This window comes from Pelmatolapia mariae, linkage group LG2, assembly GCF_036321145.2.
Source record: "Pelmatolapia mariae isolate MD_Pm_ZW linkage group LG2, Pm_UMD_F_2, whole genome shotgun sequence".
Lineage (NCBI taxonomy): Eukaryota > Metazoa > Chordata > Actinopteri > Cichliformes > Cichlidae > Pelmatolapia > Pelmatolapia mariae.
The window spans coordinates 32,308,036-32,379,275 of NC_086228.1; the positions used below are offsets into that span (position 1 = coordinate 32,308,036).

Consider the following 71,240-nt stretch of genomic DNA (forward strand, 5'->3'; position numbering starts at 1 on the left):
TCTTTATAAAAGAAAGATGGAAGGTTGTGTGAGGTCCTGTTTCTAAAGTAGGAATCCACAAGTTTAGTGTACACATTTACAGAAATACAGAAGGATAAGGAAAATCTGCTGAGATACAGTATAAGTTTCTCATGTGTTTATGCACCTGTGAAGGACACTGGTAGCAGGGAAGGCGGGAGGGCTCGTGTTTGAAGGCAGTAGACAGTAGAAAAGATGACCTGATGAGAGATACACAGATAATTGAGCAGATAGATGGAGACATAGACACAGAGACGTGCAGACTGAGAGGATTAGAGAAGTAGAGGTGGAGCTGTGTAGCACCTTGACATGATACACTAGAAACACATAGATATACGCGCTTTGTATAGGGAGTTAAAGACATTCATAGGCAGGTATCTGTGAAATACAGCAGATTTGTAGCTCAGGACACAGTGGGACAAACACATCGAAGGGCACCTACAGCCCAGGTTTTGCAGTGGCATTTCTTTTTAAGCTGCACTTTACTCTAAAATCCACTAGATGTCTCTGCATAGCCACTTATTAACAGACAAAACTGTATGTAAAACACGGACATAGTTGCCAGATTTCAAAAGTTAAGCCAGTTAAGTAAATTAAACATCCTTTGTTGGAGAGGTTTAAGTTTGAGGAAGTTTTTGTCTTTGTCATTGTGAAGAATATGTTATTTGAATGTCTGGATATAGTTTATAGGTAATCAGTTTAACATTAACTAACACTGAAGATTCCACAGGAGTCATGACTGAAACATTACTTTCACCACTAAATTAGAAACCTGGATATTCTTTGGTTGTCTGGAAGGACTTTGCTGAGACCTATGAGTTCTGTCCAGGGGGTCTGGGTCCACCTGAGGGTTTTCCTCATTCTCATATAGTTTTAATGAGGACGCAGTTTTTATGTATGAGCACAAAGCTGACAACACGAAGCAAAGATAAAACCATTCTAATGAGACTTCAAGTATTGAAGCACCCTTAATTATAGTTTGCTTAGGTAAATTAACTTGAATAAGCTGTTCTGGACCAGGAAGCTCAGATTTGCTGATCTCAGAGTAATTCAACTCAGAATTCATTTTCCAGAGTGTCTTAAATTTCAGAGTTTGATGAACATGCTTAATGGAAGAACTTAGGTTGCTTCCATTGTCCAAATTTGGTGAGCCAAAGGGAAGATATGCTTCATCATATTTTCTAGTCTTTGGCTTGGAAGGAAGTTGGTTTGGAAACATATTTGGTGATGCTTCATCTCCTGCTTTGCGTTTGTGTGGGAGCCCTGTCAAAAATCTGTCCATTATGCTAGCAGTTTCCAAGCATTCTTTTTTTTTTTTTTTTTTCACTTTTCATACCGCGCCCCCCCTGCAATAGCTCTGCCCCACACTTTGGGAACCGCTGATCTAGTAGATCTTCAGAGGGTACTTCGTGTAGTCTTGGTAACCGGTCAGTTCCTCTCACACTCAACAATCCTTCTTCCATTGCCCTTGGGGCTTGGTACCCAATCTTGGGTGTGGGGTGATGATATCTCCCCCATGACTTGTTGTCCTGGCTCCACCTTGCCGTAGCATGTGTGTTGTGCCTCATCAACTCTAGCCGTGAGAGCAGTTCCTTCTTCCAAATGTTGGAACACTGAGCTACTAGTTGTTTTGCCATTCCATAGGTTCCTCATCCTATTCACATAACCCCTTTTGCTGGGGTTACTTGCATAGCGGCATTCCAACAGCTAATTTCATCCCTTGCCCACCGATGCCATCTTGCCATCTTGTTCAGTAGACCACTTCCCATCAGGGTGTTCTAGTTCCTCAAAACTTGACAAGGACCTTGTTAATCAGGGCAACGTCCGAGCCGGTATGGGTTGTACTCTACATTAGCCCATATTTTTGTTGTACTCCTTCCAAATTCAATAAGGTTTTAATGAAAAAAGCCCCCAACATGATTTTGAATTCAATTCTGGATTTAACAGAGAGTTGAAGAGAAGCCAGTAAAGGAGAAATGTGCTCTGTCTTTTTATCAGTACTCTTGCTGGAGAATTTTGGATCAACTGAAGGCTTTTCAGGGACTTTTTAGGACATCCTTATAATTATGAATTAGAAAAGTCCAGCCTAGACATAATAAATGTATGGACTAGTTTTTCTTCATCACTCTGAGACGGGATTTTTCTCATTTTGATGATATTGCATAAATGCAAGAAACAAGTCCTAAATATTTGTTTAATAGTGCATTGAATGATATATCCTAGCCAAAAACAACTTCAAGATTCCTCACAGTGTCTGAAATCCAAGGTAGTGCCATCCAGAGTAAGGATCTGGCTAGATACCGCAAGATTTTTAGGTTCAAGTACAATAACCTTAGTTTTATTTGAATTTAAGGTCATCGAGGTCTTTATGACTTTGAGACATTCCTGCAGTTTAATTGTTGTGCGTTATCATGGATAGATAAAGTGCCATGCCTTCTGCATAGCAATAAAAATGTATGCTATGCCTTCTAATGATACTGCCAAAGGGAAGCTTGTATAATGAAAACAGAATTGGTCCTAGCACAGAACCCTGTGGAACTCCATAATTAAGCTAAGTGTGTGAAGAGGACTCTCCATTTACATGAACAAATTGGAGTCTTGTAGATAGATATGATACAAACCACGGCAGTGCAGTACCTTTAATACCTACAGCGTGCTCTAATACTGTAATAAAAAATTGTGGTCAATAGTATCGAACACTGCACTGAGGTCAAGCAGGACAAGCGCAGAGATGAGTTCACTGTCAGAGGCCATAAGAAGATCATTTGTAACTTTCACTAATGCTGCTTCTGTGCTGTGATGAGCTCTGAAACCTGACTGACCCTGACTCTTCAAGTAAACCTGCCTCTGCAGATGATCAGTAAGCTGTTTTACAACTACCCTTTAAAATTTTTTTTTGAGATAACACGTAGGTTGGAGAAAGCTGGGTCAAGTGATAAGATAAGATAAGATAAGATAAGATAACCTTTATTAGTCCCACACGTGGGAAATTTGTTTTGTCACAGCAGGAAGTGGACAGTGCAAAAGTTATGAAGGACAATTAGAATAAAATAAAATAAGAATAAATAGAGTACACAACTGTACAGAATAGAATAAAAATAGAATACTATATACAGTAGAATAAAATAGAATAAAATATACAATAGGATAAAAATAGAATACAAATGCTATATACAACAGAGTGAAAAATACAACGGTGCCGGAAAGATGGCTTTTTAAGTAACGGTTTAACTACTGCCAGCTTGAAGGCCTGTGATACATAGCCAATTACCTTTACCATCTACTGTACACTCTCTCTAGGCTTCTCTTGTTAATCTGTGATTGACTCCACTGTAGCTGTCTCTGTGACCTCTGACACCCTCTTTCCTCAGCACCGTACTGGGCTCATGCAACTTGCATTTCCTGTTATACTAGACTATTCTCCTGCTCCTCATAGTCATACCACTCACAGTCATTAATCAATTCGGAGTGGTCATTAAAGCAGTGTGGGTCATGTGATTTTGTGGTTAATATTGAGCTCTCAGGAAAGGCATACCTGCAGTATGGATGGTAAAGGTCAAGGTGTGTTTGTTTTACTTTTGTGTGTATATTGGGGAATGGCCACTGAATGACAGACACACAGATTATTCAGCGAAGTTTACATGTACAGCACACATGAGGTGAGAGATAGAAAGAGAGCAAGATTTGTGGCACTGAGAGGAAGAAAATCTAATTAGAGCATTAATTAGGAAGCAAACTGCTTATTAAATAAATCATGTGGTCATTAAGTGATCACATAGCAGCTTCTCTGAATTTCTTCATTCTACCCAGATGTTGATATTGAAACTTTAAACTAATTTAACAGTTACACAGCTAAGTGTTACAAGACACACTATATTGCCAAAAATATATGATTTTAAGTGGCATCCCGTTTTTAATGCATAGGGTTTAATTTGATGATGGGCCACCCTTTGCAGGTACACTACCAGTCAAAGGTTTGGACACCCCTTTCCATTTAATGTTTTTTCTTTATTTTACTACTTTCTACATTGAAGCACATACTGAAGACATCAAATATATGAAGCAAGATATATGGAAATATGTAGCAAAGAAAAAATGATAAATAACTCTAAGTATGTCTTATATTTTAGATTTGCTTTGCTGACAGCGCTGCAAACCCTTGGCCTTCTCTCAATGAGCCTCATATGGTGTAGTCACGATGAAACTGGCTCACATGAGAACCATCCCAGGAAAGGAAGACAATGAGTCACCTCTGGTGCTGAGGATAAATTCATCCTAGTCACCAGCCTCAGAAATCACAAGTTAACAGCAGCTCAGATTAGAGCTCAGATAAATGCCACACAGAGTTTCAGTAGCAGACACATCTCTACATCAACTGTTCAGAGGAGACTGTGTGAATCAGGCCTTTATGGTCAAATAGCTAAGAAACCACGACTAATGAAAAGCAACAAGCAGAGGAGATTTGTTTGGGCCAAGAATCACAAGGAATGGACATTAAACCAGTGGAAATCTGTGCTTTGGTCTGGTCTTGAGTCCAAATTCGAGATTTTTAGTTCTACCTTTGAAGCATGGAGGGAAAAACTGAAGAAACAGGCAAAAATGTAAAATGAGCAGCGTCTGGCTGCACTTCTGGCTCTTACATCGTTTTTTTTTTTAAACAAATCCTTCAACAACTGACACGATATCCCACCAAACAAGTGAACATTCAGGTACACAAACATTTGCTGTACCCCTTCAGCTGATGTTGTCCAACTTTGGGGTAACTTTACACCATCCTTTGCTCTCTCCAGCTGTCCTGGAAAATTTAATTATGTAACCGGCATAATTACAAGCTTAACAAGATCACTATTACACACTAATATCTTTAAAACATATGGTTTCACACGCCTCTAATTTGCTCACTTTCTATTGCAGAAGCAGCCCAGGAGAAGCAACTCTGCAATTCTTCCCCACTCCTGGCATTGTAAGCCAGAATCATACATTTTTTGCTTTGAAGATTTGTTTATCTCTATAGCACTCAAAACTCCTCAAACATGAAGTTTGAAAATTTCTGTATATATTAACCCTCAGCTGAACGAATAGCTGAACAAACAAAAATAGCTAACTGAAGCTAGTAAGGTACAGCTGCTGTATTTCCTGGGGAGAGGAGAGAGTGTGATTAATTTCACTCGGTGATGGAGCAAGAAGTAAAACAGGACAGGAGAGGAAAAATGCTCAGTGGTATTTGATAAACTGGAAATTTAATGCTTACACGTAATGTCCTAATTTTTAAATCTGACGTTGTATAGAATGTGAAGTTGTGTTTTTTCATGTTGTGAAACATCCTTCAAAACAAACTCTATTGAAGGTTGCATGAAAATACAGGGCAGGTGAGTGTGGGATAAATAGGTTAGCTTTCCTTTAAATTTATAGTAAAACACTGTTGGCTTGGTGCTCGGTGGTTGTGGTGTTCATGGTCAGAGTTAGGTTAGATCAAGAGTGGCACAGCTTAATTTAAACTTTGGATTCAAGCTGATGATGATGAGATTCTTTTATTAGATTCCACCATTATGGCAAGTGGATACTGCCAGTGTGGGAAAGCCAAGATATCCCATAAAACATCTGCTTACATCTTGTTGAATTCAGCTGTGCAAATCCACAAAGACCAGTAAACTTCAGAGGAGCGTAAGCACAGGCTTGCTGGTCACAGCTGGCCTGTGTGCAAAGAAAATCTACTTCAGCTCTCAATAGAAAGTTTTGTTTGTTGTGATTTTTTTTTTCTTTGTGTTGAGTCAGTACAACCGAGCTTCCCCCACCTGCTGAATTCCACTCCCAACTATACTAATTCTTCTGTTTAGGTGAGGAGACAGTATTAGTATTCCCATGTACTAATATTGTGTTATCATTCTATTAATAATGACAACATTCATAACATATTAATAATTAATAATAATAATATTATTTCTCTCATATTCCTTCGTTCTGTTGTTTCTGTCCTTTGGAAATGCCCGCTGTGCAGGATACTGAAACTTGTGTTTTGTTGTTCTGTGTCGCCATCTTGTGGATGAAAAGGTGATTTAAGCTCGTAATCTGACCAAGCAAACTTTATTTCCTGGTGGTTTGATGGAGAAGTTTTGGTGAAGAAGATGCTCAAAGTAAAGACACACTGAAGAAATGGACTTCAGTCACTGAATTTTAAAACATTTTTTAATCTACCACTAAAATATAATTTGAACTCTTCGATGGTTTAATGGTGATGTCATTACAACAGACTAATAAGCTTTTTTATTCCTTCTTTTTCCTATTAAAAAGTATCCTTTAGACCTGTTACAAGTTTGGTTTAGGGCATTTTCAACACCCTTAAGGCAATACCCACAGTTTCAGCAACCTTTCCTTTAATCTGCACTGCAACAAATTTCAAACCCTGTCAGCTTGGTGTAAGTTGGTCATTGTGAAGGTCTGATGATTGATTACTTCATTACTCTGATTATACATCTCTCACAGAGTCTAGAGCAATGTTATAGGACCATCATATCAGAGGAGATCAGGGGATCCGACTTGAAACTGAAAACACTTTATAGTTTCGATTTTATGGCGACACATCTACCAGGTTCCCAAGTGGCACATTGGGGGGCAGGGGAGCAGCCTTCAGATATGAGGACCAGGTTAAATATACCCAAATACCAAAAATAAGCAGTCCTGGACAAACATGGATTGCTCTTTGGCCAGGCCTGTTAGCCACGGTGCCTGGAGTTACAAGTCAAACCTTGGGAAGCAGCAAGGTGTACTGGCTTTTGGCAGAAGAACTGGAGTCCTGTCTGGACAACGATGACACTCAGACCAGCATCCTGGTTTTAGTCCCAGGATGACCTAATTCAGTTAGTGAACTGTTGCTGTCAGATAGATGTAGTGAATCACAACTTCCTAGTTAATACCCATTAACTACATTTATTTGAAAACACTGGTGTCAGTTGGATGATGACAAGGGAACTGAGTGACCATTGGAACTGACTTAGCTTCACAAAAATGGGTTAACGTTGTAGCAGTCATAACAGTTGCTAATTATAAATAAAATAAATAATTATAAATGTGTGTTTGCACAGTGATTTCAGTTTATCCTCTCACCAGACTCAGCTGTCAAACGTTGATAATCCACCATCAATTCAACCAAACATTTGGCAGATCTGTACACCGATGAAAGGTGGCGATAATGCGGGCGGAAACCCGTACACGCAGCATTACCAAAAAGAAGCGATACCCACTAGGTGGCGGTAAATTACTTACAATTGGTTTGCCACCCGCCATTAAGGGCCATAGAAGAAGCAGCAGCAGCAACAGAAGAAGAAGAACCATAGCAACGATTAAATAACCATGGCGGTCACAACTGTAGTCAAGTGCGATCCAAAGTTCTTCTATTTATTTCTCTTGCTTACTGTCGTTACTTTAAACACAACAGAGAGCGACTTTAATACGACCGTTTTTGATACCTACAATTTTATTTATAATGTTACTGAGAGTTATCCGCGTACACAGCCTCCAGTGTCTGAGAGCACGACCACAGCTCCGAGCTACAGCACCGAGATGCCGAACCTGCCTGCCGTGCCCCTGCCAGTCTCCGGGCACCTACCCACTCCTCTCACCAGTGGTAACTTGTCGCTGTGATTTAACCCCAGTTTCTACCCCAGTCCCCCCGTTTTTAGCACATGTTCACTGTTTTTCTTTGTCCACTAAAATAGCTTTTAGGTAATTCAGTTTGCCAGCTACTTTCGGTCCCTTAGATGTGAACACATTCAAATTAAACCCAAACCCATTATACAACTGTAACTAGGATATCTGTTCTCTCAGAGGTAGTAAGGAAAATGTTAAATGAAGATATTTTAACGTGGCGTTTGATCTGATCTTGTGGTATTTTATGTTTTCATTCGGATAGATCAAAACTTGGGATGCTCATTAATGCCAGGTATATACAGACTCTTTGTTTAAGGAGAGCATGCACATGCGCTGACACATAGACCTGTGTATGAATAATACGACTGCTCTGACATTACTTCTACATAACGTACACATTCTGAGATTTTGGTGTTTCTTTATTTTTAATAAGATCCATTCTGAACTCCAAAGTTGTTAAATTTATTTTGAAATAATATTCTGACATGTTACCTCTTCCCAAAATGTTTTACCCTCCTTTACAGTGATCCTTTAACCTCTCTGAATTTAGTACATATTTTCTAAATAATTATTGAGCTTGTCAGCATTTAACACCAAGTCCCACTGACCAGTTGTTCACAATTAGTCAGAGTAAGAGCTCCAGTGCAAGCTCATTCCCAATCCTCTCCTGTGATATCAGTTTTATTTATGTGTTTAGCATGAATTAAAATGTGATCAAATAGGGTGTGGACAAAATGAACTACATTATGCTTAAAGGTTTTCCTAATATGTTGCCTCTTGTGTTTATTAATGGCTTGAACATTAAACCTAGTTGTACACACAACTGCTGTTTTACATTTGTACCATTTGTAATGTATTGAATGCATTAAGACTGTTCATCATCTAGAAAATATGAACTATCTGACCTGTGTATGTTTGTGTGTGTGTCAGCTGACAGGTTATGTCCCTGCGATGAGCACATGGATGTATGTGACATCAACTGCTGTTGTGACAGAGTGTGTAGTGAGGATGTGCCTCTGTTCACGAGTTGCTCATATCCCACTGTGAGGTATGTAGAAGTCCAGCTGAAAACTTCTCTTTTTCTACTAATGGGCTACAGTGGCAGTTCACAAAAATAGATTTTTCTCCTCTTGGCTCTGTGTTGTATAATAAATAGTTTGCTTGGATATAGACAGATTTTGTTAGAATTTTTTTATGTGCCAGTGTGTGGTATTGCTGTATTTTATATTTAAAAACAGTGGTTGATGCAAACAGGAGCAAAGTAAGCATTTCTTTAAGTTTCAGCTTGTTAAACAAGTGGTTTAATAAAGGACTCTTATTGGCTTTGTAGTGGCTTTGATCGTGTGTGTTGCTGTCGTCCACAATAGAAAAACATCACTCCACCTGAGTTCACTGAGAGAAATGTTGGCTGCTTTGGCCAAATTGTAAAAAACAGTTTACATGCACACATGCCCCCAAATATTAAATAGTCCAAACACATCAAATTTTAGCCCTGCTTTCTTTCCATAGCCTAATGCACTTCCTTTAATAGGACTAAAAAAAACACTCAATTAAAACAACTGTTTGTTATTGAGGGTCAACTTCAGCTACAGAAAAACTCATAAATGTGACTTGTAGAAGAACCATTAATCACCCAAACTGACCATCAACCTAACAGTTTAAAAGTTAAACTTTTAAGAAATGTTATTACTGAGTGAAAACATTCAGTGGTTTGTATGCTTGTTGTCCTACTTATGGACAGCTGACTGTGGAAATGTTCATGCACACTGCACTGACCTTATCAAAGCAACAGTAAACAAATGGCAACACTTGGTCTTCTCTTGCTAAAAGATGAAATCCATAAAAATGTTTCCCAGTAGAGCAAATAATTCAGCAAAACATTTGCATTTGTCTGCATGTCCATAGTAATGAGCTTCTTCTTTGTCTTTAATCACTTTGCAGTGGCAGCAAGCAGATGTGCAGCCATGATGTAGCATTCTATTCTTTAAGGAGAGCAGCAGATGGTTATTCAGAGCTGCAATCATCTGTTCAGAAGGAGACCAACTACGACATCTTCTGCATTGAGTCACAAAACCGTAAGTGAGCAAATGGACTTTTATGGAGCGTTAGAGTAAACGCTTCAAGAAAACATTTGCACATAAGTTTGGTAAAGTTAAAAAAGGCAAATTTAACAGTTTGTTATTTACAATATTATGTATAATAGCTTCCTTAATGACTATTTTGGACTACAAAGCTCATGTCAGCTAGTTTCTTTTTATCTGCAGGAGTTGATGGACTGTCGTATCCCTCTCCTGCTCTGCCAACTGACAGCAACTTTGTGTCGCTTTTTAAACAATTCACCAGCTATATTTTCGGTTTAGAGAAGGTTAACCAGGTGTCCTCTGTAAACCTCCAGACCTCGGGTGGATATCAGGTGAGCCTCTGTTTGAAAGGAGTAACTGCTTATTGCTCATGTAGTATCAGTAAGTGTGCGTTTGTCCACATCAAATCAGTCAGTGATTTTTTTTCTTCTATGGACTATCATTAACATATGAAGGTATGTTTAGTCCAGAACATGTGAGGAACTTGTTTTCAAAGAAACTCAGTAAGAACACTCAGTGCACTCCTTCATAGGTGAGTCTGAACTTGCCATTTTCCTGTCTGTTCATTCTCTGCTGATGCTTTGGCTTTTCAGTATGGGGATGTGATTGTGACGGCAGGGGCAGCTGGACAGAGAGAGATCTTGCAACTGCCAGCTCCCGGTGTCACTGCTGATTGTGTGGATAACAGTCCTGCAGGTAATGCCTTTGTACTTGTAAATTATAGAAATTAAGATGTATTCATTATTATGACATCATCACTTTTAAATATGAGTAGCAGTGTTTCCACTGACCACTGTAGATTTACCTGGACACTTGAAAAGAGAGGGGGAATTAGTTTTTTCTGCAGCCTGTAAACTCACCACTTAGTGTCACTCAATCCTATCCAGAGTTCTTTAATGTTGTAAACATTTGCAATTTGCAAACTACTCCCCATGTGGTAGTGAAACTGAAGCAGGTAATGCAAACTGGAAATGGAGGCTTTTTGCCTTCAAAATAAAAAGTTGCTCCTTTTAAATGTTGGGGAGACCAAAACAAAATCTGGCTGGATATCTGTACTGATGTTGACTGACCAAGTGTAAAGAATGAAATGAGGCCATGTCATTTGATGCAAAATTATCAACCTAGAGAATTCAAAGACAACCCAAAAATCAAAGTGAAAAAGTCATGTGGCAAAAATTTCATTGCAGCATCTAAGAATATTACTCAGAAGCTGGCATCGCCCGCATGTGTTTGTATGCATGCCTGACAACGTCGGGGCGTGCTTGTAATGAAACAGTGGTTGGTGTCCTAGGGGATCTCCTTCCAGATCTTAACCTGGGCCTCACTGAGCTCCTGGACAGTCTGAGGTAAAACCTGGCAGTATGGGATGGACTGAAACATGAAGTAAAAAACAGGACTTACTGTATCAGCATACGGTGTGACAGTGGGTCCAAAGATTTCATCCTGGATTAAATCTTTCTCTACAATCAGGACGCCCTTGCCTCGCCTGTAGAGGTCTGTGCATCAATCCATTGATGTGCTTATGCAGACCATCACTGACCCACCACCAAACCAGTTGTGCTGAACGATGTTACAGGCAGTATAATGTTCTCCAAAGCTTCTTTCATATCTATCACATGTGCCCAGCATAAACCTGTTCTACTGTGTGTAAAGCACTGGGCACCAGTGGTAGACCTGCCAATTCTGGTATTCTATGGCAACTCCCAGTCAGGATACATGGCACTGAGTGCAGGATCCACTAGAGGACGTTGGGTCCCCAGGCCACCGGAGACACAAAAAACCTTCTGGTAATGGCACATATTGACATACCATCCTGGTGGAGTTGGACTACTTGGGCAACCTCTGCAAGGTCTAGCCTAGTGTTATCAGTAGTGAGAATGACTCTAGTCCAATGCAGTGAAAGAACAGTCACAAAACATGAGGAGAGAAAAACTGCCAGAGGCCTCCACATAAAAAACCCACACCTGTTTTGGGAGTTGTCTCATTGTTGTCTTTAAGTGCACCTGTAATTTCGTTAACAGCAACTCTCTCTGCTCCTTAACTGAACAGATCAGTATCCCATCTAGTTTAATTGACTAGATGCCATAATCTGCTTAAAACGTGTTACTTTCATTTTTTGGAGCATTGTGATATTTAACAAATATCACTGAAAAATGAATGTGTTAACCACTATACTATGCAGCCATTCTCTTTCTCATCCCAGTCTCCTTAAAAAAAAGTGTCAGTCTTTACTTATGCCCAGAGTTTGCATATTTACTGTCACTTTCTTATTGAACAGCAGTTTCTTTGTTGACATCCTGTAAAGCTTTATGAAAAGGATGAGAGGCTTTTTCATCAGTATGAATGATGTTGTTTTAGCTTTCCTGGTTTGATTTGCAGCTTTCCTAAAGGATCAAAGCAGTCGGTGCTCCCGTCGCGTGGTCCTGGATCAGGACTGCGGCCACCTGCCAGCCCTCAGCATGGATAGCTACACTGACACCCAGCTGTTTAGTGTGAGTCTCACATTTACTGAGCTACACACTGGTTGGCTCTTAAAAATCCACTCTTTAATACAGTGTATTGTTGAGGTGAAGTTCACTATACGCCCAGGAATTATAATGTCATTGAATTTGAATTGCAACTAATGAACAGCATGCACACCTGTTTTGTGTTCCTTAACTATATATAGTGTAAATATAGATCATTAATTAAAAAGTTTAAAGTGAAATGTTTTGTGCTTGACAGGATATGAGCACAGATGCAGCAGTAAGTATCCTGACCTTTCTCTATTTGTTTAACTCTGAAACAGTTAGTATGTTTATCAGAGTTAAACATACTAACTGTACTAATTTATTAGTTAACTGATAAATTGAAAAAAAAATCCAAGTTAACAAGATGAGGTCACAGACTCTTAAATGTGTTCATTAAAAACAGTGTAGATGTTATAAACAGTTAATCTGACAAAACAAACAACCTATATACATTAGCTTTGTGAATGTATAATAGGCACTAAGTTTTTTTTCTCAGAGATATTTTTATTAAATTGAAGCAACGAAGAAAAAGAGATACACACAGAATTATTACATGACAAGCAAGTAGATTTCACAATGGTTGTTTGAGCTTACATAATAGAACACAGATTAATGACACATTCACATATCTTTTAATTGCTTGTGTCAGTGGCACTGAGTTTTAAACATTTGTGTTTGTGTACATATGTATTTGCAAGATTAGTTGATTAAGCAAACAAAGCTGTAGAAAGATTCTCTGTGATGTGAAGATTTATATTCCTTTATACTTTTTGATACTACCATTGCACCTAATTTCCAGCTGTTTCCATTAAAGCTACAGTCATGGTATAAAATATACCCTATGCAACTTCTAAGACTACAGATTGACATTATAAAAAACTTTACCAAGTTTAAAATTAGGTAAATACAATATAATTTAGCAAAAACTGACCCAACACGCAGAAAAATAATACATTTCATTTCATGATCTGAAACGTGACAAATAATAAATCTAACAATTTTTTTCATAGCACTGTAGCTCTTGAATTTCTGTGAGCATTGCAGGTTCTGACCTTGGGGTGAATTTGCTGGGGCATCCAGTTCTGGGAAAATTAGAAAGTACCTTGAATGTTTGCTCCTGTGACAAATATTTCAATTTTAGATTGTTTTGCAATGGCCTTCATAACACGTCCCAGAATGATAGGCAACAAGAGTTGCTGATTTTTTTTCTCCTTATCATCGTGTTAACAATCAGCTTAATCCTCTGGACGAGCAAAATGTCTTAATTTTTGTTAAATACATAATCAATATGGTATAATATGTAAAGTTTATTTATTTTAACCATGACTGTACACCCCTAAATTTGGTTTTGATGCCCACTAAAATCCTTTAATGCACTGCCAACTCAGTAATATTAATATAAAACCTGGCTCAGATAAACTCATGGTGGTATGTAATGCATAAAATAACCAAAGAGGTGATAAAATCTATGTTCAGAATCTTCCCATGCCAAACACCCTTAGGTAGACCAGGACATTTAGTAAGACAGACAGCTGACAGCTTCTCCTGATTGTGTCTCCTTTGATGTTGCTACATGTTGTAAGTTGCACAAACAAACTTGAGGTTAAGTGCTGCAATGCAGTGACAGGAACAGTGGCACAACTTTCTGCTCAGTTCCTAAAGAGCAACTAGTAATCACTTATTTTCACATTAACATTCAGAACACAGTTGTGTTTTAGATTACTATTTACTGAGTAGTATTTGCAGCATGGTGTGCTGTTTAAAAATGTTATCATGTTAGACAGCCATTGGCGCATTCTGTATTGTAGTACAATAGTTTTAATGTGTCAGAAGTTCAGAAACACAGTTATAACAAGTGTGAACAAATCTAAATGAAGAAAAAATGCTTAACTGATATGAGTCCCTGCTGTTGCTGGAGGTTGTTCCTGTGGTGGTGTCTTCAGTCATCCTACAGTCTGCAGATCACACTCAGACTGAGCTGAAGATCACAGGTGGAGAAAACATCAGTCCTGTTCTCATCAACCTCACCCTCTGTGGTAATGTGGTGCTGAAGGTGAGTCACACACACTGGAGTTTATTTCTCACTTCCAGCATGAAGAAACGGTTGACATACATATTTGACATCCATTAGCATACAATGTTGATTGAGTTACATAACATAGTTTAATAAATATAGCATAAATATATTATACAGTGATACATCCTGTAATGTTGTTAATTCGTGACATTTAGTTCTACTGAGTCATCCACTTTGTTTTTTCTCCTGTAGAAAATATCACACCTATCTGTGTTGACTTCTTTGCTGTGCCCTCCATAAACACAGAAGATTTTTTTTTCTGAAAAGTAAAGTCTTCAGATGTGACCACATTACACTCTGGTTTAAAATTGTGTGCAATAGTCAGAAATTTCCTCTTCCTGTTTTCTCTTTTCTGGATGATGATTATCACGAGTCCATGTAGCCACTCCACACAAACACACAGGCACGCAGTCATTTCAGAGAGATGCAAAAGTCTGGACATAGGCACGCACGCCCAGACATGCCTCTGTTGTCAGTTATATTTGGAGGTGGGATGTGAAAGTACATTGAGGCAATTCATCCACCTTGAATTGTCAGTGCCAATGTTAGCTAATATATGACACATTAGAAAATCATATTAAAAACAAAACAAAAAACAAGAACAAGTCTAATTACCACTATCATATAAATCAGTATCCTCAGTTTATCCAGAGATGTTATTTAAGGAAAAGTGATGGCACTCTAAGAATCCTGCATAGAAGTTTCTGGGACAATTGTGCTGTCTCGTAGCTGTCCCCAAAAACACAATCAACTTTCCAAAAGGGAAACATCTTATGCTTTTCCAGTGACGCGTGCACCTAATTGTATTTCCATGTCTGGTGCCATTCCCTTACATCTAAATGAAGCAATCTAAGCAATACTAAGTCTTTATTTGTTAACCACCCCAACACTTCTCCCTATTTAAAAGTTATATGCAAAAATAAGTTAATTGAAAGTGTGTAATTAGAAAATTATGTCTCCTCAGGTTCTCTATGTGATAAAGTACAACCCACATGGTAAGATAGAAAATGCAACGGTGTCTGTGGTGCTTGGATTTGTAACTGAAGCTGTGCTGCATTTGGAACAGGAGTTTCAGGTCACGTACATCCAGGTAGTATATTCAAACAAACCTATCTATGTGTAATGGTTTTTTTCTCTGCATGGGGAAATCGTAAAGTCATATTTTTATTTTGGAACAATCAGTCACAAATGTTTTAGCCCCTCACAAAAGCTGGCTAAAATATCCTTATTTAAGTAGCGTGTGGGTGAGGCTGCTTTGCCAGAATTGTGTACATGAGATGATGATGTTAAGGACAAAAGTGGGATGTTTGAGTTTACCTGTACATATCCTAATTATCTGAAACTTTGAGCATTTTAATGAACATTCACCACTGTATGTGACAGTAAACAAGGGAAGCAGAATAGGTTCAACACAGCTTGTAGTTATATTACTTTGGAACCAAAAAGGTTTGACTTCAAAACTATGATTGCCAGCTTGTCTTCTGTCTCTGTGTTGTGTACTTCCGCAGCTATTCACTGGTAGAGATCAAATCAGGTGCTCTTAGAATGAGGGGATTTGTTGGTTTCACAGATTTGTTAGTTTTAATTGCTCTACATTTCTTCCTTCTGAGAAAGACTGCAAAAAGTGTTTAGTAATTTAGGAAAACATGTTACTCCTTGACCCTTCACTAAATCTGAGTAATGCTCTGTGTTTTGTGCCTCCTAAACAGGCAGATGGGGGGGACGTGAATGTCCACTACAGCGGAAATCCAGGTTATGTGGTCGGATTGCCGCTTGTGTCTGGAACAAGAACAGCCGAATATCCTTTATCTGGATAAATGACAGATTTCCCTCATTGTTGTACTACTGCAAGCCCATTTCTGTTAGCGTAAAAACAAATAAATAAGATAACAATTTTTTTGTTTAAAAAAAAGTTTTATAATAAAATATTAAAACTATAAGTAAAAATCAATTTTTTTGAAATATTAATTTCCCATTAATATTTCAAAAAATTTTAAGTATGAAAATTTGCTGCGAGATTTCAGACTGGCTTGTGGTTCAGAGTTTCTAAAAGTCAAAAGGGAGGAAGAGCTTTTAGCTCAGTTTAGGTTCAGGAGACAGACACTTTCTCTACTTTTAAGATAAAGAAAGATACAAAATATAGGCACGTGCTAGTTGAAAACTTTCCCAGGACAGTTCTCCATTATCCTTTTTCATTTCCCAGGCGTTTATGTGCCACTACTGCATGTCATAACTTTTGTTTTATCTCTCCTGTGTCTTTCTTTTTAAAAATTTGTTCAGCGTCCATGGTCTCTCCATGCGCTTTACTATCAACCCCTAACTAGCCGTGGCAGAGTATGATTTTGTTGGAACTTTCTGTTAAAAGAGGGTTCTTCCTTCCCGCTATCACCGAGTGCTGCCTGTAGGGCATCATCTGATCATGTACTGTTGTTGGCTCCTTACCTTATTATGTGAAACACACAGAGACAATTGTTGTTGTAAACTGAAGCTCTATAAATTAAACTGAATTTCAGTGGTTGATGAAAGATGTGTAATGTTTTGATGTTCTCTAAGAACTAGGATTTGTCCATAACATTCCTCTCCACTGGGATTGTCAGAAGCATTGACCTCAGAGACACTCTGTCTCTGCTCCTCAGCACTGAGGACCAGGACTGTCTGCAGGGTCCACATCAGCGCTCACCTGTCCTCTTTGGTCAAGACTCTGTGTCTGGCTGCCTGTTAAGGCACATCATCCTCACATTTTATTTATCACACTTAATGTAACAAACGCTGTCTGTTTTTTCTTTAAAATTTCTGATGGCAACTTTTTTCGATCCTGCAGGTTGGAAGATGGTGTAAATTGCACTATTGTCTCGCAAGAGCTTCTAGGAATTTTGAGAGGATTTAACTATCCTTATTATGTGGCTTCCTTTGGAAACTCCCGCCTGGACAATCTCCTGGACTGGGTGCAAATCAAGACCAACTTCAATCCCACAGTGAGTGAGGTCATACAAGGGGCACAGTATCTTACGATGATCACTGTCATTGCACTGTCTTAGATCACTTCATGATGATCTAAATTGAGGTCTGAGGTCTTAAACAGAAGTGAATTCACTGTCAAGCATCATGTTTTTGACTTGTAGGAAGCTCCAAGTTGCAGCATCCCATTGTCACTGCACTTAGAAATTAAATGGACCAATTACGGATCCTTCATGAATCCTCAAGCACAGATTGTGAGCATCAAAGAAGTAATTCAGAGCAACACCAGCAGTTTGGTAAGACATAATTTCTGTCGGAGCATTTATAGCAGAAAAAAAACTGCAAGCATAGAGAATCATTTGTACTGTGTGTATTCTCACACAGACCCTGTTGTCCAGAGGCAGCAGTATCCTTCCAATCAGAAGCTCAGTGGCCTTCATCCCAGTATCTGCTGCTGCTCTTCCTGGTTACAGGGCCACACCTACCATCAATGCCAAACTGCCCTTTGACTTCTTCTTCCCTTTTGTTTGATCCAACTGCAGCTTTCACTTATTTAAGCGTCCCCATAAACACTGGTACAGTGTGTGGTCATCACTAGTACTATTATTGGACCATCAGTCTGGAACTGTGTATTGTGTGAATAATGTACATGTGAGTTTTCCCTTTTTTATAATAAAATTTAATACATGGTTTCACATTCATTTCTCAGTTCTTGAAATCAATGGTTTAAATTTGTTCTAACAGATCATACAGAACTCCAAAATCACATTAAGATGTAGTTTTATGTACAAGTTTATCATTCTGCATTTCACTTATTTACAGGTGCTTTAGGCTTTATGGCATGAAAATCACTAACATATATATACTGGAAATTCATGATGCAAGTGCAGTCCCTTAATTTGTCTCCATCACCACAAGGACAGGAATGATGACATTAAATCTCAGTGCAGTTAGTACTAAACCATTAAATGTTCTGTAGCATGTGGGTACAAGTAGCTCTGCAGCAGTGAGCTTGTTGAGTTAGACATCTATGCCGTGCTTCTTGAGGAGGGCTTTCAGGTTGTCGTTCTCTTGTGCCTACAAACACAGATAAGAATCACCTTGTTACTCACTGTAAGCCTTCGTGCCACATACTTAAGCCTTCTGAGTAACAATATGAAGACTTTCGAAGTGGATCATACAACAAGGAGTGAAGCCTAAATAGCTAAATAACAGACACACCTTTCTGTATTACTGCTGTGAAATTTACAAAACAGACAAAGTGAAATAATTAAGTTAGAATAAATATATCTGATATTCCCCATGGCACAGAATAACAGTCACCACTTCTTCAACAAGAAAGGAAATAACAGACAACAGTACTGGTTTTGTTTATAGATGCATTTGAATATATACTGTGTATATAATTTATATATTTTTTACTTAATTTTATTGAGTGTCTGTATCTTCTTAGCTGTTTTACTGCTACAATGCCAATGAAGATTCTGATACTGACCTAATGTGCATGGAGATTTTATCAGTAACTGTATTCATCACTCAGTCAGCATAATTACACTTTGGCAGTTCTGCCTTCTACTGCCTGAAATCCAAAGGAGGACTGAGTGTGTTGTGAACGATCTGCCATCATTACTGCACAGTTTTTGTGGAATTCCAGGCCTAAAGAGTTCCCCCACTGGGACTGTCCATTTGGGAACTTGGTGTTTTAATTTGTTTTAAGAGGCAAGCTAACTAAGGATAATGTTATCCTACTGTAACTGTGAGCTCATTAACATTAAAAAACAGAATGAAAGAGTGACTAGAACTAAACAAAGCTTTAAAAAAAGAAAAGGTCAACTTTACAGAGTTTGCTTTCGTTATGAGTTTGGCTCATATTGGTTCACTTTAGCTCCCTAATAATGCTACTAAAAGAGTCACCTCTCTGTCCTCACACCAGAAGGAGTGAATCTAAAGTATGAAGCTTTTCTGACTTTACCACACTTCCGGAAAACTCTCGAAGTTGAATCCTGAAGCAGTGAATGAGGTGACATCTCTACTAAGAACCTGAGTGACCTCGTCCTCAAGGTCAAGGTCAGATTTTGTGAACACAAGAACAAGGCTAAGTAGCACGAGGGCATCTACTAAAACTCTCAGACAAGCTTGTAGCCCAGTGACATTAACCAATCAAGGTCAGAGGTCAGTTTTTCTGAAAATCTGAGGATTTTTGAATTTATACCATAGGTGCATCTACTAGGAGGCTGAGGAATGAGACCAGTATTTTTATGGTCAGGAAGTGTGTCACTGGGACTTCATTCTCTAGATAACGTCACACAAAACAAGATAAGAAAAGAAACTGACTTTTCGGTAACCAGGCAGTAATCTGTAATCGCTGTGCAGGGGTGAAAGATTCCTGACACACTAAGCATCTCACAAGACAAGTAGTCCAAGCCTGCCATTAGCAGCAGTAATCTTCATGAATATTTGACCAAATTTGCAACGTAAGACATCACCAGTTTATCATTGCGCTCTTGTAGCTCAGTGACTCTTTGAACCAGGTGGTCATAGCTTTCCTTCAGCTTGTGAATCTTCTGGTCTGCACGGGTCTTCACTGACACTAGGATTCCTACAACAAAATAAAAAATGGTCAGCATTTTTAAACTTTGCCCTGCTAATCATGACATTTGGAACTTAACATCAGTAATTTTGATCTCATATAAAACCAAAAAACAAAACCTGCAAATACAACAATGTGAAAAAAATCTTGTGCTTTCTGAATAGTGACATCTAATGTATTTTACATTCCCAATCTGCTTTGCAGCAAGATAAAAATGTATTCTGTTAGCAATTTGAACATGAAGGAAGGCAAAATAGCGGACAATCAAAATGTGAATGTAAATGAAGACGATCATAAAAGAGAGGAGGCAAGAGGAACTCAGAGACATGTGATGTCGTTGCATCAGTATTATTTGGATAAGTCTGAACAATTACAAATTGATGACCTGATTAAATAATCAGAGCCATGACCGTTGGTTTATCATTTCATCCACTTCCTGTGAACACTACAGAGTGGCACTGACCGTTGATAATCCTGGCTACCCTCCAGAGTCGGAGCAGGATCAGAAGACCTATCCCATCAAAGGCGTCCTCATGGAAGATGAAGACAATGTCCAAGATGAAAGACACTATCACCACAAAACCATCAAACACCTCAAATTTGTGCAGGAAGAATTCCAAGCGGTATGCAAACATCTTCCCAGCCAGCTCCAACATGAAGAAGGTGAGAATAGCCAAGCTCAGGTAGTGAAAAACCTGCCAAACACATAACGGTGTAGTAAAATCTCAGTAATACCCATGGGATGTTTCTTAGACTGTGAAAAAAAGTTGCTTGCCTCTGGAGCAATGTGGCCATGCTCTAGCTTGATGACAGCCAGATCTATAAGCAACTCAGCCAAGACAAAGATGGCATCCAGGATTACCAAACACACAACCAACACCTGCAAGCAGAGACAGTTATAATGTCAGCTTCTATTACAGTTTTCAAAGTAAAAGAAAAAACTCTGGTGGAAGGTACTTGAGCTCAAAACCAGTTGTAGTTGAACTAAATCTAATATCTGACATTGTGCAGCACCTCAGTTCATCCTTTTTCTGAAAAGAAAATAAGGTCCTCTTGCTTTAAACTTTCTTGTCTTTTGCTGCACTTTATAGAGGACAAACATGGAAAAATAGCTGGATTATAAACTGCTACAGTTAAAAGGACGCTATTTCTGCATAGCCCATTGAATACCTGTGTTTCACTGTTCTATGGCATAATCCAGCCAATATTCAAAAAATGATGAGGAATCCTCTGAAACACTTGTTACGGGCTTGGAAACTGTGGACTATTCAGCCAGGGATAAAACCACCAAGCTTCTGATTAGAAGATGACCTCCTCTACCTCCTGAGCTAAAGCCACCCCACTGGTCAGAACAAAACTTCGATAAAGGCACGTAAACGAGAATGAACAGTTTGTAGGACTGGGGGAACCTATATAGATGAGAACCATAAGGAGCGTGTATGGCGGCATGGTCCCACTCCTGAAATTCTGTTTCTCCAAATCTCCAAAACAATAGCAGCCGCTTTAAAAGCTGTCCAGACATGACTGAGATGATGATCTCGAACAGAAGCTCAAACAAAGTTACACTGCATACATTTTTTTATTTTTATGGACTCTTCCTGGAATCGTTTGCCCACCCTTATATTTTTCTGTCATTGTAATAGCTTAGTAGCTTTGGCAGACTGGAAAGCTCAGACAACTGTTTCTTTGGTACATTTTCTGAAAAGACTACAGCAACATACCTGGAAACGTTCTGAGCTGTATAGCCTCTTGAATGAATCCCTAAATGTTAACGTCACTGGAAGCTGTCCCGTAGCCGGACTCAACTCCTCACTGGAAACATGCAGTTCTTCCTCGTCGCTATGGACCACATGCTGGTCCCCCACAGCAGTGAAATGCTTCAGGTACCGAGACATGATGGCAGGTTGAGGGAGAGGGATGAAGAGAGAGGACCACGTCCCACTTCAGCGCACCTTGGACAGAAGAACACAAGTGTGCGTTTCACTTTAAAGCCATGAAGTGTGGAGCCATAAACTGACATTGCACAACTTTATGAACTACAGCTTGCAAAATGTTGCAGGTTCCACTTAAGACCAAAGATGGCATATGTTCAAAATGCTGTATACCTTCTCTACAGATTTCTCCATGTTAGTCAATCCCAGTTTACTTCTCCTTTTTTAATATTTGCAACATGCTACTGACAAACCAACATTTTAGTATAGCATACAAAGGAAGCTGAGGAGCTTGCTTATCTATCCCCACACTCCACTCAATAGATCTGGAAGAAAAGGTCATAAGACTGGTTTGGTTATCATGAAAATCCATCCTATCAAAATGTCATGATATCAAGACAGAAGGGCTGTTGAGCCCAGAGCTCTACAGGCTAATGTATAGATTACGAACCAGCTATGGGTGCTCTGTTCTTAAACGATAATCAAGTGACAGAAGCACCAAACCCCAGACATTTTTGATTAACTTCAGAGCTAATAATAGTACATCTTACATCTTAAATTTACTACAAACAGTTCCGCAAAGGTAAATTTTAATTTCAGCTACTACTAATACACTTCATTTTTCATATGCGTTAATCTGTGATGTGATGGAAGATGTGCAGCAGAACACGGAATTTTCTAGTCTTACTCTAACGCAAATGGTAATTTTACAAGCGTTTTAAACTATACTGGTGTAGCACTTAAAAGTACAAGAAGTCAGAAAGTGAGCGTAAAATTTCCGACTACGAGATTCTGCAGCACTGAGCGCAGCTTTGTCGCTTTAGGTCTGCTAGATTTTTCTGTTTATGCGTCTCAGACGTTGGCAGGAGGCTGAAACTCGTGATAGACACGTTCATCCCTTTTACTTTTGCCAAGTAAGCATTTTCCTAATGAGAACAGCGCTGGCACGGACTCTGCACAGCGGAAGCTGCTATTTGGTATACACGAATAAACGGTGACAGCAGCTTACCTTTACCTTACACCTTCTCCTTTGGCACTTTCAACGCTCCTCTCAGAGCAAGTTACTCGGCGTCAAAAAAAAAAAAAAAAAACCCAAAGAAGCCCAAAACTCCGCCTCCGTCTTCAGACCTTCCTCCGCCCGATTCTGTCCACCTACCCGCCCCCGCCCGTTTTTTTGTTTTATTTGTTTTGTTTTATTTTGTTACCTAATATCAAACGTTTATTTCATTATAGCCCATTTCATAAAGCTACTTAGCATTATACAAATCTTTTTTGAGCAAAACTGAAATATTGCTGACAAAAAGCTCTAGAAGAGCTGCCCCTTCCCCCCGCTTGCATTGTTGCTCTAATTTTCTTTCTACTCCATAATACCAACACTAAGCGTTATGTTCGAATATATGTATGTGCTGATTGATTGATTTCTCAATTTCCATTGGTTTATTTATATTCATTATCTACGCGTGTAATTTAAACATTTATTTAAATCATCCTTCATAGTGATGATATAGATAATAATACAGTACCCTGTAACAGGTACCTTACAGTCCACACCGCAACTATTAAAGAATTTTGAATTATTATTCTTTAACGTGTTTTGGTTCTATTATCATTTTTATACTGAAAATACCCTGAACTGGTAAAAGTCTTCTGCCTTTGGTTAGATTGGTTAGGTATCAGTGGGCAGAGCCCTGTCATACAAAGCGGGATTTTATCTTATCCAGGTAACTTTGGGGTTGAGCATGGGATCGCTTCTTACAAGTGTAGATTGGTAAGCTTCAAACATCCAGTTTTGAGAACAACAGACATGAACTCACCACTGAAAAATCATTTTTGCATCATTTTTCACTTCCTACCTCTGCCAGGTGTGTTCTGCTGTGTAGCTCTCTTTGAATTTCTTGATGATAGTGCTGCCTTTAGTTCTGCACACTTGGAAATGTTGTGATAACTTTGCAAATCCTTCTGCTCTGTGAGCATCAAAAACTTTTTTCTGGGGGGGGGGGGGGGGGGGGGGTTGTTTTGGGCATGATACTTTCTCCGTGACAGCTCAAAGCCATGCTGAAGTTTTTATGCTGTGTGTAAATTGGAAGATAACCCTCAGTTTCAACTTGATTTTCAAGCTTTAACCATTACAATGTTAAAGCTGGTCATTGCACTGCAGTGGTTTGTGCTATGCCTCAATAAAAAGGTTAATTTTTCAGGGGGCCAATAATATTGAGCCTGAACATTTTTTTGTCCTGAAATTATTCTGTTATTGTGTGCAAATAGAAATATCTCATGCTTTCTAAAGAAAACTAGTATGTTTAGAAATGACATATATATATATCTGTATGGACATCTACAATGATGACCTGGCTTTTGTTCTTACAGTTTTCTCTGAAATATCTGATTTTATTGCAAATTCAAAAATCATTTTTGGAGGAGATTTTAACACTGTATTAAACATTTAGTAAATCACTCAAGTAGATCAGCAACTCTAAGGCATGTAGAATACGTCAAAAGAAAGGAAAATATGAAGGATTTTGGTCTTGGCAACGGGGACTCAAAAATGTAAAAAACATGGATTGTATTTTTTTTTTCTCTGCCATACATCAATCATTTTCACAACTGGATTGTTTTCCTACAAGCAATTCTATTATTGAAAAAAAAAAAGAAACTTACAGAAAATATTCTATCATTATGTTTCCATATACAGAACCCATTTTAAATCATCATCCACATGGCAGTTTAATAACCCCCAGATATGACAGATTTATAAAGACTTGGCTAACTTTATTCAAACCAATGATCTTTACTTCTAGAAAGAGCACTAATTAGGGTAGAAAAAAAATCATTAACTTCCCATAAAAGAAAAAAAAAACAGGAAAAAAATTGGAACACAATATTGAGTGAAAAATTGAACAACTAACAGACAGACACACAAATCCAAACGAAAAAACACTGAAAGAACTGCAAAATGCTAAATTATGACTAAATAATATTTTATCTAAAAAGGCAGAATTTTTGCTATAAGCAACTTTAATATAATAAATTTGAATACAGTATTGAATCAAGCAAATTCTTTGCAAATCAGTCACATTTCTGGACAACACTGTTAATTCAATTTACATTTATTTATATGGTGTGAACTCACAACAGTCACTTTAAGGCATTGGATTGTAAGGTAAATATCCTACAATAACAACAACAACAACAACCTCTTTGAGCAAACGGGAAGTAAAAACTCGCTTTTAACAAGAAGAAAGCTCCGGCAGAACCAGGCTCATGGACAGGCAGCCAGGAAGACAAGACAAACAACACACTGTAGAAGAGAGCCAAAGATTAATAATAACTAATGATTAAATGCAGAGTTGTGTATAAAAAACACAGTGAGTGAAAAAATAATTAGTTCTCTATTCATAAAAGCTGGACCTTTTAGTTATGGACACACAAAACCAAATGTTCAATAGTCATATATGAAACAAAAACATACAGTTTCTGCTTGCTGGCTGTCGTCTAGGCCTGCTTCTGTTGCCAGAAAAAAAAAAAAGATGTAACTGCTCATTGCAGGAGATGTTTTGTCCATGTGTCACACCTAGTAATAATCGATATGAAGTAAACACTGCTTTGTGCTCAATTCATCAATCGCAAGGCAAAACCTGTACAGGAGCTGACACTGAGTGACCAAGTGCAAGGAAGACAGAAGCAGCAACGGTGTATGGTGAGAGGAGAAGCTCTGTGTGGGCCTCCTACTCACTCTCTCTGCTGATAAACTGTTCCAGACTGCCAAATCTATGGGTCCAGTGTCAGAACTCTTATCGTAATTCAGGGGATGAGGACAGCTGTTTTCACTAAAAGGATGACCCTGGATTGGGCTGTACAGTTTTATACCCCAACAAGTATTATTATGACTCTCTTCTCCCGGAAGTGATGTGGCAGTTCTGCTGGCTCCCTATGAGTCTCTCAGTTCACATCCGACTTTGTCTCGTATCCTTTCCCTGGAAGAGAACAGAGAAGAGAAAACACCCTCCCTGCCTTGATTAATAATATTATCCTACTGATTCTATTTATTATCCAAGTTTCGGACATGTCTGTTCAGACTCCCTTGGCCCGGGAAAATATCATTCTGACTGTTAACTAGTTATGACATGTAAGCATGTTTGCACTGTTACGTCAGTCTCAATAATGCAATTCAGACATGGTGCTGAATGAAGCTTACGACCCTCAAAACTCTCTTTAGTGCCAACTCTTTAATGAGCACATCGCAATGTGTGTGCGTGTGAATATATATATATATATATTTTTTAAATCACTAGTAGAAAAGTGCTATATAAGAGCCAGTTTATTTAACATTACCCATTGCAAAGCAGATCACCACAGAGAAAGACAATATAGCTATAGTAACAGTAACTGTTCTCACTATGGCGAGGAAGGTCACCAAGCACTTGGCTGTATAAAAAAAAAAAGATGGCTCAGGGGTAAACTGTCCCAACCTGACATATGTGGTATCACCTGTTAATGTCTTGTATCTGCAATTTTGTACTTTTAAGTCTGTAGCCAGAATTCATGACCATAGGTGGGGGTAGGGACATAGACCAACCAGTAAATCAAGAACGGTCAGTTCTTGCTTCATCATGACAGACCAGTCCAGCATCTTTATCACTGCAGCTTCAAAGGAGCTCCCCTGACTCTTGAACAAGACCCCTTACACTCCTCCTTAAACCCTCATCTCCTGTACTCTGGCATAGAGCCTCCCAGAGAAGCTGAGGAGTGTGATCCCTGGAGCACACCCTCCGGATGGGAACCACCACCCCAGATTTTCATGTAATGTCTTAAAAGCGTGTCCATCTGCACAGCACTACCGTCCCGGGGCTTGACCACAAAGTAACTGTTTAACTACTGAGGTGACACCCACCCCCACCGATGGGCGAGTTAGCCCCCTCATACCCAGACCCCATTTCCTCTTACAAAAAAATAATAATAATAATATTAGTGGAATCCTCAAAGTTCCTTCCACCTCCTGACTATATCCTCAACTGAATTAAGCAGTAACCCATCCCTATCATACACCGTGTGAGTACAGCACTGTTATCCCCTCCTGAGTTGCATGATAGCTTGCCAGAATTACTTTGAGGCAGTCCAAAAGTCCACCTGATCCAACCCACCATCAGATGTTAATCAGTTGACAGCTCAGCTCCTCTCTTCACTTTCTATAAGTGTCTAAAAAAAAAAAAAACTGCATATCTGGTGCCACATGCACTTAGGGACATGTTTGAACATGCTGTTCAATTTGATACAAACTGATTTGCACAGAAGTCCAATAACCAAACACCATTTGGGTTCAGATCAGGAAGGCTGTTGCTCCAGTCACACGCTAAATGAAACTTTTAATAACAGGCAACAGAGTGACAACAGTCACCACACGGAACAAGCTCAAATAAGTTGCATTAAATAATCAGTGTAGATTATCACTAACAAACCTGCTAGCAGCAGCCGCCAATCTTAATTTTAACCCAAAGTAGTGTAGTTAAATTGGTTTCAAAATGTGGTCGTAGATATGAAGGTTTTAAATTCAAACTACATTAAAACAGCTTAAAAAATGTTATCATGATCACTACTATAACGCTATACAGATAATTATCTTTGATTTAATCAGAGTTGTATGCCTTTGCCAGCGTGTAGTCCAGTTGGTTTTATGGTTGGTTTACTGGGGGGTAGGGCTGTGCGATATGACCAAAATCTCATATCCCGATATTAAGACATCTATCGTCAATAACGATATAAATCACAAAAATGCAACATTTTCTGTAAATTCTGTGAATCTCGGGCAGCTCGACTTGCGTGAAGTGTTTCCAGCTGGGCATCAGGGACCTAGAGTCGAGTGTTTTAACTGATGCATGAAACTACATTTTTAGACATAGGTTGTAACGGCCGCCGTTTTCTTTGTATTTATTACACAGCGTGCTGCGGGGAAAAGCCTGTTCTAACGTGTGAGTCTAAGGTTTATTTTTTTAGCACCTGACGGCTCTTTTTTGCTTCTCATCCGTAAATACTCTGCATCTTTCACGTGATTCAGTTTATTTTGAAAAGTCTCAACAGGACCTTGAGCTTTATTGTGAAAGGTTTATGTGGAAAATAAACAAGCGGACACGCCGTGGTTTTACCGTCGTTGTTGCTAACGACAACGCATAAAAACAAGTGCTTGTCTGTAGTGTGGTTATATTAAATATAAGAGAAAGAAAGAACTTTAAGAAATTAATATAGCCACTACAGTGACCATCAGAATGATGAAAAAAATATTGCCGTAAACAGTTTATTTTGCGACACCACGAAACAAATGATGGCGTAAAATGAAACGATAGACGTTTTTAATATCGTCATGCGATATATATCGTTATATCGAACAGCCCTACTGGGGGGGTGAACACAGTTGTGCCAAAGTTTGTTTTTCTCCCCCCTACAATTGCAGTACTCAGGAACCTTCAAATATAAATTTATCACAAACATCAAATGTCTTGTTCCATTTAGGCATTTATAAAAGCAATGACACATTTCTTGTTCAGTTTATTCACCTTTTAAAGGGGTAGCTTGAAAACACAGAAAGTAGGGACAAAAAGGTTTAAGTACATTTCTCAAATAAAGATGATTCCATCACCATCTGGAGTTTGGAAATTATACCCAAAAAATGACAGTGGTACAACATTACATCTAGGCCAATAAAACAGACAGATGACAAATATTCAGCCAAAATGAGAGGAACAATTCATGCATTTGTTATTTAGCCTCCTGTACATTAATGCTTGTACCATTGTATAATCAGACTTCAGCACCACATCATCTTGCTGTTTTTGTTATGACCCCAAATGAGTGATGCCATAAACTTAGCAGTAAAGAGTTTACTAGAAAGCCGTTTCTCATAATCTGCAAACCTAGCAATTGACATTTGGTGGCTTTCAGACAGAATGTTGGTTTAAGGGATTTCAGCATTTGCTTCATTTTTCCAAACCAGAATTTACAGCCATCTTTTCTCTTCAAAACGCCACATGGAAAACTTGCATCTCTTAATCATTGAGCTCAGTTGCAAGATAACCTCAGAATTATCCAACTCAAAATGTACACTTGCTGTACTCCAGTGTAAAATGTGTGTTCAATATTACCTATTGATGCTGCTGTTTCGATTAACAGACATTAAAAAGGCAAACATTTTGATAGATCTGGTTTTAAACCTTCAAATGAGGGATTAGACAGGAAAATAAAATAAAAACCCTTGTCTTGAAATTTAAAGCCCCTGTGAGGTTGAGGTATGCAGACAGAACTCCACATCCTGACATGACATTTGCCGAAACTGGTCGATGTAGCCAAGATAGCAGTTGCATCCCAAAGTCATCCAAAACTGCCTGTCCAGATCACTGTCGACACACAACACCAAAGCACAAGTATTACTATTATTCAATCTGCACACTGAAGGTAACTAAACTATTACCAGCAGCATGTTTCAGGCCTTCAGTCAGGTTCTGGTAAATGGTTTTTACTTAAACCTGTGCCAAAGTCCTGACTTTCTCTCCCAATACTAAGATTCTCCAGCAGAGATGAGCCAGTCTCTGTCAGAGCAGTACAAGATTGGGTTCACACCATTTCTCCACACTCTACATCCTTCATGTACATCACACATACCTACAGTCAGTCAGCATGAGCTCCTTGCAGCATAATGTGTTATTATTCAATAATCAGTGCATACAGGGCAAAAACTTAAATACAAGTAAAGGTTGTCAGTGAGACCCACCTTCAGTCTGTAGATATCAGTACCACAGATCCTCTGCCTGCAACACAACCACAACCACTATTATCTCATCTATTCACAACAGCCTTTATGCTCAGCGCCAGGCCAGTGTCAGTCTCAGTGTAATAACTTTAGATTTCCCACACACCACCCACCAAGAAACTGATTTGAATTGTCCAAGAATTTCCAGCCAATGTGTCTGGCTGGATGTTCCCCTTCCACAAATGACTGATCAGTGCATCCCCATCTGAAACTCATGCCACTTTGGATGGAGTAAAATCTGAGTAAGCAGCAACATCTAGCTGCTGTAATGATGTCAGTCTGTGGCATCAGTTGGTCCCTGTTAACTACACTAGCTAAGAGTCTGAAGATGTGAACATGACAAGACTGCTAAATAGTTCAATGCAGAACACTTCTATAAACTGAATTAATAAATTTACCTTTACGCCTAAAGGCAAGCAGTGTGTAGTTCTATTCCATTGCCAACACTCAGCCATCATGTTTGTTTAACACTGGGTGCCAGCATGCCTGCAAGAGAAAACATGAATGCAACATCAGGATAGTCTCACATTTAAAGTGTTCACATTTAAGGCGTTTTTAATTTGTCTGCATCTTCAGACTCAAGACAAAAATCATACATCATCTGAGAAGGGATCCACTTTAAAGTGAAAACGCAAAGGAAAAATAATGCAATGGCACAAACCATATTCACATCAAGCCCCATTTTCTAAACTGAAGTCAGGGAGCACACAAACATGCCAATTTATTCTTATGTTGGCACAGTTACTTCCGCTAGCAGACTTCTATGGCAGAATATTTGTGAGAACAATGGAGAAATATGTAGATCTATTTTGAAACAGACAGTTGCAAAGGGAACCCCCCCCCCCCCCCCCCCAAAAAAAAAATCTCATTACAAAAATGGAAAGTTTATCTAGTTTAAACACTTTCAATTGGCATTTTCCTTGCCCATGTCACTCAGTACTATAAAAGCTATACACAGAATTAATTAGGCAAACGGGAAAGATTTATTTTGTTGTCTTGAATAGACCTGCCCCCACAAATTTTTTAATTGACTGGCTTTCATATAGCCGTTTAATAGCCAATAAAGCACTTTCTAATTGATCATTTAGTTTTTCTTGGAAAGGTTTTATTCCCAAAAGCAGATTTCTCACAGTTAAGCCTTAACCGTAATACTTTAAATCTAAAAGACTTACCAACTAAAGTCACTGCCTGTGGTGTCCGTTCCGTAGTAACAACATGGCGGTGCCGCAGAAGTGTCCACTGCAGCCTACTGAACCCACTGGGAAATAGAGAAGCGCGAAACCAGTTAAAAAACGTCCGGCATGAGAAATACTGAGTGGTAACAGTAGACATCCGTCATTGTTTAACACGCTGTACTTATTCTCTTCGTACATTGTAACGTTGCTCCTCGCACAGGAGTAGCCCACAGACTGGTTGTTGCACATATTTTTTGATGCTGTCTCCCATCAAGAGTCCCCAAGTAACCGCGGACTGCCATTGCACTACACCCGCTCTGCGCAGTCATAAAACTTTCGAGTCCTGTTTTAACACAAATTTGCGTTAAAGTAGAAAACCGCTAGTTTAGAGCATTGAGTCATTTCTCTAAATGCAGTATTCTCGCATGTCGCATGGATAAATTACACTCTGTTTAGTCTTTTTCCTTGTCAACGCACCGCACGGGCCTTTACTGAGCAGACCTCACCATACTGAATTTTACTCCTTCTGCACCACATCTTCCGGCTGACTGAGAGGCAGACCATGCGTCTCGTGTCAATTTATTAAGCGCGGATACCGCTGTGCATTGTGGGACAGGAAGCTCTTCCATCTTTTTTTTTTTTAACCTTTATTGAAAGAAATTATCATATACAAAACAAGTCAAGGAAACAGACCAGTATTGAAACAATTTATATTATAATGTTGATGAAGCAAGTCATTTTAACTTTAAAGGGAGAAAATAAAAATATCTAGGGTATAATAATAAGGAACATAGGCCTTTTGACACAGGCAGGAATATTCAGAATAGCAAGTACTTTGTGATTTTACAGTATAGTACAGCAGTTTTTTTTAATTTATATTAGAAATAAGCCTAAGTGACTTAAAATAATGACAAAAGTAATTCAAGAAGACGGTAAACAGAGGAGAGGTATTTTTCCACTTACATGAATGAATAAAATACTTACATAACACTATTACAAAATTGACAACATCTGAGATTTTAGAATCCAGATTGTCCATAAAGTAAAGAACATCCTTAGATGTGAAAGAAGGTATATTGGAAATTCTGAGTGACACCCAAAAGTATATTTCAAACCAAAAAGCATTAACATACTGACATTTGAAAAATAGATGCTCTAATGTTTCTGGATCGGAAGAACAGAAAACACAAGAGTTGGACTCTAAATTAAACCTTTTATACAGGAATTCTCCAACTGGATAAATGTGAATACTTTAAAGTATTTGCGATAAGATTTAACAACGGTATGGGTATCGCTTTACAAGCCTTATTATAATTATTAAATGAAACGTCATTTTTATATTTATCAATAAATTCTTCGTAACATAGCAAGTTTCCGTTTTTGTCAAGAAGATCAAAAATAAAACATACAACCCTATCATACCAGTTTGATTTAAATAAAGACTTCTTATTGATGGCTATAACCCTATTATTCCACATCACAGAATTGTGAGGTGAAAAATTGTGGGTGAAAATTAGTTTCCCAAAATCCAAAGCTTGCTTATTAAACTACACAACTTAAGAGGAATCTTAGAAAATCGCATTTGAGCAAAAAATCTAACCCCCCGACCTTATTAAAGAGTTTGTTTGGAATATGGTACCACACAGATTGAGGATAGGAAATGCAGTCGTTTAACCATGTGAGCCTGAATGCAGCAATAATGGATTCAAAGTCTAAAGCTTTTAAGCCCCCATTTTCATAGTCTTTAACCAATTGTGATTTGCGTATATAATGCGTTTTATTTTTCCAGATAAAGCTGAATATAATAATCATTTTTGGAGATGTAAAAATTGAATAACAGGGGTATATGAGTCTTGAAAGTCCTTATGCTTTAGACAGTAAGATACGACCTATTATGGATAAAAACCCCTCAATGCAGTTTCTGTAAAATGTTGACTTTGTTCTACAAAGGGGGGGAAAAAAAGAAAAAAAAAGAGGGGGGCACTAAAGCACTCCAATGATATCTTCATTCAACACATGACAGTATTATGGTATGTGTGAATTAGTACCTATACTGCAAACTCGAAATTAAATGAAAAATAATTAACAGAACAGTACTTCTGTCAGTACTTCTGATCCATTTTGAGCCATCTATATAAGGACAAACAAAAATCATCTGCAGTGCTGTATAAAAGGTGAATTGCCCAACAGAGAGAATCCAAAAACTTAAAAAAAATATTTTTTAAATGAAAGAAAAAATATCCATCCATCCATTCACTTCCGCTTATCCTTTTCAGGGTCGCGGGGGGCGCTGGAGCCTATCCCAGCTGTCATAGGGCGAAGGCGGGGTACGCCCTGGACAGGTCGCCAGTCTGTCGCAGGGCTAACACACAGGGACAAACAACCATTCGCACTCACATTCACTCGCACATTTACACCTAGTGGCAATTTGGATTATCCAATTAACCTATCCCCACAAGCTGCATGTCTTTGGACGGTGGGAGGAAGCCGGAGTACCCGGAGAGAACCCACGCAAACACGGGGAGAACATGCAGACTCCACACAGAAAGACCCCGGCCTGATGGTGGAATTGAACTCAGGACCTTCTTGCTGTGCGGCAACAGTGCTAACCACCGTGCCACCGTGCTGCCAAAATATAAACAACTCAAATATTAACATTATATATTGGAAATCACCATTGCACCAATGAACCATTCAAGACCTATCAGTCATTTTCAAGTGCTCTCACCCCATAAGCTTGTTTTTCAGAAACTGTGCCTTTGAAGAGAGCTTTTGTCCATCAAGATTTAAAAGTATCTTCTGGAGGACTTCAAAGGTGCATTTAAGTTCTGGTGGGTAGCTCAGGTTCAAACAGTATATGAGTCCAAACAACAGAGCACATGCTTGTGCAATGTTACCCAAATCAGTGAGAGCCTCCACACCCTCAATCAGGACACCAATGTCCTCTGGGTCATCTTCAGGTTCAGCACCCTCCTTCTGGATGATGTACACCCCCATCACAGTTTGCTCCATGCAGCTTTTTGCCTCGCTGTCCGTATCCTACGTGAAAAAATATAAGACAACAAAGTAAAATTTAAGAGATTGTTTAAATAACTGTTTTTATGCTGTTCATAAAATCCAAGTAGTCAAAGTAATAAACAGAAAATTACACACCACTAAAGTAGTTGTTAGTAATTACTCCAATACATAAATTATAAAATACACCTCTCATGTCAAAAGAGGTGGCATAATTGACCTCTCACCGGGCCCTCCCCCAAAAGGGCCATTGTCCAATTACACATTATAGCAACCGTTACTGTGTCTGACAAACATTAACCTCAAGCAAGATGGTGAAGCGGTGTGCCCACCGATACCCCGAGAGATTGTGTCTGGAGGAGTTGTGTTCTTTCCATTCACAAAGTCAAAAACAACGTGAATGGATTAAACAGTGTGGATGGCCCCACTCCCAGGTAAATGTACCGAACATTATGAAGCATGTCTGCTCACACATTTGGGTACCCGTTGGTGCGCAGAGGAAACCATTTGTTTGTCGGACGTAGCAAGAGTAACTTAGGGGTACAGGACTCGAGAAAATGCTAATTCAGCAGCTAAAATAAAACAGGTATAGAAGTGTTAGTACAGTTGCATTTGAGGCAACGTCACAATTTGTATGAGAATGTTACAGTCAACATGCTGTCACAGTGACTCACCAAGTACTCCTTTATTAACTTCTCATAGTCTTCGTTTAGGTAGATGCACAAGGACTTCAAGATGCATTCTCGTCTGGTATGGATGTTGTCATGCTGGAGAGGAGGAGATAATATGAGCCAAAACCAGGCTATTTTTCTTAAAGCTAGGGTAATCAGTTAACTTGCATAATTATTCTTTAGGTTAGAGCCTGGCATGTACCATTTGTTAAGCCGAAACAAAATTGACAACTTCATCTCCAAATAAAAGTTATTTTTGCTGCCTATGACAAAGTCTACTCAATCCTAATACAAACCTTGGAGATGGCAAGTATGAGACCTCTTATTTTCTTTCCAGGTCTCCCTCCTTTGCTCAGAAAGATTTCCATTAAGCGTGGCGCGTTTTGGTCAAGCTCGGCAAAGAAAGTAGATAGCAGAGGCTTTGTGGTGATTCGCAGAAACTCCTTGTCAATCTGCAATAGAGAACAAATACATTGATTAATTGAGTGCTATGACTCAACTGTATATTTCACTCACTTCACATCCAAGCTGACTAAAGCTGCTTTTAGAAGACCATGCAGACATCAGTGCTGTCATTGATGACGGCTTCTGAGAAGCTTTTGGTCAATTATAAAATCTTAGCTGTGGCTGAAATATGCTGCCATCAGATGCTTTTCACAAAAGATTAAGCCATGACGGGATAAAGAGGGGTCTAGGGGCGGCGCCCGGGCTGTGACGTGCAGGGTTGCGTATACAGCGTCAGACGGAAGAGACCGGTAAACAGGTCTATAAACATTCAAGCAATAACCTATAATCATTTCTAATATGACACACTAAATTAAAATCACTTTAGGTTTAAAAACTTCAATAAATACAGATATTAAGAAACCCTCAGAGGAAAGCGATCCACATGTTTGTGATACTGCTGCGCATATGTTTAACCATCGAGCGTGTTTTCGAGATTTATGCTGCTGCTCAAATTAACCCGTTAGTTACGAGCTGGAGAAAATGTGCAATGAGCTGTCTGTGGCGAGGAGCTGCAGTTAGGAAGGCAAGAGGCAGACGGACGCAGCGCCTGCTTTAAAACACGACGAGAATAGTCCCTCTTTTCTTTCGGAACCACTCTAAATAATGGTAGCTTAGATTAAACTCCAGCTGTCTGACAATAAAGTGTGGAGGATTCTCCGTTTTAGCACAACGCCTGTCTGATCGGTCATACAGTCATGCCTCTGTTGCATTCACTGAACCCAGGAAAAGTCATAGCACTCAATTAGACTGATCCCTTCTGTGTAAAAAACAAATTAAAAAAAAAAAAATCACAGGTTGATAAACGTTTGTGGGTAAAGCTGAGAATGTCCTGGTCAGCCGAGGCCAGCACACATTCCATATGTCATCAGGAGACCTCCCTCTGTAGCGCAAAGACTTCATTCACAAGTCCAGCATTGAAGCAAAATTGCGGTAATATTACTATGAAGCTTGCAGGTACAGAATGCAGCAATATCTCGTTTCGCCAAGGCATAGTGGCACATTTAGAAGATACACCATTGCGGGAATATTACTCTGATATACCGCTACGTTGTGTCTTCTAAAAGAGGCTTAAAAAACAAATGCACAAATGTCTCTTCAATGTAGACCTGTAAAAAAGCAGACCAGAGTACCTGTATAACAGTAGAGGTTTTGGTTTAAGTGTTAACAGAATGCCATCTGAGGCTGTATTTACAACATTTTATGACGAGGTAGGATCCGGATGATTCTTATGTCCTGATACATAAAACCTACTAAATTAAATGGTACTTACTCTTTCACATTACTATTTTCAGTGATACAGGAACCAACAACAGATAGTACTTTTAGTTTTGGACTACAAAACATAAATTACATGCAACATCCAAATGCATTTTAACCACACTTGCCTCTCTCGCAGTGAACAGAGCTGGCCATCTGCTTTTGAAGTCTGCAACCATCGGCTGACCCTGAAGAACTTCTTGCCTTCTGTATGAGAAAGTCTTCTCCATTTTCGCACTCACAACAGAGTCATTATTTATTTTAGTCAACTCAGAAAGAATTGCAACTCTCTCCTGTTCCAGACTTTCTGATGTCTGTCCTTTTGGATGCTGTGGACAATAGTTAACTTCAGCTCTTTTGGGTTTCTTCACATTGAAGGCTGCCTGACGGTTGTCACCAGACTTGTTTTTGATGGAGTTTATGGTCACCTCTGTACATCCAAGGCCTCTCAGTTTGGTGCGGAGGTTAGCCATTTTATATTTTAGGCTAATCTTCCACCCATAACAGCCATTGAAAGACCCCTGCTCTCTAAGGCAAGGATGCTTTTTCACAAGAGCTTCTGCAACATCAGTCAGATCATTGTCTGTTGGGTAGGCTTTGAATTTGTATATTTCTTCAGCCAGTCGTTCCAGAATTTGGGATTTCAGTTTTGGTGAAGGGTTCAATAGAGTTCCCCCATTGGCGCAGGCAGTGTTGGCCTTCTCGAGTTCAAATTCTGCCTCATAGCTAAATTGTGGTACAGTGAAGACACTTGGCCAAACCCAGTGCCTTGAGGATGGTGAAGAACCTGAAGATGAAATAGGCTCTGTATCATCTGTGTCAGCAGAGGAGATGGATACAGACTCTGTTGCTTGGCTTTGAGAAGTTCTTGCATCTTCCTCCTGTGGGCTTTGCAAAAATATCACCTTAAGGGTGCCTTTGTCCTTTACTTCTGAGACATCTGACATATTCATGAACTCATTTCCAAAGTCCTCATCTTGATATTGAAGTCGAATATCTTGCTGCAATCCAAAACTTGTCTTTACTGTGTGGCACAAATCTTGAATTGAGACCGGTGTCCCTGCAGGAAGAATCAACTTCCTGGCATCATCTTCACCCAGAATTATCCGCAGTCTTAGGGGTGACGTCATTTTGAAGATCTGAAAAATATCAGCAATTCTTTTAGAAAAAGACACCGTTTGGCATATCAACAAGCAACAATTAGGGACCCTTGTGCTCTTCTGTGCAACTTTAAAAATACAAGTTTTTTTGTTGTGAAAACAAAGCAGAAATACATTAAAGGTTAAAACACAATTTCTCTTATCTGTTTAGACTAGAATGTAAAAAGAGCTTTCTGAGGCTACATCAGCCCAGAGACATAAGCAGTAGAATGAATACTTTAATTCTAACTAAAAAAGAAAAAAAAAAGAAAAAGAAGTTATGATGATGCTGCTGCAATACTGTAGAGGATGACAGACGCTGGCAGGTAATTACTTAATATATTGAAAACTTCACTGTACTTCAAAAGCAGATTTTTGGAAACAACAGGAATATCATCATCATCCATCCATCCATTATATATTCCGGTTATCCTTAATATCATCATCCTGCAGTAAAGTACAAATGAGAGACGACGCATGCTATGTGTAAACATTATACACTTTCATAATTATATGGACCTGTCTTAAGTCTGGTGACAAGGTGAGGCAAGGGCACAAATGATTTGGTAAAATTTGGGTGGCTCAAACAAAGTTGTAGGGAAGGAAATATTTGCTGAAGACTATCTTGTGTTTATGAAAATGTTCACAGTGAAAACAATATGGTGGAATTAGAAATTCTGTAATACTTTAATCAACCAAATCATAACAGGTTTCACTCAGAAAATGTAATTTTCAACAAATCTTTAGTTTTGTTTGATTTGTTGTGTTTTGAAATAAAAATCTTAGTTTTCTAATGCATACATAAAACTATTTTAAAATGAATTGTTTATTTTCAACAGCTAACAGACCAAATCAAAAGCATGACAATTTCACAAATGCTATAGGGCAGTGGTTCCCAAACTTTTTTTGCTGGGCCTCCCTTTGCTTTACAAGAAAAATGTTCGCCGCCCCCCCCCCCCCCCCCCCCCCCCCCCCACCTAACCCCCACACACACCCATATTTTGTTTTCAAACTCCATTGCGGTTTATTTCACACCTCAAACATTTAGTAAACAATTAAGCAAATACAAGTAAACTGCAATAAATTACAGGTAGTAATAAAATAATCTCCAAAGTCTTTTACGCTACGTCCACACTTCAACGGGTATTTTTGAAAACGCAGCTGTTTCTATGCGTTTGGGCCTTACGTCTGCATGTAAACGGCGTTTCGAATCACCGAAAACGGAAATTTATTTTTTAAAACGGCGTTTTTTGCGTTTACGTGTGGACGAGGAATACAGAGCCCATCACGCAACGTCAAAGGTATGTGCCTTTTTTCACGTCACGCTGTGCGCCACGTTATTGTTTACATGAGATGAATTGCAGAATGGGAGATAGAGACAAAATACTGATACTGTTAATCTGACTATCTTCAGGTTTTACACGCTTACATACACACACACAGTTACTGTCCCTCAATTTATAAAGGCAGAGGCGTCACGGTGTAATTATTTTACGTGTAGTTGTTTTTTTTTTCTGTGTAATAATATTCAACATTGCTATCAATACATTTCTCAAAAAATGCCTCTCTGTGCAAAATGGGTTCAAAAAAAGAAACAACTGTGGGATACTGTTAGTCCGTGATTTGAATCAGGGAAACAAATCGTGGCAGGATCAGCCTGATATTATTTGGATCCCACTGTAACTTTACTGTATAAGTAAAATGTCAGGAGTATTTATTTATTACAAGAAGTGTTTGTGAACTATAAATCAAGAATGTTGGATTCTGTTTGTCCGTGATTTGGACTATTGTACTATATCCGGGGGAAAGCCTGCAATAACATCAAAATGAGAGAGACTTTTAGTCAAAACACAGTCACGTTTAACCCCACAACACAAGCTTGAGGTTTCCAATGCAGATTTTAAGTGAGCCAAATGGAGTTCACGTGTTCTACACTCAAAAACGTCTGCAGTCAAAAACTGAATTTCATTTTTCTTTGCGACACAGAATCTACATATGTGTTCCCCAGAAAAATTTTCAACAAAACCTGCAAGCCCGTGAGCAGCTAGGTTATCAGCTATTACACAATTTACAGTGCCTTTAACAAACTCATTCAACTGAGCAATAAACACCGCGTTGCTCCAAGATCACAAGATCTTTTAACAGGGGTTCCAACACCTTTTCAAACCCAAATGTCTTTAAATCGTCACTTTTACAAAGAACAGCTAGGTAAATGGAGGAGAGTGCTGAATGAGAGCCTGGAGGCAAATTATCCAAGACCCAATAAATACCACAAAGCTTGTGTTTTTTGCGTGAGGTTCCAAGAGGATTGCAAACCTCAAAATCATCAATGTAAAGTGTAATGGAGATTCTCAATACGTCAACAGCTAAAAAGCTATTGGTTCTAAAGTGCTTGCCATCTCGGAAAGACCTGTAAACACTCAGACCATTAGCCAAATCCTCACTTTTTTCTTGTCCTATATGTTGCTCAATCACTCTATCAAGTATGTGATTATGACTCAATAATTCTTGCAATAACTTTAATAAAGGAATGTACTGAAATGACTTTCATTGATGAACAGATAAAATGTACTCAACAGGCTCTACGACCCTAAAGTTATGCTTATAGTATTGTTTTCTTTTAAATGAAGTTCCAAGAGGACCACACTTAGCTAAAACTTTTGATACAGGATTAGAAATGCACACTGTATTGGCAAGCTCCTCAACAACAGCCTGACCAATATGAAGGTTATGGCTCTTGAATACCTCTTCAACAGTTCGTTTTGTGATTGAAGTACAAGCAGAACTTAACAAAAAACTCAACTCCTCCACCAAGCCATCTACTGCTGTAGCTGGAATTTGAAATATATGTTCCAATTTTAACACTATCCCAGCTATTTTCTGTTCAACAAGATCTGTCAAATTTTCAGTGGAATGATTACTTCCTGACACCAACTCAGTTCCAACTTCAGGATCTAAAAAATCAGAGCAACTAGCACCTACACCTTCAGGGTCATCAGAATGTTGTGCTGAGTCAAAACACACCACTAAACCTACCTTGAAATCTTTAAGTGAATCTGAATGATGCTTCCTCTTTTTGTGTGAATAAAATGTACCAAAGATATTTGTCTTGAAAGAGCAGCCTGAAAATACACAAGTTACTGTCTCACTATTTCGTAAATGTGATCCAATATGTCCAAAATAATCTCTCTCTGTGGTAAGGTCACTGCAGTCACATAACTCACACCTAAAAGTGACTGAACTGACAGCTGTCTGTTTAAAATGAGAAGAATGACATCTGTAAACATGTGTTTTTAGTCCACACCAACTCTTAAATGTGCATGGACAATTTACATATATACAAAGATAACGCTGGCTGGGTCCATAATGGTGATGTAATCTACAGTGTTTCAATAATTTGTACCTACTACTCTCCCTGATGGAACAACGCTTGCACTGCCACATACAAGTCACTGAAAGAAAAAAAGAGAAGCAGTTTTAAGGATGGTTTTATTGGCACCTTTTTTTTTTCACTTTGATTAAATCATAAAACTATCATAAAAAATGTATGATGGTAAAAACTTACCATGTATTAAAGAGGAGGCACAAACAATCAGAAAAAGGGGGCAGCTTTCTTTGTGGTGTTACTATGGTAAAGAAAACAGACAAAATTATTTTATAAAAATTCCACAGTGGATTTTTTTTACTTTGTTTAACTAGTTTAACTTGCATTACCGCGAGAGGCCAAATGCTTAAAAAAAGGAGAGAGAAAGAAAGAAAGCAGAAATGCAAATGATAATAAAAAAAAAGTGAAGAAAGACCATGTCTTGCAATAACCGTCATTTAAAACCAAAGTGAATGCTAACAGAGATAGGTAAAAGTTTAATGAGACAACCATACTAGCTTTAGCTAACTTCATTTACTTTGAAAGTGAATTACAAACGTGTTAAATATTGAACTAAACATATCAATAACCGCTAAAAACACTATAAGACTAACTGCAAAAATGGGTAACAAAAAAAAGAAAAGCAATGAAGTGGAAATGCTAATAATAATATAAATATAGCCGGAGCGGATTAGAAATCAGGGCCCGTATCCCTAAAGAGTCTTTGTGCAAAAAGTGGCTCCTAGCGGCCAAATTCTAAGAAAATTCTCAGAGTCATGACGTTTTCTTAGAATTTCCCCTAAAAGTGACACGACAATCCCAGTTAATATAAAAGCTATTCCTCAAGATTCCTAGCGCTTAAAAGGGCTCCTAAGGCGAGATCTGCTAAGAGCAGGGAAGAGGACTTTTAGTGGCTTAGGAGTTCCCCTAAGCAGCTGCACAAAATGGCCAACAGAAGAGGCAGGAGAGATGTCCTGCAAACACTGGATGACAGGGAATTATTGAGACGCTACAGATTGGATCGTGCAGGAATAATGTTTGTGGTGGATCTCCTTAGAGATGCAATTACTTCACCAACTCGACGCCACAACGCTATTACACCGGAGACGAAAGTAATCACAACCCTGAGGTATTTGGCAATCGGGAAAATGCAACAATGCAGCAGTGATGACTTGGGTCTGTCCCAATCCTCCGTCAGCAGAGTCATCACCCAAACACTGACAGCTTTGTCAACCTAATATTGTGACACAATTTGTTTCATTCCTGCTGGATGCCCACACTTTACACACACATAAAAGGGCATTTATGGACATTGCAGGATTCCCTGGCGTTGTGGGTGTAATTGATGGAACACATGTGAGAATAATTGCGCCATCAGAGGACGAGGCTGTCTTTGTTAACAGGAGGAATTTCCACAGCATCAATGTGCAAATAGTGTTCAATGCGGCCAGTAAGATTTTGGACATTGTGGCAAAATGGCCAAGCTCCACACATGATGCGAGAATGCTCTCCGAGAGTGGCATCAGACAGCTTTTTGAGAGACGCTATGTGCCAGCTAATTGCCACTTGTTAGGGGACAGTGGCTACCCATGCAAACCATGGCTCCTTACACCTTACCTCCAGCCACGCCAAGGGCCCCAACTAAACTATAACAGGTAAGCCAAACAATACAAAAACCACGGAAATGAAATGCAAGCAATATGTTAGAGCATCCAAGTAGTGCAATATTTCCATCAAATAATTAAAGGTCTCTGTATTTTATTGTAGGGCCCACAAGACAACAAGAGCGGTGGTGGAGCGTGGCATAGGCCAGCTTAAGAGGCGCTTTCATGTTCTCCACGGAGAGGTGCGGCTGAGGCCTGAAAAAGTCAGCAAAGTCATCATAGCCTGTGCAATATTACACAATATTTGCAAGGTTAGACAGATTGCAGAACCTCTGGAGGATGAGGATGAAGACAACGATGAGGATGGTGGTGAAGAAGATATTTACATTCCACAGGGGAACCTAGCCCAGAGTGGACTGCCTTACAGGGCAAACTTCACAAATTTACATTTTAGGCAAGCTGTAGCCCCATGTCTTTTGAGAACTTGTGATGGTATTAAGAACTACCACAGTTTTACTGCACATCACCTGCAATTGTTAAATGCAAGACACAGAACACAATCTGTAAATGGTTTATTTTTTAGGTGTTCAATTTTAAGGCGGTAGTACTCCTCCTGAAGGGAAAGGACTTTTTTTTTGTTGTTCAAACACATCAATTGTGAGTTGCAATCTGCTCTCCTGCAGGGATGCTGACGGAGCAGGTGCTGCGGATGGGAATGGTGTTTGATCCGCCGGGCTATCCTGAGTAGCAGCTGCAGATGGTTCAGGCAGCAGTCTCATCGGCAAACTTGATGGGCCCGGTTCTTGTGATGGCTCCATGCTACAGAAATACATAGGCCTAGTTTAATTATTGTTTTGATTAAATTAATTTGATACAATGAGCATGGATAACACATGAAATGGCTTCTGCAATGAATAAACACTGTAGATATGAATAACCCTGTGTCCTACCTTTGCTGCACTTCAAGGGCCTGCATCATTGATGTGTCAATGCCTGTTGGCAGCCCGGTGACACTGACCTCAGAGTGTCCCAGGACTTGAAAGACAGTGTCGGCCACCTGGGACAGCCGCTTTGCAGGTGGTCCACCCCCTAGAAAGAAACAGTCAATGAACACAGTACTTAGGCATGTAAATTAACTTTGCCAGCAGGAGCAAGTTGCCAGATTATGTGGTAGGCTATAATATTTTGCTCACCTGTGAGTGAGGATTCCCGCTTGTGTGCTGCAATCTCATCTTTTGCCTTGGACTGCAGCACATACCACCTTTTCTCACAATCGTCGCCTATCCGCACCACCAGTGGAAAAGAGGCATTGATTGTTTGGGATATTGTGTCCCAGGCGCGCCTCTTGCCTTGGCTAGTGACAGTTGGGCCAAATTTTCCTCGTAACATACCTTTATGTTCGTTCACCAACTGGGCCAGCAACAAACCTTGCTCCTCAGTCCAGTTCGGCTTGCGAGTCCTTTTTTTCTCCATTTTCTGTGTTTGTAGGATATTTGTTAACAAGCCTTTATAAATAGACCAGCCAGCAATCACAGACATTGATAAAAGCTGAGCCGTGTTACCCTCGTTAAGACCACACTGGACTTGTAACGTTGTGATTTCTACTTCATTAGGGACAGCCCCTTGAGATAGGCCATCTTGTTTTCAATGGGGTCCATATGGGAGTGAAAGTACAAAATATGCCAGCTAGGATGTTAATATGAGCAAATAAGACACGAATCATTATTTGAACAGGGTGTAATGAGTTTAAGTTTTCACATATTTTAGATTTTAATGTTAGGCTATAACCCCTACAGCTTACTATTCATTTTCCAGATATTTTCTTGAATGTGAAATATTATTTACAATTACAGTCAGCATAAGATTAGAGTGTATAATTATGTTTATTGATTTGAGGGTACATCCTTTGCTCATTCTCACCAAAAGCTCATTTCCATCAAACTTGTAGGATCAACCAATCACGGCTTTTGAAATGATGACTCATACCTAGCAACGGGGTCAACCACACCTCCTCACTAAGATAGGATTTTCCATCCATTCCTTGCTCAGAGTTCACTGCAAATGTTCTGGAATCACTTCTAAGCTAAAACTCCTGGCAAGGAATTTTTAGGTTAAGTTAGGAGCTCTCTGAGAGGATTCTCAGAATCTTTAGGGATACGGGCCCATGTATTAGACGGTACCGATTGGCACCGTCTAATACCCGATTTTCACTGTATTTGCTCCACTCCTGCTGTCTAATGACAACTTAAACATTTGGAATTAAAAACATTGTTAAACAATTAACCAACAGAACAACTTCGTTTGACTAAGATATTTTCAGTTATTTATTACTTACCTGTATTGTGGAAGATTCCGCTGAGGAAAACGGCAGTTCACTGAACACATATAACTTTCTCCGCGTTCCCGCCTCTTCACTTCTGGGAAGTTTGAGCATGCGCACTAGGCATCGGTTTTAGAGTTGTTGATTTAAAATAATTACATTTAATTGAACTGAAGAATGCAAATCTAGTTCATTAAACTTTTTGTTATTTTATGTTAAACCAACAACTGATAATGATTTAAAAACCTAAACTCAATATGTTCATGTTAAATAGACAAATGTCTATTGAATTAATCAAACAACTGCCTTAGTTGACTTTTTTGAGTGTGTAACTTTTGATAGAAGACTCAGACACACGTATTTATGGCTTTATCTTATAGAATTCAACACGCCCGTGCTGGGAAAATAGGTTTTGCAGCTGTTTGAGCTAACATTTTCAAATTCACACCAGTCCGCCATCCTCCGTGACTTTTGACCTAGCACGTTTTTGCTAGCTGTGGCAGCCGTCCACGGAGGAGGTATCCAGGAAAACTAGTCGATAGTAAAAGATAAGCCAATAGGAGCAAAGGTCCAGCCCACTCACACTGATTGACAGACAAAGTCATTCTGCTGAAAAGTCGCATTATGAAATAAATAGGCCATTGGGAAAAACGGGATTTTGAAATAAAGACTGACTTTGAAAAAAGGCCATTTTGGATTAAAAACGGCTGGAAATAAATAAAATGCCTCAGAAATAATCTCTGTTATTGTGAAAAATAATGACCATGAAATAATATTTCACAATAATAAGTAAATTTATATAGCAGAATGCAATATATTTCACAATAATGAGCTTTTTTTTTCAAAATGTGTTCCATTATTTCACAATATCATTCTCACATTACATATCTGTGTCTTATTTATTCACATAGTTATTTATTTCATCATGTCCTATTTATTTATTTAATTTTGAACACTTTGGAGTTCCATACAGCTAGAGACCTCACTAACCAATGGGTGACATTACAGTGGCTACATCAATCTGTTATATAAAGTGCATGGTTGGGCCACCATGCAGTATATATAGTATATACTTTTTATAGTCTGTGACATGCATATTTTTGGGAAACAGCACAGATGTTACAGTTTTTTCAAAGGAAACATGAAATCTCCTCATAATATTGTATAATATATGCTGTTTTATGCTAAGTGTAAAAAGTATAAAATGTGTTGCTTCAAGTTTGAGGAGAAGTTAATGTTTGCCAAGTGTGTGTCTTCTTCTTTCAGCTACTCCCTTTAAGGGTCACCATAGGATTAGGATCTTCTAATTGTTACTCCAGCCCTCTGCATGTCCTCCTTCATTAAATCCATGAACCTCCTGTGAGGTCTTCCTCTTTTACTCCTGCGTCGCAGTGCCATCTTCAACATGGTCTGTCCAATATATCCACTATCGCTCCTCTGAACATGTCCAAACCATCTCAATTTGCTTCTCTAACTTTTTCTCCAAAATATCAACTTGAGCTATCCCTGTGATATATACATTTCTAATCTTGTTCATGCTGGTTTCTTTCAATCTTAACATATTCAACTCCATCACCTCCAGCTTGGCCTCCCGTCTTTTTGCGTCTCCGAACCATACATTATAGCAAGTCTCACTACCATCTTGTAATCTCGCTTTCAGTCATGCTGCCATCCTTTTACCACAAATCACTCTTTCACTCTATCCACCCTGCCTGGACTCTTCTTCACCTTTCTTGTGCGCTGTCTTGTATGTTCACTTTTTCACCCGTCTCCCTCTCATTCACACACATGTATTCTGTCTTGCTTTTTCAGACTTTTATTCCTCTACTCTCCAGAAAAGAGTGAACTCCACCTCACTAGGTCCTCTTCCCCTTGCCCCTTCCTACAGATCAGCGTTGTCTGGAAACATCATAGTCCACAAAGAGTCCTGTCTGACCTCATCTGTTAACCTGTCCGTCACAAGAAGGGGATCAGAGCCGATCACTGATGTAACCTCGCCCCGGCCTTGAGCCTGTTACTCCTACCACACAGCTCAGTACCACTCTAGCTGTTCTCGTCCCACCTAACACCAAATTCACATACTTCTCTGCCACTCCTGACTTCCTCACACAGTGCGACTCTTATTACCCTATCACATTGTTGGCAAATGTGTGTATGGATACATATCTAAATGCTGCTCGTGTCATATCGGCGAATAGACTAACAGAGCAGTGAGAATAGCCGGTAAATTACAGCCGGTAAATTCTTCCAGCATCCGTGATGTAACACACGTGAAACTCTTCAATACCCCACGTTACATCATGACCTTCACAGGCCCACTAAATGCGTCTGCCCTGCCCGTGCCAAAACCGCGAACATCCAAAAACCACCGGTATATATTTAATCTTTATATGAGACAGCTTTATTCTTTAATTAATGTCAGTTTTTCCAATCGATTTGCATATTCGATTTTAAACTGTTGTTTTAGGCATTTTACTATCGATGAAAAATAATCAGGCAGTCATTGTAGAGCCCATTTCGGGGTCCTTGAGCGGTGCATGGTGCAACATGTGTTGGATAATTCGAGAAGAAGCTTCGCAGTTCTTTTGCCGTTGCAGTCCAGAGGCGAGCAGTCTTGTTGGAGCTGAGCTCTATGCGGTTTTCTGAGGAGACGCTGCGTTAAAGTCTGAAGAGGCTCGGAAAGCTGAAATATTTTAGCATTCCTTCGCTGCCGAACTATCTGAAGAGTGTGCTTTGACTTAAAACGCTGTAGTTTAAAATTGAAGTTAGCAAGCCTGTTAGCTGAGTTGTGAAAATGTTGAGCGTCGCCCGAAGCGTTTCAAGGACTCTTCCCACGAGGAGCAACATCAGAAGCGTTTCGTCCTTGATTAAAAAGGTAAATGTCAAACAGTTAAGTAGATGTATGAGCGTTGCATTACGATGTGGCCATTAGCTTCCTAACTTTAGATGCTAACAGCGTAAGCTTGAGGACAGCATATTTAGTCGTGGTTAGATCATTACTGTGTCACTAACAAGGAGCACAGTCCAGCAGACACTGTAATAAATGTGTGTCACGAGAAGAGATGTGCAATAACAACATAGTATTGAGTCGCCGCTCTAGCATTCGATGTGCTGCTGTGTTTCATATCTGTGGGGCTAAGCTAACGCGTGCTAGCTCACTCCATTTGATACCGGACCTACCTGGCAGCTGTTATTCAAAGAGCGGTCATTAGAGAAGCAGGTACTACTTGCTTCGTCATCTGCTTAAATATTTTGCTTTAGTGTGTGAGTTTTAATGTTCGTTTTGAGCTGGTTCCAAGGCTGTAGCAGAGCTGTGGGTCTGTGACCTTCAGTGAGGCGTCCCCTCCTCCAGCACCAGCACTCCAGCTCCACAGTTTAAGTAACGCATTTAGAGCTCGATCTTCTACAGGCTTCGCTTAGCTGGATCCCACTATTAAGAATGGTTTCTTGTCACATGTGCTTGTTTGTGACTCCGATAATGTTATCTATGCTTTGGTTCTTCCAATTTTCATCATCCTGTTTTATTTTTTTTAATTATACTTGGATCTTTCCTTTTGAGGTTCAAAATGTCGAATTTTGTGAGTTCATCGCAGATATTTTGTCTTAGTTAACAGCTGTGTAACTGCGTTGTTCTTTATTCTCAGGCATGCTGGACCGGCTTCCAACCAGATGCTCTTAGAGCCCTCTCCAGGAGAGACTATGCGTGAGTATCAACATTAAAGTGCCTGCATTATATGAACGTGCACTGAAAGCATGACGTTGGTGCTGGTTTGGCAATTTTTGTCTTTTAGAGGTAAAACTATACATTCACTTCCTGTGATTCATATTCCCAATTTAAGACTTTTTTTTTTTTTTTGTCACCAAACAGAATGCCATATTCTGTATTGGTATTTCTAAATAGAAGTCTGAGAAATTTGGATCTTTTGATGTAAACATGAGGTCTGCTGAGTTTGTCACTATCAGTGTATGTGCTGCAGGTCTGAAGCCGTCAAAGGTGCAGTCATTGGGATTGACCTGGGAACCACAAACTCATGTGTTGCAGTCATGGAGGGCAAACAGGCCAAGGTGATGCTTTAGATGATTCACATGTTTGTTTGTTTGTTTGTTTAAGCCCCTATCTTTAATCTAGCAGTATCTATGGAAATGGAACCCACCCTGAGTGCTGATACTAGAGAACTTCTAAGTGGGTAAACTAAATGTTGTGTTAATTAACTCAATGAAAGTTTGTTACTGTACGTGTAAGTAAACCAGAACAGGAAAAAAAAATCAGACTGGCCAAATAGATGGGCTCGTTGACACTGATGCAGCATTACTCAAGAGCCTCACTGCCCCAGGATATGATTGATAACAAAAGTTAAACATCAGATCAGTGCATCCCTGGTAAAGAAATGGGTACCTTTGTGTAAACAGAATCCAAAGTTATTTTTTTCTCTGTAGTTTTTCTACCGTTTTGAGAAAAAACTAAAAAACATTAGGTTTTTTTTTTGTTTGTTTTTTGTTTTTTTTTTCTCTTCTTCCTCCAACTTTAAAAACCGGGGTTGATTGATGAATCTGATCTGGTAAACAATGATTCCTCCAATCTAAATGTTTTCTCATCTATGTTCAGGTGCTGGAGAACGCAGAGGGAGCCAGGACAACTCCTTCAGTCATTGCTTTCACAGCAGATGGTGAGCGTCTGGTGGGCATGCCTGCTAAACGCCAGGCTGTTACCAACCCTCAGAACACATTGTATGCTACCAAAAGACTGATTGGACGGCGCTTTGAAGACCCAGAGGTCCAGAAAGATCTGTGAGTTCATTTCTGGCCTTTTAAAAGATTCTCAATTATTGCATTTAAATCTCAAATCCAAGGTTTATTTTTTAAATGTTGGATATAATGAAAGAAATAAACTTAGCCGGGTAAAAAAATGACCTTTTTTCCATCAACAGGAAGAATGTTCCCTACAAAATTGTGCGTGCATCAAATGGTGATGCTTGGGTTGAGGCTCATGGCAAAATGTACTCCCCTAGCCAGGCAGGAGCCTTTGTTCTTATGAAGATGAAAGAGACTGCAGGTATAGTTGTGCAGACAGTCAAAAGATAATTTAAATGTTTTGCACATGTGAGCATTAGTTTTGACTACTTCATATTCATGTGGTAGAGAGCTATCTGGGAAGCACGGTGAAGAATGCTGTGATCACTGTTCCAGCCTACTTCAATGACTCTCAGAGACAGGTATGCACACAAAGGCTTTCTATTGAAGGAAACGTTGCTAAACGTTTTCACATGAGCACCAAAATATTAATGTTTAAAAGCTGATGTCAGGCCTCCACCAGGGTCTTTTAAGAAAAGCTCAGCTTTTGAGAAGTGAATTATTGTTTTCCTGCTGTGACACTGAGAAGATTCAGGGGTTACTAACTGTAGCAGACTGTATCATGTTTCCACTAGGGTGGAGCAACTTGCAGCACCTTTTTACGTAAATCTATTTAAACCTCCGAAAACATGTTTAACTGATGCATACATACTTAAAATATAGTTTTAAATTCAGTTAGAATGTGATTTATAAATTGTATTGTCCCTATGATACTGATATTTTATCCCCTCCACAGATTTGTGTCATGCAGTATGCCTTCATTGTTTAACTGATGCTATTTTTGGAACATAAAAACGATTCAGACATCCAGGCAGGAGAGCACCGAATCACTGTTAACCCAATTCACACAGGATAGAATAATTTGTTCAAGTTCATGTTCAAATCACCAACCTGATTTATAATCAATACATGTATATTTTAAGGCAGCGGTCCCCAACCTTTTTTGGTTGGGGACCGCTGAGGAAGTCAGGAGTGACCGGTTTATGCCAGATAATATTTTCACGGACCGGTCTTTAAGGTGTCGCGGATAAATACAACAAAATAAAACCAGTACCGGTACCGAAAAAAAGAAGATTTATTCATAACACGCGTGAAAAGACCCAGGAAAACCGAGTTAACGATAAAAATGATAACAAAATAACGCTGAAAACCGATAAAAACCCTGAAAACCATACATTTCACACCTGAGCCTCAACTCTCGCGGCCCGGTACCAGTCCGAGGCCCGGGGGTTGGGGACCGCTGTTTTAAGGTATAGTGTAATTCATCATATACTCATTATCATTATTGAGTATTATTCATCATTATTTTCAGTTTTAAAAGTAGCTCATAGTATCTGCAGGTTGCCACAGTAACTGCAGATAAATTCCTGATGCTCTAGGTCAAGCGGGATGAAACCTGGATTATTTTCCCCTTCTTGGCACATTCACTGATGGTGTACCAGCCAGAACGAACTGCATTCCCATACTAAAATCATAAGGAATATCCTTCCAAGCGAGCAGCTCTGTTTCTTCTTCTTTTTTTTTGCTGTTCAAAGTTTTTGATAAGACTAGTCTACCTCAGTCTCAGAGCAGTTAAGGTGATATGTAGATGTCAGATAATTAGCTTCTGTGTTGCTGCTTTGGAATGCACTTGATGATAGAAGTAACAATTCATCTTCAATACTTGTGTCAACTTGTTTCTTTGACAGGCCACCAAAGATGCCGGGCAGATCGCTGGTCTGAGCGTCCTGCGTGTGATTAACGAGCCAACTGCTGCAGCTCTGGCCTATGGCCTGGACAAGACCCAAGATAAGATGTGAGTGGAAGAGAAAAAACCTTCTGATGTTTACTGCTATGCTTAGGAGTATCAGTACTTGCTAAGAAAGATGATAGATGATCCTGTACATAGAAGAATACAACTACTCGCTCTGTTGTTGTGTTAACCTGTATGAATGTGTTTCCAGTATTGCTGTGTATGATCTAGGTGGAGGTACGTTTGACATCTCAATCCTGGAGATCCAGAAGGGAGTTTTTGAGGTGAAGTCCACCAATGGTGACACCTTCCTTGGAGGAGAGGACTTTGATCAGCACCTCCTCAGACACATTGTCAAGGAGTTCAAGAGAGAGGTGGGTATTCTAACAGTCTTAAAGCCTTGATCTAGTTGTGAAGTTTTGCATTTTCAACCTGCGCTGTTTCTTTTCAGTCTGGTGTAGACCTGACGAAGGACAACATGGCTCTTCAGAGAGTCAGAGAGGCTGCGGAGAAGGCAAAGTGTGAGCTGTCCTCTTCACTGCAGGTACTACCAGCTTTTATCCTCATGGGAAGCTAATGAGTTTGTGTAGTTGTATGAAATGGTGACACTAAATGGCTGATGTATCACAGATGCTTTAGGATGTTTTGATTTTGGTTACTGCTCGTCATCACATGTCTCAGTGCATGTTGTGTGCCAGCTCTCAGTCAGCTGTCCAGATAATCTGTCTCTGGCTCAGTGTTACAGTGCTGGTAGATGAAGCTCCTGTTTTTTTGCTTCAGTGCAGCAGGTTCTGTTTTAGAATCCGCTGCTGCTGTGCTGCTACAGGACTTGGCCCAGTGAGAGTGGACTGTCCTGATTCTGACCGCAGGCCAGGCCTAGTACAGGGTCACACAAAATGAACCACAGTGCCGAGTTTAAAAGCATTTTGTAACTGTTTAAATACTCAGTGATCGTCCTTCTTTCTGTCTTACAGACTGACATCAACCTCCCCTACCTGACTATGGATGCCTCCGGTCCCAAACATCTTAACATGAAGCTGACTCGTGCTCAGTTTGAAGGTATTGTGGCTGACCTTATCCGCCGCACCGTGGCTCCTTGCCAGAAGGCCATGCAGGATGCTGAAGTGTCCAAAGGAGACATCGGAGAGGTGCTGCTGGTGGGAGGCATGACACGCATGCCCAAGGTACACAAGACAGATGTTTAAAACCACCAAAGTGCATGAAATAACTCAGGGTGTAAATACTTTATACTTGTGGGACTAGATGGAGTAAACGAGTAAGTTCTGCAGCTTCCATGGCAACAAATAATTAACAGTAGACAAAGTGGTACACACCACAAATGTGTGGTCTGGTTTGGGGACATAATGACATTTATACACTGCAAATGGGTGTATTTTTTTGTAGTTGAGCTAACATGCGGTGCACTTTAGGGTTCGGCAGCTTGACAGTTGAATTGTTGGCTCATTACCAGCTCATTAACTTTGACGTGATCTCTATCTCCACAACCCTAGTGCACCGACAATAAGAACATAGATTTGAACAGTGCCTTTACAAAAGAGTAAATAAGCAACGTTTTCTGCATTTTGAATATGATTTTTATAATTGGTTCTTGTTTCTAAAATGCTGATTTTAATGCATGCATAACTCATAATTGACACTTTTTCTTCACCTCCGCCCTGCAGGTTCAGCAGACAGTCCAGGATCTGTTTGGCCGAGCCCCCAGCAAGTCTGTGAACCCTGATGAAGCTGTCGCTATTGGAGCAGCCATCCAGGGTGGCGTTCTGGCTGGCGATGTAACCGATGTGCTGCTTTTGGATGTGACCCCACTGTCGCTGGGTATCGAGACTCTGGGTGGTGTCTTTACCAAGCTCATCAACAGGAACACCACAATTCCCACCAAGAAGAGCCAGGTACTTAAAGCAGGACTGCAGTCCCACAGTCTCAGTGAAGCCCCATGTGATCTACAGTGTCACATGTTCCCCTCCAGGTGTTCTCCACAGCAGCTGATGGACAGACTCAGGTGGAGATCAAAGTGTGCCAGGGTGAGAGAGAGATGGCAACAGACAACAAGTTGCTGGGTCAGTTTACTCTGGTAGGAATCCCTCCAGCCCCTCGCGGAGTCCCTCAGATCGAGGTCACATTCGACATCGACGCCAACGGCATCGTCCATGTGTCGGCCAAGGACAAAGGCACAGGCCGCGAGCAGCAGAGTCAGTGCACACAGTAAACCAGTCTGAAAGCTGAGAACTTTGGGTTTTTTTTGTTTTTTTTCCCCACTTCATGTGTTAGCAAGTCAAGCTAAAAGACATTTCAAACTGCAGAAAATAATCTGCATTATTAGATAAATATTAACACTTAACTTGGTTGAGTTTTACAGTTGTTGCTAAGACAGACTAGATAGGGAGGTTAATATTTATGCATGTTACTGTAATCAATTGGGACAGCAAATAGCCCTTACTCAGTCTTGTTTCAGACAACTGTTTTTTTTTTTGTTTTTTTTTCCTGCATTATGACTCGGTTTGAATTGGTGTCTGTAAAAGTCAAAGCGCACATATAAATATCTCATTTCCTCCTTTACAGTTGTGATCCAGTCATCAGGAGGTCTCAGTAAAGATGACATTGAGAATATGATCAAGAATGCTGAGAAGTATGCAGAAGAGGACCGGAGGAGGAAGGTAACAGTCAAACTGAAAAGAGAAAAGTCAGGGGTGAAATCTCACCGTCTTGATTGATGGGCACTTTATTGTCAACATAACTCAGTGCAACACAGAAAATGTGCATCTTAAAACACATAAATCAGTTCAGACTTATTTATACAAGGCTCATTCCTAATTGGTCATCTCAAGACACTTTATGTTGAGCAGACTTGAAACTAGCTGCAAACAAAGGACTCCAATGCCGTTTCGCCCCCAGTTACATCTGTTCAGTTGGCTTACAGGCATTTCCACATTGGACTTTTAGGCCTAGAAGTTGCACACGTCTTACATACAGATGATGGTTCACCACTGTGTCTGTGGTTTTAGTATCTGGTAAATACTGAGTTGTCTTGCTGCAGGACCGTGTGGAGGCTGTCAACATGGCTGAGGGCATCATCCATGACACAGAATCCAAGATGGAAGAGTTCAAGGACCAGCTCCCTGCTGATGAGGTAATGCTGTAGACTTTGTTGTAATTTACTCAGATTAAATTAATGTTTTGTGCTTGATTTTTGTCTTATTTTTTTCCCCCTATTTTTGTGAAATCAGTGCACCAAGCTGAAGGAGGAGATTTCAAAGGTCAGGAATCTGCTGACCAATAAGGACTCTGAGACAGGAGAGAACATCAAGCAGACCGCAACCAACTTGCAGCAGGCATCACTCAAACTGTTTGAAATGGCCTACAAGAAGGTAGAAAGCTTTTACTTACCTTGAAATTGCGTATGTCAGTGTGTGCTGTACTGTAAAAGTCTTGACCAGACCCTCATTTTATTACATTTTGCTTCCAAGAATCTTTTGAATCAGAAAAATGCTAACAGTAACAGGAATAAGAGTATTTTTGGACAAACAAGTTGACTACCAAAGAGCTATTGGCTGAAAACAAGGCATATCTTAGTATGTGCAGTGTCCATAAAAATTTGGGAAAACTAGAGGTGAACAAACCCAAAAGAAGTAAAAGGTCACACAGATTACAGCGGTTTTGCAGCAATGTGGACTTTGTAAAATTCTGCTCAGTGTTTGTGAAAGTCTTTAATTCCTTTTGTTCCTGCAGATGGCAGCAGAGCGGGATAGCAGCAGCAGCAGCAGCAGCAGTTCCAGTTCTTCAGAAGGAGAGAAGAAAGAAGGCCAACAGTAGATCTTATTAGTACTTGGCTGTCATGAGATGACCATGACAGCAGAGGACTGTTGGGCTTGTGTGGTGGACTAGGCGGAACGATGATCGCCCGAGTCATTCTTGCGTAACACAACATTCTACTGTGTTTTGGCAGTAAAATAGAAAAGATAAATGTCAGTGTATGTTCCTCCGTGTCCCATGATATCCTATTTCTAATTTAACTGTCTGGGGAAAAAAAAAAAGTTGTTTATTTTTACAAAGATGTTAATTTCCATTCTGAGGTAGTGAAACATTTTCTTGTTGAAGATATCACATTTTCTTTTGTTCAGTTTCTCAAAGTGGGATGCTCGTTCATAGCACTTATTTGTACCGGTTCACTCTGAGAGGTGTGGTACAGAGCGCTGAATAAGAAAAGTCTCCTTTTGGTGTACTCTATTAACATCTCGGAAGGCTGCCAGTCCCCCTCCCTGTTGTCCTGAGTGCACTCCATTGACTTGCATTCATTTCGTCACTTGTAACGACTGGTTTGTGATCATGTGGTCACATTTTCTGGCATCATGCCAATTCCTTAAACAGTAAATTCAAAGTATGTCTGTGAGATGAGAATTTTAAGAATATAAGTATGTGAGAAACTCCCTTTTGGCTCTTAAAATGCACTTCTTTGGTCACCTTAAACCGAGCATGGGTTGAACACAACACATGATGGGACAGCTAACTAGATGCTGAAATGACATCATGGCTCACTTCTGACAGACAACAGGAGAAAGAAGAGTCATGCATGAGGAGTGTGGAGCAACTGTGTCATTCATTGACGGCCAGAAACTGCTCTGTGTACAGTGACTCGCTGTGTTGAGTACTCTACTTTAAAAAGAAGCAGGAAGTAGTGTATTGAATTGAAAGTTCTGTTTATTGTGAAGGTATGGGATGGGTGATTATATTAATGAAGTGAAAACTGAGAATCATAGTAACTTGCCTTTTTTTTTTTTTTTTTTTTTTTTTTTTTTTTTTAATAAAAATGTGAAATATGTGAGTGTTGTGGGTTTTTTTTTTCTTTTCTTCATGTGTTTTATTCTTTCTAGTATTTGCCACGTTCCTGATTTTATTTTCTTGCGCATTTGTGATACTTGCTTGTTTCATATAATGAAACTTTAATATTGGACAGAGACAGTGTGAGCAAAGAAATCAGTTTTTGAAAAAACAGTGCCATTAAGGGAGAAAAGAGAGCCAGGTAGGCTTGGTTCTATGTGTACAAGTTGTTGCTCCAGAAACCTAAAAGCGAAGTGTTCCCCGCTTACCAGCAAAAACCGCAATCAAGCATTAGTGATGACTATCAATGAGCCTTTCATACCACTGTGAGGGAATTTTGGACCACCCTTCTTTACAGAATTGTTTTAATTCAGCATGAGTTGCCTGTTTGAACTTAAAGCCTATTGGGACGCAGCACTTAGACTTTTGAGTAGGCTCAAAACTCAGAATCCTTCGTGTACTTATTTATTTATTTTTTAGCCTTTCAGAAATGGACTTGGTGGTGTATTTGAGATCATTGTATTTCTGTATAATCCAAGCGTTCTGGAATCATAACCCGGTCAGTGGTGCAATAAAGGTTGGGGACTGCTGCACTAAAGGATGTTGGACCTTTATGCCAACCTCTTAGTTCTTGGTGAGAAATATGCCTGAGTAGCTCACTGGAGGTCATTTTATAGGGCTCTGACAGTGCTTCCCATGTTCCTACTTGCACAAGAAATCATCGGCAAGACTAGGTTGATGCCCTTCTGCAACCCTGTTCAGCTGTCCTTTTTGTTATGGCCCATCTTTCTGTATCTCCTCCACACTCCTGAGACTGTGCTAGGAAACACTGCGAACCTTCTCGTGATGGCTTGTATGGATGTGCCATCCTGGAGGAGCTGGACTACCTATGCAACTGGAATGGGATGCACTGGCAAAAAAAACTAGTGAAAAATCAGCCCTTGACCACCACTTGAAAAATTATTCCCACAGCATTACAACTGAATGCACAATTGTGAGAATACATGTATTTGCTCAGGAAATACATTGCTCACTTAATTTAAGCATGAAATATATTATATATGATATAATATACATATTTAACTAATTTCACTTGGTCAACCCAGCAAAAAGTCATGTTTTCAAGCTTTTTTCTGATTCCATGATGTTGGATGAAATAACTGAGACATTTACAATAAATTAGTTACTATTTTGTGTTTGATGAGCTAACGTGTTCAAAAAAGAATTCTTTGTGCATAATCCCCTAACATGTTTTAATACGCAAGTAAATTTGAGTTGTGCATGCTGAGACCATACAGATGCGTTATTTTTAAAACATCTTATGTGTTAAAAATGCATCTCAAACCTCTGTGCTGCTGTACCTCTATGGTTTCACTAGCATATGTTGTTAAATTCCAGAAACTTACCACTGCTCTAAAAAAAAAATTAAAAAAAAGTAAATAAACCACATATAAAGGAGATATCATATCTTTAATATTGTCATCTCAGGCACAAAGTGTTGGCTGTTAGCATAAAGCTTGTTTTAAACAAAAGATGAGCTGTGGGGCTGTGGTAAAGGATAAAAAACAATTGTTTTGAATTGTGTCTCAAGCAAAGCTCCTGTAGTAGTACACAAGAATCAAAACACAAAGTAGAATGTTTCTATGAAACTGTGATGCAGCCCTGACATATCACCTTTGATTGCTGATTGGAATGAAAGAGGGGATTAATAGTAGTCCTTATTCTACAGGGTGGGCCATTTATATGGATACACCGTAATAACATGGGAATGGTTGGTGATATTAAAGTCCTGTTTGTGGCACATTAGTATATGTGAGGGGGCAAACTCCTCAAGATAGGTGGTGACCAAGGTGGCCATTTAGAAGTCGGCCATCTTGGATACAACTTTTGTTTTTTCAATAGGAAGAGGGCCATGTGACACATCAAACTTATTGGTAATGTCACAAGAAAAACAATGGTGTGCTTGGTTTCAACGTAACTTTATTCTTTCATGAGTTATTTACAAGTTTCTGACCACTTATAAAATGTGTTCAATGTGCTGCCCATTGTGTTGGATTGTCAATGCAACCCTCTTCTCCCACTCTTCACACACTGATAGCAACACCGCAGGAGAAATGCCAGCACAGGCATTCAGTATCCGTAGTTTCAGGTGCTGCACATCTCATATCTTCACATCATAGACAATTGCCTTCAGATGACCCCAAAGATAAAAGTCTAAGGGGGTCAGACCGGGAGACCTTGGGGGCCATTCAACTGGCCCACGACGACCAATCCACTTTCCAGGAAACTGTTCATCTAGGACACACCTGGCACCCATAATGTGGTGGTGCACCATCTTGCTGGAAAAGCTCAGGGAACGTGCCAGCTTCAGTGCATAAAGAGGGAAACACATCATCATGTAGCAATTTCAAATATCCAGTGGCCTTGAGGTTTCCATTGATGAAGAATGGACCCACTATCGTTGTACCCCATATACCACACCAAACCATCACTTCTGTTGTTCCAACAGTCTTGGAGGGATCCATCCAATGTGGGTTAGTGTCAGACCAATATTGGTGGTTTTGTTTGTTAACTTCACCATTCACATAAAAGTTTGCCTCATCACTGAACAAAATCTTCTGCGTGAACTGAGGGTCCTGTTCCAATTTTTGTTTTGCCCATTCTGCAAATTCTGTGCGCCGATCTGGGTCATCCTCGTTGAGATGCTGCAGTAGCTGGAGTTTGTAAGGGTGCCATTTGTGAGTAGCTAATATCCGCCGAAGGGATGTTCGACTAATGCCACTCTCCAGTGACATGCGGCGAGTGCTACGCTGTGGGCTCTTGCTGAATGAAGCTAGGACAGCCACTGATGTTTCTTCATTAGTGACAGTTTTCTTGCATCCACATTTTGGCAAATCCAACACTGAACCAGTTTCACGAAACTTAGAAAAGCAGTTTGCTAACTGTAACATGGGAGATGGGTGGTCTCGTAGGGTGTCTTGCATTGAAATCTGCTGCAATGACCCGGTTACTGCGTTCAACAGATATCAATACAATTTCGATCCGCTCCTCACGTGTTAACCTCTTCGACATGTCAATGGCTGTGAACAAAGAGAAACTTGTAAATAACTCATGAAAGAATAAAGTTACGTTGAAACCAAGCACACCATTTTTTGTCTTGTGACATTATCAATAAGTTTGATGTGTCACATGACCCTCTTCCTACTGAAAAAACAAAAGTTGTATCCAAGATGGCCGACTTCTAAATGGCCACCTTGGTCACCACCCATCTTGAGGAGTTTGCCTCCTCACATATACTAATGTGCCACAAACAGGACTTTAATATCACCAACCATTCCCATTTTATTACGGTGTATCCATATAAAAGGCCCATCCTGTACATTCAGTGTAATCAGTGTTAGACTAAAAGCGACTTCTTCATGTTGTCCAAACAGCTCTGTGACTCATCAATTCTCTCTGGCATCCAGCAGGGGGAAGCAGTGCATCATGAAGCAGGCAGACTGCCTCAGCATGCTTGAGGTCACTAAGTCACGCTGCAGGTTTTATGATATGAATGATATAGCTGGTTCTATGAAGTATTAGAAAAGCTGTGGCCAATGGTTCAGGAGGCCAGGAAGAAGGGAAAAAGAGCGTTTCTGAAGGAAGGTTACGCACTGATTGACAACCGTCGGGTGGATCCTATCTGAACATCCTTTGTAACATTGGTCCATTTCAGGTACTGTTACTAATTGATGAGTTCTACGAATGTTCGGACACCTTAAGGGTTGCTGCAATAAATGCTAATGTTGAATTTTGTTGGGATCACATTAGCTGCTCATTCCTGCGCACCACTCTCTTCGTGCACTCTTATTTTTTTTGCGAATGTTATCCTTTCTTTCTTTGAATGTTAGGGGTTTAAAGAACAATGCAAAGCGTAAGCCAACTTTTCTTTTTTGCAAAGAGCAGAAGAGCAACGTTATTGTTTTGCAAGAGACTCATTCAGGGGAGGCGGAAAAACATTTTTGGAAACAACAATGGGGAGATTATGTTTTCTTCAGCCATGGGACTACACATTCAGCTGGTGTGATGATCCTCTTCAACAGGTTTTCGGGAATTGTAATTAACCATAGTAGTGACAATAATGGACACTGGCTGATGATGGCGATTGAGTTCAATGATGTTAAATATATTTTGATTTGTGTTTATGGTTATAACAAAAGAGCACAGAACAAACAACTTTACTCTTCCTTGAATAAGATGTTGGAGGAATGGAAAGTGACCTATAATACTGATAAAGTCATAGTTGGAGGAGACTTTAATTTGGTCCCTGACATCTATTTGGATTGCCTTCCTCCAAGAAGAAATAGCCACTATTATGAGGCGATTATAGCTGAATTCATTACTAAAGGAAATCTAATTGATTTTTGGAGAATGAGAAATCCCAATGCCAAACAATTCACATGGTACAATTCGGCTAATAATGGTCAATGTTCAAGGTTAGACTTTTGGTTAATCTCTACTAACCTGATAAATGAGGTCCTTAAATGTGAAATATCAGCATCACCCCTGACTGACCACTGTGCTATTTCAGTTTCTTTTCAACCAGGTGGGGTTAAGCATATCCCTAACTATTTGTGGAAGTTTAATAGTAGCCTTCTAGACAATGAGGAATTTTGCAATGAAACAAAAACTTGTTAAACGAAATTAATCTATTGGAAATGTCTCCCTTGAGTAAATGGGAATGGTTTAAATTTCAAATCAAAGAAGTTGCTATAAAAATAAGTAAAGGCATCTCAAAAGTTTAAGAAAAGATACAACATGATATTATTAATGACATGAATAGATTATGTCAAAAAGCAGACTCATCTGTAGAAGAACAAATCAAACTAAATAATCTTCAAAACCAATTGGATAGTTTATATTTGGAAAAAGCAAAAGGAGCATTTATACGCTCAAGAGCTCGCTGGCTTGAGGAAGGTGAAAAAAATACTTCTTATTTCTTTGGCCTAGAAAAACTAAGACAAACAAAAAAGAAAATCAATAAACTACTTGTTAATAATCTTAGCATTGATAGCCAAGAACAAATAAATGAGGAAATAGAACATTTCTATAAGAAATTATATGAATCTAACTTTTCAATCAATGATTGTCAAACATTTTTTGAAATAATTAGACCATGTAGTACAATTATTGACGAGTCTTTTAGGCAACACATGGAAGATAAACTTAGAATTGAAGAGTTAGATAAAGTAACTGGGCGTATGTCAAATTTATTGTTAGGACAATGTCCTCTGATTGATAAAAAGTGCAATAGTAAATTTATTAGTAGTCTCTTTAAAGACAAAATATTCCATAGTTAGGATAGAATGGTTACTTGGAATGGTTCAAGTTTAATTACTTCAAATATATTAGATAAAGCTTACTCGAAAATTATGAAATGGCCTATTCTACCTAAAGTTAAAGAAACACACTTTAAAATCATAAATAAAATTTATCCTGTGGCAGAATTTCTAAAAAAGAGATTTGGCTTTGAGGTGGATCAGTGTTCTTTTTGTACTGTCGAAAATGAAACCTTAGAACATCTTTTTTTTTTTTACATGCCCTATCACACAACGTTTTTGGTGTGACATAATAAATTGGATTTCTTTAAAAATTCATGATGTGCCACCATTTGAACTATATCATATTATTTTTTATATGGAACATCTAGCTTTGGATGTCACATTATTAACATCATCATACTATTGGGTAAATATCATATCCATTGTGCTAAATGGAGGAACTCTAAGCCTTCTTTCCCTGGCTTTATTAATGATTTTAAGTTTTATTTTTCTTCACTTAAAAAAACAAAGAGCAAATATGCCCAAAAAGATTTACCAAGGTATTGCTTATCTCCTGTTATTCTAAATTTTTGATTTATTTTAATGTTTTGTTACACTGCTCCTTTTATGCACACGTTAAATGCCTGCCATATATCTTTTCTGGTTTTTTTTTTATTGTATTTTTTATTCATTCGTTCATTTATTTATTACATTTTCTATTATTCCCCGAATGCTGTATTGTACTGTTCAAAACTTTCACTTGTATTATTACCTGTGGTATCCTCTTTAAGAGTTTGTATTTTGCAATTGCTCAATTAAATAAAAAAAAAAAAAAGACTGTCACTTCCCGATCTGTACCGGAAACCCGATTGGTACCAAACATGTGCGAAAGGCCACTACTTCCGCTCGAAGCATTTTACGATAGTTATGGATCAGAGTATCTGTTAAGATGTAAACAATAATAAGTATCTCTTATAATGTATGCAGTAATGAAACATTTCAATATAATGTAGACAAAAACGAGAAAAAAAAACCAAACATAGTTACGGATCAGGACCCCCTGGTCCTTACTGCGCATGTGCAAAGTCGGGACCGTACAAATCGGGTCTACCCAATCCATACGGCGCATGTGCAGATGTTCACTTCTTCTCCTATTCGTTTAATGGCAGTTTGCTCCCCAGTTTACGAGGATACCGCCACTTGCTGACCGAGCGAATGAGCTCTATTGTAAACTGAACTAGCATCATTACAAATCGTGTTTCTCTATGCGTTAAATTTTATGGAAGCCCGTTTCCGCCACTAAAGAAAAAAAAAAAAAAGGATCCATAACTCGAAAGTTCGAGTTATTTTCTCGAAATTTCGAGTTATTTTCTCAAAGCTTTGACTTCTTTTCTCGAAATTTCGACTTATTAACTCGAGATTTCGACTTATTAACTCAAAATTTTGAGAAAAGTAACTCGAAATTTCGAGTTAGCGGTGCCAATCGGTAATCTACGTGAATGACGTCATTTCCTTGTTACCCGGAAGCTGAAGCTGATAGTAATGCCCATGGCGTTACTATCAGCAAACATACTCGCGAAAGCGCCAATTTGTTGCGATCCGATTTTCAGTGCGCGTTACTCTGCGCAATATGCTTCCGGGTAGCAAGAAAGTGACCTCATTCATGTAGATTACTAAGTGAGCAATGTATTTTCAATCAATCAAAGCTTTATTCGTCACATGCAGGTTGCCCTGCAGTGAAATGGGACACCCCCCCCCCCCCCCCCCCCCCCCCCCGACCTTACACACACAACACAGACATTACCTGGGGATACAGGTCGGAGATTGGTAGCGTTAGAGAGAAAAAAACATTGAAATGTACATTACAATGGGAAAGTACAAGAGGAAAAAAAGAGACCCCTACTCATGCTGTGCTTCCATGGTAGGACAGCATGAGAACAGGAAACAGTCTAAACACAGTCGTTATCAGGGAGTTTTTGTTCAGCTCCAGCCTTGAACCCACAGCTGGCGCCGGAGGGGTAGCCGCATTATGATGGCGATTTTCTTTTCCAACAACTCATGAGAATTTCGAGCTGTTTTTTAGCACTCCGACACTAGTCTCTTCATCTCCCGTTGGATAGCTGCCAGTTTCTCCATGATGTTATTTACCTTCAATTCCGTGGTCTTGTCACTCTTTTGCTCACAGAGCAGATTCTGAGACCTCACGACCGCAGCCAACTGATCCGTGATGTATTCCAGCTTCCGCCCATAGGTGTTGATTTGAGCGGATTCTTCCCTGATGTGTCCCAATATCCGCTCAGAGATGTTATTCTGAGTATTCACTGCAGCCGCAATTGCCTCCAAGCTCTTAACCATGCTCCCGTCCATGAGCTCTTTCTGAGAAGCCTCACCTCGTCCCGTCAATTCAATCTCAGCGGGCAGCTTTGTGGGGGTTGGAACAGCCGGTTCCGCTTTGTTAATTCTCCAATAAGCCAGGGCCAAGCCAGCTCCGATCAGCAAGAACCCTGTTATCATGGTTCCGAATAGGTAGATATCTTCAGCGTCCTCGATCGACAGTCCCGCCAGGCACACAATCCTCCATTTCTGCCACCCGTCCATCGTGTATCTGGCAGGCAAAGTCCCTCCAGGGCACTCGGGCTCTCCAGGGCACTCGGGCTCTCCCGAGCCCAGACTTCTCGTTGAGAAAAGGGTGTCAATAGCATTCAGAGACCAGTTGATCAAATCCATAGTTCTCTTTAGGTTTTAGACACAGACTGTGAGAGAGTGTTCCAGGGAAGTGAAAAAAGAAGACAAGACAAGACAAGGACATAAGCAGCTAAGCAGGGAAGATAAGGGAGAGGAGAGGAGAAAAAGCGCGACCGAGTTATTATTTCGAGTTATTAACTCGAAATTTTGAGAAAAGTAACTCGAAATTTCGAGTTATGGAGACTTGTTTTGGGTTTTTTTTAGTGGCAGAAACGGGCTTCCATAAAATTTGATGGATTGATTGGAATAGTGATGATGATGTACGCTATCACTGTCAGTTGTCACTAAACACTTTATTAAGCTTATTAATAAACTTTATTAAGAAACACTATACAGAAAATGTGTACAACTTGAGCAAAATTAACATATGCCAGGGGGTGTAATATAAAAAGTTACATACATTCAAATAATTTGTAATTAGTACAAATAGTAATAGTTTTCATAGCCTTTTTGTTAAGTGATCCATCAATTTTATGTAACATAAAGTATCATTATAGTAATGTTTAAAATTAGGTGTTAAGTCTAATTGTTGAATGTTGTCGTTGTGTTTCTTAAATTTGTAGAGTCTTAGTTCAATCTATAGGATCAAGACAATCCTTTGATCCTGACCATCTCTCCAGCCACTCTGTGCTGGGGGAGGTTTTATTGCAGATACATTCTATCTGACAGATCTGTTTCTCGTGTTGTAAGCTTCCTGCTTTTATGACCCTTTTGGTCAGCAGGAGGTCACACACACACACACATTCTCACATGACACACACACATACACACGTTCTTGCACATGCATACACGTGCATACACACACATAGTGCCTTGTCTTAGAACCATTGGGGGGTCTTACGAGGGGAGGTGCTTTTGCTGTGATGTGTATTGTAACAGTTTGTCAAGAAATAGCTGCAAGGGAAGCTGCTCTTTGAAAGATTTGGGGCTGGAGTCAAGTAGCGTGAGCTCCAAGAGCTGGTTCTGACCCAAACTTCCCTCGTTAGCGAGTTAAAAAACCAGTTGAAGATGTTCTGTCTTGTTTTCCGCTCTTCATGAGGAATAAGTCTCTAAACTAGCGGGGGATGTGGAAACACAGACCCAACATTAGGCTTTTGGCTACTGTATTTGCATTTGTGAAAATAAAATTTAGCTAAGATAACTAACAAATTTATTATAAAGTAAACATCTTCTGTTGTTTGCCTTTGAAAGAAACAAAATACAACATTTTCCCATTTCAAAGTAAAGTCCTTGTAGAGATGTCCAGTAAGTCTTTCCAAAATGTTCTAGTGTGTGAACAGATCCAGAAGAGGTGCTGCACAGTCTCAGGATGGCTTCCACAAAATCCACAGTTCACATTTATGTCCCTTTTCAACTTTGTCATATAATGATTAGCAGGATAATATTTATGCAGTATTATAAATGAAACTTCTTTTACTTTATTCGTTACCAGATACTTGTTAGGAATTGTCAATACTCTTTTCCAGTTAATGCCACTGACAAAGGAATTCCAATAACAGATCACGTGTGGAACAGACAGAGATTCTCTCTGGAACAAAGCACAAATATTCTTATTACCTTTACTATGGTTTGTTAGACAGATTCTTCCTATGTGTGAATCCACAGGGCTTGGGAGAGAAACAGTTGATATACAAGGTTGAATACCTTTAAAAAGCATTATAATACCCGTACGTATTGCATCAAATAATATGGCATATTCTTTGGGTGTGGCTGGAAACTTATAAGTGTTTAAGAATTCTGAATAAGACATAAGCTGCCCATTAGGATTAAACAGCAGATTCACTAAAACAATCTGTTTCTCAACCTAACTAGAAAAAAATAATGATTTATATTTATGCACTATGTTCCTATTATTCCAAATTAAATACGTATGGGGTGTAAAGCTGTATTTATATATAAGGGACCAAGCTAATAGAACTTGTTTGTGAAACATCGAAAGATTTTGTGGAAGCTTATCTATATTATAATCACAACCTAAGATAAAACTTCGACCACCAAACGTAGAGAAAATGTAGTGAGGAATAAAATTCCAAATGGAGATTTTTAAGAAAATGTTTTGCCCAATTAATCTTGAATGTATTGTTTAGTGTAGAGAAATTGCTGCATAAGTCAGTCGAGATAGACCTTCTGCTTTTGAGAGCAATACCCTCCCTCTTAAACTTAAATCTCTCTGCAACCACTGATTTAATTTGGTTTGAGATTTTTTAATAATTGGGGGAAAAAAATAGCGAAATTCAGTTTTTTTTTAAATCTTTGCAGATAATCAGACCTAAATATGTTGCTTCATTTTTAACTGTTATATTACAAATACTCTGAACATTACACTCTTTAACAGGTAATAATTGACATTTATTTAAGTTTAGCATCAATCCAGACCCTTTTGAGAAATCCTCTATAACTTGCAAAGGAATTGGCACTTGGCTGACATTTTTAAGAAAAACTGTGGTATCATCTGCCAATTGACTGATGACAATCTCTCTGTCTGCTATGTTTATACCTTTCACGAGCCTATTCGAAATAGGAGAGGCAAGAATTTGGGTGCAAAGTAAAAAAAGATAAGGGCTAATCGAGCATCCCTGGCGTACACCTCGATTAAGACTAAAACGAGAAGTGGTGCCATTTTTCATTCCAATAGAACTATTTGCATTGGAATACAGAGTTTTGATAGCTTTGAAGAATATATCACCAAAACCAAATTTCTGAAGTGTGAGAAATATAAATTCATGCTCAATTGAGTCAAAGGTTTTATAGAAGTCTAGGAGAAGGATAAATGAGTCATTAGATATTAATGCTGAGTAGTCCAGAATATCCAAGATGAGTCCAATATTACTGGAGATGTGCCTGTTTGTCATAAACAGGCACACACACACACACACACACACACACACATATATATATATATATATGTATGTGTGTATTGCACTATGGTCGGTAAGTGGAGTTGTAAGGACATTGACCATAATGCTGTCCTTTGACAGACTACTTGATATTAACCAGAAATCAATATGCGATTTTCTTGAACCAGAACGCTTACTCCAGGTAAATGATATATCATCAGGAAATTTGTCTCTCCAAATATCAGTTACATTAAATTTATCCATAAATGTTTCCAATCTCAAATTATTCCTAAAATGTTGTGCTGAGGGTCATCTATGTATAGTGTCATTTAGTGAAACATTAAAATCTCCTCCATATAATAAATTTGAACTGGGATATTTAGAGAGCTAAAAACTAATCCTTGTATCTAAAGAGTCAATTAATTTATCATTTTTCAGGTTTGGTATTATAGCCGTATAAATTAACAATTATGAAAATGGAGTGATTTTATTCTACTACCAGACAAATATAAGACCCAAAGAGTCTCAATCTGAATGTAGAACAATACCACCGAAGCTACCTTTGAGAGTTGTGACCCCAGCTGACCTCTCTGTGCCATGCGAATACCAAACATCGTAGACTTCCAGAAATTCACATCAGCAGATACAGAATGGCTTTCTTGGAAAAAACAAAAATCACTTTTATATTTCTTAGCAAACAAAAATAAGGCTTTACATTTACAAATTTGTCTCAACCCCCTGGCATTAAGGGAAACAATAGAAAATGACAATTAAGAAAACAAAAATTAAACAGTTAGAAATTTAAGGAACCAATATTGTGTGCTTAACAAAAAATAAACCTCATTAAGGGACAGAGCATTGCAAGTATAAAAATAACTTGGCAGAAATGCGAAAAATACTTTTTAGGATACAATTCAGGTGTTGAAACTTAAAGTGTCCTCATAATATAAATGAAGCGTAGACTTAATGATCCAAAACACCAGCAGGATCGATGAAAAACAGTGAACCAAGTCCAAGCAACTGTGCAACATAATAGGGACTTTCACATTCCTTAACTCCCCCCATATTTACTTCTCATTCTGAAGACGGGAAAACTTCTGTCCCATTAACAAAACCCCGGCATCCGATGTAATAGGTCTTTTTATTTTCTCTGCGAGCCTTCTCAGTAATGGGCCACAGCTTGCTCCGGCGCTCTCTGTCTTTTTTTGAAAGACCCTCAGCAAACTTCAGGTCCCGGTTCTCCTTTAGGAATGGAGATGTCTTGGCTGCTTTCCACAGGTTATCTCTGGTTCTGCGGGAGATGAACTGGATGATAATAGGTCTGGGACTGGTGTTGTTTGGGCGTTTGGGGCCGACCCGATGTGCGGTGTCAATGGTGTCATAAAGTTGATTTTTACATTCAGGCAACACGGCCTGACAAATCTCAACAGCAACTCTCAAGTAGTCCTGTTGCACTTCTTTGACACCGAACAGCCTGAGGTTCCACCGTCTGGAGTATTGCTCGAGATCTGTGATTCTTTTCTGGTTTTTATCCATACGCTCTTCCTCTTTGGAGATTTTCTGCTCCAAAGTGCCCACTCTACATTTGACATCTTTTATCTCCTCACATGCAAAGTCCACAGTTTTTCTGATCCCGGCAATCTGTAATGCAACGTCATCCATTGTTTCGTTTATTAGCTTTGATAGAGTTTCAACAACATCCACGCTATCTTCCTTGGAGTGCAACGCTTTCTTTGGCGCCGGAGACTGGCTGGGTGAGACGGGTAGAGGTGGACACTCGAAAAAACTTCCCATCGTCCTACTCGGGGGACACTTTAAAAGCTTACAAAAGCCTGGAGGGTTACAAATGGACTCAATCTGGCTTTGTAACAAACATTCAGGTGTGGAATCTTCAAGCAAAAAAATTTCTGCATTATCACTGGAAAGGTAAGTGTCACATTATCCCAGGCGGTGTAACGTTAGCATTGTTAGTGTGGTCCCCGTTGTCGTTTGTTTACATTAGCTTGGCTAAAACGCGTCTGGTTGTCAGTAGCTATTTTGTGTTTTTGACGTACTTAACCAAGATTGTTAACATTTGTAATTGTATTTATAGGTTCAACAATCCCAAAGGCTTAATAACCCGCAGTTAAAGCCATGGGTAGTAGTGAGAAAAGATGGGGTTGTCTTGGGAGCACACTGTAACTGCACAGCTGGCCCTGGTGAGAGCTGCTCACATGTGTCAGCTATGTTTTTCAGCACATAGCAGCTTCCCAGTGGAAAAAAAAGAAGAGATAGCTGTTACATCTAAGAAGTGCAAGTGGGCCATCCCAAGTGAGGAGTCTTTAAAGAAAGTGGAGTATCAGCAATGCAAGGACATCATTTTTAACAACTCTAAAGAAAATAAAAAACAGAAATCTGCAAAAGATCATCCTGGCCTCCCAGCTTTCCCACCTCTGACTGCTGCTGAGCAAGACCAACTGTATTACAACCTCTCCCAATGCCGCACGCAAGAGGGGAAGATCATCAAACCTAAATTAAAATTCTAAATTAATACTGTTTTTGTTATTAATATAATTCAGTGTTTTATATTGCACCTTACCACTGAAGCAAGTGGCTAGTTTGTAGATTTTTGTTCACTGACAAAGGCAATAAAACTTTTTTCGATTTTGATTCTGATCAGTATCTGTCAATCAGGAATACGAAACGTGGTTAGTGGAAATCATTTGAGATGGATGTGAAGATCAAAAAATAGTGAGCCCACGTGACATCTGCCATTCTCTTATTCTGATATTTGTAGGACAAGTAAGAAAGCTTTCCCTTTAAAAGACAAGTCACAATAAGCAAACAAAAAGTGAGAGTTAATAATGTGTATTTGTTGGTTGAGCACATCAGTCACATAATTTTCATTTATATCACTGGAAGGGCACCACAGATTCAGATACATTTGTAAGCGCACAACATACTGTCACGGTTGATAGCAGGGACTCAAGCACAGCGGTTGACGTTTCCAAACACAGTTTATTTACAACACCAGTGCAGAATATATACAGTGAGGGAGAAAATCCAGGGTTCCAAAGGTCCAAGGAGAAGCTCTCTCACACTCGTTCTCGTCTTCACGCCCAAACTCACACACGTTCGCACAGCAGGAAGGTCACGGTAAGGTCTGGGGAGGAAAACTATCGCACAGGAGAGGGAAATTATTCACAAGTCACAAAACACTTAAGCACAGATTCACGGGAGCTGAGAGGATCACTAACGTGTCTAGCACAATCATCCAGCGACGAGAAGATCTGCGTCCCAGCCTCAAATAGTGGACAGGTAATGACAGCTAATCGCGAAGAGGTGTGTGGGCCAAGGGCGGGAGCCCGCAGTGAGCTCCGCCCACTGAGAGGGGAGAGAGAGAAAGAATACAAAACACATGTAGCCTTACAGGGCCAGCTGGGCAGACACGGGGACCATGACACATACACCCACAATCTTGTCAAGATAGACAGAGAAAATTATGTGACCTATGTCTTTGAAAGTTATGGGGACAGTGCTTTGCAAGATCGTGTACTTTTGACGGAGAACTCCTATTTTATTACTGTATCCTGAGTAGGGCTGACACAAACGATTATTTTGATAGTCGACTATCACTGATTATTTTTGCGATTAGTCGACTAATCAGATCATGCATCCATTGGACATAAAAGGTACAGCTTATTGCACCAGCATGCATCTGCTCTTATATAACTATCATTAGCTTACAGCTTGAAGTGTTTAAGGTATGTGCTAACTAAAAATAAAGACAAGATGATAGTTTATTAAATTTTAATGAAATTTGCAGATTGTTTCGGTGGAGTTTAATACACTCAGCCATCTGCTCCTTGCTATCTAAAATATAACAGGACACCGGAGTATAGTCTTGAGCATCTCACACTTCTGATACTCAGTTGTCTGCTTGACGTTTATTCAGCTGTGTAAAAACTATAACTTTAATCTCAGCCAAACCGATTTACTCAGGAACAAATAAAATACTGAAAAAAGCCAAACAATAACATTTTAAGTCAGGGGTGTCCAAACTCCGGCCCGCTGGCCAACTGCGGCCCGCGGTCCATTTTTAATTGGCCCGCAAGTAATTTTATAAATAGAAGAGAATATCGCCCGCACTTCAACTTTTGCTTGAGTGTATTGTTGATCAAGGCAGTTGCTCCACCAAAAAGGACAATAGGGCTCTGGAGTTGACGTCACGCCGCAGTGCATTGTGGGATCGCGGCGCCATGTCAGTAGGCCAGAAAGCAAAACAAGCGCACAGTGTT

General features: G+C 39.4%; 4 protein-coding genes and 1 long non-coding RNA gene across 8 annotated transcripts; 2 read left to right on the forward strand and 3 right to left on the reverse strand.

Annotated features, from left to right (window-relative positions):
• The first annotated feature begins 7,355 nt into the window (after positions 1 to 7,355).
• On the forward strand, positions 7,356 to 17,986 carry LOC134645404 (tectonic-1-like). The gene is made up of 14 exons (XM_063498828.1): positions 7,356 to 7,642; positions 8,596 to 8,713; positions 9,607 to 9,740; positions 9,930 to 10,078; positions 10,340 to 10,442; positions 12,126 to 12,238; positions 12,471 to 12,491; positions 14,175 to 14,309; positions 15,298 to 15,423; positions 16,043 to 16,131; positions 16,919 to 17,056; positions 17,155 to 17,308; positions 17,456 to 17,587; positions 17,676 to 17,986. The coding sequence occupies exons 1-14, from the start codon at positions 7,369 to 7,371 to the stop codon at positions 17,820 to 17,822; spliced, it is 1,833 nt and encodes a 610-aa protein (XP_063354898.1). The 5' UTR covers positions 7,356 to 7,368; the 3' UTR covers positions 17,823 to 17,986.
• Positions 17,987 to 18,037: 51 nt separating this feature from the next.
• On the reverse strand, positions 18,038 to 22,937 carry hvcn1 (hydrogen voltage-gated channel 1). 2 transcript variants are annotated; one of them, XM_063498848.1, is made up of 6 exons: positions 22,828 to 22,930; positions 21,603 to 21,833; positions 20,657 to 20,761; positions 20,345 to 20,576; positions 19,778 to 19,890; positions 18,038 to 18,368 (listed from the first exon to the last, which is right to left on the reverse strand). In XM_063498848.1, exons 2-6 carry the CDS (start codon positions 21,774 to 21,776, stop codon positions 18,312 to 18,314), a joined length of 681 nt encoding a protein of 226 aa, XP_063354918.1. In that variant the 5' UTR covers positions 21,777 to 21,833; positions 22,828 to 22,930; the 3' UTR covers positions 18,038 to 18,311. The 2 variants fall into 2 exon arrangements, with proteins under 2 accessions (XP_063354918.1, XP_063354910.1); XM_063498840.1 differs by having other exon boundaries at positions 18,039 to 18,368; positions 22,822 to 22,937.
• A 5,398-nt stretch (positions 22,938 to 28,335) lies between these two features.
• On the reverse strand, positions 28,336 to 31,357 carry LOC134645427 (uncharacterized). 3 transcript variants are annotated; one of them, XR_010096556.1, is made up of 6 exons: positions 31,263 to 31,357; positions 30,982 to 31,128; positions 30,783 to 30,868; positions 30,009 to 30,096; positions 29,572 to 29,608; positions 28,336 to 29,197 (listed from the first exon to the last, which is right to left on the reverse strand). It is a non-coding gene; the product is annotated as an uncharacterized LOC134645427 (long non-coding RNA). The 3 variants fall into 3 exon arrangements; XR_010096555.1 differs by having other exon boundaries at positions 31,231 to 31,351; XR_010096557.1 differs by having other exon boundaries at positions 31,292 to 31,348.
• A 1,681-nt stretch (positions 31,358 to 33,038) lies between these two features.
• Positions 33,039 to 36,708, reverse strand: LOC134634362 (uncharacterized). Its single transcript, XM_063483522.2, has 5 exons — positions 36,607 to 36,708; positions 34,768 to 34,923; positions 34,475 to 34,567; positions 33,514 to 33,824; positions 33,039 to 33,147 (listed from the first exon to the last, which is right to left on the reverse strand). Exons 1-5 carry the CDS (start codon positions 36,706 to 36,708, stop codon positions 33,039 to 33,041), a joined length of 771 nt encoding a protein of 256 aa, XP_063339592.2.
• Positions 36,709 to 47,220: 10,512 nt separating this feature from the next.
• Positions 47,221 to 56,025, forward strand: hspa9 (heat shock protein 9). The gene is made up of 16 exons (XM_063498873.1): positions 47,221 to 47,537; positions 48,307 to 48,365; positions 48,640 to 48,727; positions 49,269 to 49,450; positions 49,591 to 49,715; positions 49,802 to 49,875; positions 51,202 to 51,308; positions 51,457 to 51,619; positions 51,697 to 51,789; positions 52,220 to 52,429; positions 52,928 to 53,155; positions 53,233 to 53,455; positions 53,826 to 53,920; positions 54,301 to 54,393; positions 54,491 to 54,631; positions 54,993 to 56,025. Exons 1-16 carry the CDS (start codon positions 47,457 to 47,459, stop codon positions 55,074 to 55,076), a joined length of 2,046 nt encoding a protein of 681 aa, XP_063354943.1. The 5' UTR covers positions 47,221 to 47,456; the 3' UTR covers positions 55,077 to 56,025.
• Positions 56,026 to 71,240: the final 15,215 nt, after the last annotated feature.

Excerpts from the sequence above, each read along its gene's own strand:
- hvcn1 (XM_063498848.1), bottom strand. The coding sequence starts at position 21,776 with ATGTCTCGGTACCTGAAGCATTTCACTGCTGTGGGGGACCAGCATGTG. Across the intron at positions 20,577-20,656 it reads ATGGCCACATTGCTCCAGAG|GTTTTTCACTACCTGAGCTT; the intron begins GCAAGCAACTTT and ends TGTGTTTGGCAG. Across the intron at positions 18,369-19,777 it reads AAGAGCGCAATGATAAACTG|GCACAAGAGAACGACAACCT; the intron begins GTGATGTCTTAC and ends CTGTGTTTGTAG.
- LOC134645404 (XM_063498828.1), top strand. The coding sequence starts at position 7,369 with ATGGCGGTCACAACTGTAGTCAAGTGCGATCCAAAGTTCTTCTATTTA. Across the intron at positions 14,310-15,297 it reads GTGGTAATGTGGTGCTGAAG|GTTCTCTATGTGATAAAGTA; the intron begins GTGAGTCACACA and ends ATGTCTCCTCAG. Across the intron at positions 15,424-16,042 it reads TTCAGGTCACGTACATCCAG|GCAGATGGGGGGGACGTGAA; the intron begins GTAGTATATTCA and ends CCTCCTAAACAG.
- LOC134634362 (XM_063483522.2), bottom strand. The coding sequence starts at position 36,708 with ATGGCTAACCTCCGCACCAAACTGAGAGGCCTTGGATGTACAGAGGTG. Across the intron at positions 34,568-34,767 it reads TCATACTTGCCATCTCCAAG|CATGACAACATCCATACCAG; the intron begins GTTTGTATTAGG and ends CCTCCTCTCCAG. Across the intron at positions 33,148-33,513 it reads CTGAAAAACAAGCTTATGGG|CCCTGCGACAGACTGGCGAC; the intron begins GTGAGAGCACTT and ends CCTGTGTGTTAG.
- hspa9 (XM_063498873.1), top strand. The coding sequence starts at position 47,457 with ATGTTGAGCGTCGCCCGAAGCGTTTCAAGGACTCTTCCCACGAGGAGC. Across the intron at positions 53,921-54,300 it reads AAGAGGACCGGAGGAGGAAG|GACCGTGTGGAGGCTGTCAA; the intron begins GTAACAGTCAAA and ends GTCTTGCTGCAG. Across the intron at positions 54,632-54,992 it reads TTGAAATGGCCTACAAGAAG|ATGGCAGCAGAGCGGGATAG; the intron begins GTAGAAAGCTTT and ends TTGTTCCTGCAG.